At 65.7% G+C, this 65,336-nt stretch overlaps 8 protein-coding genes across 9 annotated transcripts in view; 4 read left to right on the top strand and 4 right to left on the bottom strand.

The window, feature by feature from the left end:
* PNPO (pyridoxamine 5'-phosphate oxidase) overlaps positions 1-2,058 on the bottom strand; it is a gene marked incomplete at its 5' end in the record, with an annotated part of 3,099 nt that extends 1,041 nt beyond the window's left edge. Inside the window, 5 exons of the mRNA XM_082494820.1 lie at positions 33-161; positions 453-506; positions 748-847; positions 946-1,070; positions 2,014-2,058. Coding sequence (XP_082350946.1) covers positions 33-161; positions 453-506; positions 748-847; positions 946-1,070; positions 2,014-2,058 — 453 coding nt within the window. The remainder of the gene's footprint in view (positions 1-32; positions 162-452; positions 507-747; positions 848-945; positions 1,071-2,013) is intronic.
* A 3,753-nt stretch (positions 2,059-5,811) lies between these two features.
* Positions 5,812-17,435, bottom strand: SP2 (Sp2 transcription factor). Its single transcript, XM_082494799.1, has 7 exons — positions 17,373-17,435; positions 11,441-11,516; positions 9,867-10,820; positions 8,951-9,266; positions 6,634-6,808; positions 6,362-6,555; positions 5,812-5,934 (listed from the first exon to the last, which is right to left on the bottom strand). The coding sequence occupies exons 2-7, from the start codon at positions 11,501-11,503 to the stop codon at positions 5,834-5,836; spliced, it is 1,803 nt and encodes a 600-aa protein (XP_082350925.1). The 5' UTR covers positions 11,504-11,516; positions 17,373-17,435; the 3' UTR covers positions 5,812-5,833.
* An 11,484-nt stretch (positions 17,436-28,919) lies between these two features.
* SP6 (Sp6 transcription factor) lies at positions 28,920-30,023 on the top strand (the record flags this gene model as incomplete). The annotated part of the gene is made up of 1 exon (XM_082494816.1): positions 28,920-30,023. One exon carries the CDS (start codon positions 28,920-28,922, stop codon positions 30,021-30,023), a length of 1,104 nt encoding a protein of 367 aa, XP_082350942.1.
* A 4,076-nt stretch (positions 30,024-34,099) lies between these two features.
* On the top strand, positions 34,100-36,858 carry SCRN2 (secernin 2). 2 transcript variants are annotated; one of them, XM_082494809.1, is made up of 8 exons: positions 34,100-34,121; positions 34,507-34,678; positions 34,770-34,951; positions 35,042-35,241; positions 35,322-35,537; positions 35,663-35,828; positions 35,969-36,146; positions 36,270-36,858. In XM_082494809.1, the coding sequence occupies exons 2-8, from the start codon at positions 34,508-34,510 to the stop codon at positions 36,426-36,428; spliced, it is 1,272 nt and encodes a 423-aa protein (XP_082350935.1). In that variant the 5' UTR covers positions 34,100-34,121; position 34,507; the 3' UTR covers positions 36,429-36,858. The 2 variants fall into 2 exon arrangements, with proteins under 2 accessions (XP_082350935.1, XP_082350934.1); XM_082494808.1 differs by lacking the exon at positions 34,100-34,121 and having other exon boundaries at positions 34,303-34,678.
* LRRC46 (leucine rich repeat containing 46) lies at positions 36,845-39,803 on the bottom strand (the record flags this gene model as incomplete). The annotated part of the gene is made up of 8 exons (XM_082495028.1): positions 36,845-37,227; positions 37,339-37,499; positions 37,811-37,880; positions 38,596-38,705; positions 38,895-38,941; positions 39,373-39,481; positions 39,575-39,671; positions 39,773-39,803. 8 exons carry the CDS (start codon positions 39,801-39,803, stop codon positions 36,845-36,847), a joined length of 1,008 nt encoding a protein of 335 aa, XP_082351154.1.
* Positions 39,804-40,276: 473 nt separating this feature from the next.
* On the top strand, positions 40,277-42,457 carry MRPL10 (mitochondrial ribosomal protein L10). Its single transcript, XM_082494819.1, has 5 exons — positions 40,277-40,323; positions 40,519-40,688; positions 41,087-41,251; positions 41,376-41,520; positions 41,790-42,457. The coding sequence occupies exons 1-5, from the start codon at positions 40,287-40,289 to the stop codon at positions 42,038-42,040; spliced, it is 768 nt and encodes a 255-aa protein (XP_082350945.1). The 5' UTR covers positions 40,277-40,286; the 3' UTR covers positions 42,041-42,457.
* A 1,744-nt stretch (positions 42,458-44,201) lies between these two features.
* OSBPL7 (oxysterol binding protein like 7) lies at positions 44,202-51,070 on the top strand (the record flags this gene model as incomplete). The annotated part of the gene is made up of 22 exons (XM_082494796.1): positions 44,202-44,294; positions 44,532-44,654; positions 44,813-44,866; positions 44,989-45,102; positions 45,192-45,311; positions 45,408-45,528; positions 45,622-45,725; positions 45,828-45,920; positions 46,022-46,151; positions 46,253-46,377; positions 46,611-46,691; positions 46,775-46,906; positions 47,466-47,559; positions 47,658-47,935; positions 48,542-48,679; positions 48,761-48,824; positions 48,911-48,989; positions 49,090-49,234; positions 49,887-50,028; positions 50,118-50,244; positions 50,327-50,449; positions 50,597-51,070. The coding sequence occupies 22 exons, from the start codon at positions 44,202-44,204 to the stop codon at positions 50,703-50,705; spliced, it is 2,589 nt and encodes an 862-aa protein (XP_082350922.1). The 3' UTR covers positions 50,706-51,070.
* A 579-nt stretch (positions 51,071-51,649) lies between these two features.
* TBX21 (T-box transcription factor 21) lies at positions 51,650-60,963 on the bottom strand (the record flags this gene model as incomplete). Its single annotated transcript, XM_082494807.1, has 6 exons — positions 51,650-52,307; positions 52,408-52,469; positions 53,142-53,300; positions 53,387-53,508; positions 53,609-53,763; positions 60,494-60,963. The coding sequence occupies 6 exons, from the start codon at positions 60,961-60,963 to the stop codon at positions 51,650-51,652; spliced, it is 1,626 nt and encodes a 541-aa protein (XP_082350933.1).
* Between the last annotated feature and the right edge of the window lie 4,373 nt (positions 60,964-65,336).

Genomic DNA, 65,336 nt, shown 5'->3' with positions numbered 1-65,336 from the left:
GCACTGCCATGGGGAAAGGGACGGCCGCTCACCTCCCTGTCCGGAATGACGGTGCTCTGCCGGCTGACGACAGCCCCGATCTGGCTGCTTTTGGGGCGGGAGTGGAAGTACAGCTCCGATTCCTCCTCCGGCAGCCGTTTCACCGAGCCCTCGATCCGTACCTGTGCCGGGTACCATCAGCTGGGCTCTGGCCAACGGGTGCCGAAGGGGCTGTGTTGGCTCCCAAGTGAGGAATTGCCCTGTGCCCCCCGACCCTCCCCCCAAAAACGTGGGCACCCCCCGTCCCATTTCATCCCCGGGGGCTGGGACCCATCCGAGCGTGATCCCCACCCAAACGTGTCAGCCCCAGCATCCCACCCAGAGCTGGGGGGAGCACCCACTGCCTGACGTCGTGCCAAGAGCCCAACCGTGTCCCTCCGGCCACCCCACATCCCCGGGGGAGCACAACTCACCTGCCGGTTAAGGGGCTCCCAGTAAAAAACCAGCGAAGCGAAGGGGTTGGTGTCCTGGGGGGAGAGAGGAGAGAGCTGTCAGCAGACCAGCATCACTCCCAGCTTTAAAAACCAGAGAAACCCGGCGCTTTGCTGCGGCAGGACCTTCTTACACGTGGTGCCAGGCAAAGTCTCGACCCAAGCCGGGGCTGCTCCACTTCTCCGAGACCCTCAGCCCTGGTGCAAAGGGGCTGGAAAGCCACTGACCCCCTGGAAACCCCTCCCCCAGCACCGCCGGAGCCCCCGCAGCCCTCACCAGCTCCTTCCCCTTACGGCTCTCGTGGTTGGTGAAGAAGCGGAAGCCATCCTGCCCGAAGCCCTTCAGCAGCACCATGCGGGCCGAGGGCTTCCCATCCCTGCAGCGGGAGAGGGGAGGCGATGACAGGTGTCCCCCCCGCCACGGCCAGGGGGACCCCCACCGTCCCCCCCGCCCCGTGATCCCCCCCGGCCTCACCTGGTGCAGGTGGCCAAACACATGGCGTTCGCCTCCCCGATGGCCGGGCAGTCCACCGCCTCCTGGAACCAGACCCCGAACTGCCGGATGGGGTCGCGGGAGGCCAGGTGCTGCTCCTCGAAGGCCTGGGGACATGGGGACACTGTAAGAGGGGTGGTGGTCTCACCTTTGGGGACACAGCCAGCACTGGTTCCCCCACCCCCCCCACCAGGCTCAAGGGCACAGCCAGCACAGGGGACGAGGTGACCCGACACCGGGGGGTGCAGCAAGTGCAAGGAGCAGGGGGTCACCCCAGGTCTTAGGGACAGCTTGGGGGGGTCACCCCAATTCCAGGGGCACAAGCAGCATGAGGGGGAGGCCATCCTGGTTCCAGGGGTCACCACCAGCACGGGGCGAGGAGAGGAGAGGAGAGGAGAGGAGAGGAGAGGAGAGGAGAGGAGAGGAGAGGAGAGGAGAGGAGAGGAGAGGAGAGGAGAGGAGAGGAGAGGAGAGGAGAGGTGTCACCCTAGGGACAGTCTGGGGGGGGTGTGTGTCACCCCAGTTCCAGGGGCACAACTAGCATGGGGGGCACACCCCAGGCCTTGGGGACAGTCTGAGAGGGGTTATCCTGGCTCTAGGGTCACTATCAGCATGGTGGGGGGCGTCCCCCCGTGGCTTGGGGACATCTGGGGAGAGGTCACCCCAATTCCAGGGACACAACCGGCATGGTGGGGGGCCCACGGCCCACCCTGATTCTAGCGTCACTATCACCAGTACGGGGAAGGTGGGGGGGTGTCCCTCGGGCCTTGGGGACATCCCTTGGGGGGGGTGGGGGCACTCCTGCTTTTGGGGACAGCCTGAGGGGAGGCGGTCTCTCGGGCCTTGGGAGACAGCCTGGGGGTGTGTGTGTGTGTGTTACCCCGATTCCAGGGTCACTACCAGCACGTGGAGGAGGTGTCACCCCGGGCCTTGGGGACAGCCGAGGGGTCACCGCGTCCCCAGGACACGGCCAGGCCGGGGGACCCCGCGCCCCCGCTCGCCCCCAAGGAGCCGCCACCCCCCCCACCTCGCCGGGCCCCCCGTCCCCACCTCCTCGTCCCCCCGGTAGCTCTTCCGCAGCGGCCCCAGGTCCATCCCGGCCTCGGCCGACAGGAGCCGAACAGAGTCAAACCGCGCAGCCCCCCCACGCCGCGGCCCCGCTATCGCTCCACCGCCCCCGGGGGCGTGGCTAATAACGGCCACGCCCCACGCCTCCGCAGCCAATAGGGAGCGGCGAAGCCCGCCCACCGCAGGGTGAGGAGCGCTACCAGCCAATTGGAAGGGGGGCGGGGGCGGGGGCGGGGGCGGGGGCGGGGGCGGGGGCGGGGCGCGGAGCGGAGACGCGGAAGTGGTGTCAGGGCTGTAAACAGGCACATGGAGGGGCCCTTAAAGGTACAGCGTCCCCCGGGGGCGCAGGGCGCAGGGGAGCAGGGACGGGGTGACGGGCGCGGGCGCGGGCGGGCAGGGTGACGGGGCGGTACGCCCAGCTGCTGCGGGAGCTGGAGGCGGAGGTGGTCGAGCTGCAGCGGGCGCTGGCAGCCCGGGACGAGGCCGTCCTGCACCGCGACCGCCGAATCCGGCAGCTGGAACTGGAGAACCGGCAGCTCCGGAGCCACGTCCGCAGCCTGGAGGAGGAGAATGACCTGCTCTCCTCTGGGGACGGCCACGGGGGACCCGCTGCCACCGCCACCAGGAGTCTGCTGGCCTCAGTCACCGGATGCATCGGTAACCCCGGCTGCGTGGGTGTCCCCACCGAGGGTCGGGAAGGGGATCCAGTTCGTGGGGTGTCACTGGGACAGACGAGGGTGAATGGGGACAGGGACAGGCTGGCATAGCTGCGGGCGACAGAGGGGAGCTGCCTGGTCCCCCCCTGCCTGGGGGCAGGGTCTGTCCCACGGCTGAGTCCTCCTCCGTGTCCCCACAGGCGTCAGTGACAGCAACATCCAGTTCCTCAGGGCGCTCGTGGGGCTGCTGGAGAGTGACACCGCCACGCAGGTGGGTCCCCGTCCCCGCGGGGTGGGGGTCTGGGGACAATTCTGCCCCCATGTCCCCAACCCACTCCATTCCTCGTCCCACAGAGGCTGGGGTCCAGCCTGACCCCGGTCCCCAGCAGCGGGAGTCCTCTGGGAGGACTGTGTGTGGGACACACTGCCCGACGGCCCCCTGCTCTGGCCTCGCCTGTTGAGGTGCATGGGAGTCATCCAGGGCTCTGGGGTTGCCACCAGAAACCTGGGGTCCCAGTGAGGATGCAAAGTCCCACCAAAGCTTCTGGGGTGCTACTGGGGACCTGGGGTCCCACCAAAGACCTGGGGTTCTACCAAGGCTCCTGGGAAGTCACTGGGGACCTGGGGTTCCACTAAGGCTCTTGGGGTCCCACCAAAGCTTCTGGGGTGCCACCAGGGACCTGGGGACTCACCAAGGCTCCTGGGATGCCACTGGGGACCTGGGGCCCTACCAGAGACCTGGGGTCCTACCAAGGCTCCTGAGATGCCACCAGGGACCTGGGGTCCCACCAGAGACCTGGGATCCCACCAATGCTCCTGGGGTGCCACCGGACACAGTGCTGTGGTTGGAGCAGAAGGGACAAAGTAGTTCCCCCAGGGCACAGGAGAGGTGGCCCAGAGGGTCCCCAAGGGACGGAGAGGGTCAGGGTACCCCAGGGGAGCCTGGGGATAGAGCAGGGGTATCCCCAGTCTCCATCCAGGACCCAGATGAGAGCTCTCCCCCTCACCACAGGAGAACGGGAGGCCCAAACTGAAGCTGGTCCCCAACTTGGGGGTCTACATCACCCACCCGCAGCTGGATGACCTCTCGCAGGTCTCCACCGACAAACCCAAGCTCATGACCCGGCGGCTGCTCGATTACTTCTTCTTGCGGGAGACGCTGGCCCAGTCCTCGGCCACGGGGCAGCGCATTGCCCACACCACCACCACCATGGAGCGGCCTCTCCGCCTGCATGTGGCAGTGGTCAGCGCCATCAAAGGTAAGGGACAACAGGGTGGGATGGGGTCCTCTGTCCCCTCTAGGTGCCGCGTCGGCCACGGTGCTGCCCGTGAACAGGGTCAGGTCCTCCTCTGCCCCATAGAGTATGTCACCAAGATGTGCGGCCGCGGCTGCAACTTCAATGCTGTCATCAACAGCAAGTGCGGCACGTCCTGGCGGGCCATCAAGAAGATGGTCGTGAAAATGTAGTGAGCTGAGACCCACGGGACGGCCACAGCCCTTCAGCCACACAGCGGGGGGCCGAGCCCAGAGCCCTCTGGTGCCACAGACGAGGAGAGGGGACAGGGAGGGATGTGCCGGGGATGGTGGGATCGCACCCTCCTGCTTACAGAGGGGCTGCAGCTGGAGCCGGCAGGCTCAGCCCCACGTCCCCATGGTGGAAGAGGCCATGGCCACGTGTCCTGCTCCCTCCAGCAGCGGGGAGTGGGTGCCAGCAGGGGCAAGGGCCGGTTGGAGCAGGGAGATGCCAGTGCCGCGCGTCTTACCAGCCAGTGATGGGGTTGGCATCGTGGTGCCGGGGTCCCCAGCACAGGGGGCAGTGCCAGCAGCCATGCTCGGCAGCAGAGCTGCTCCCGCACAGAGCAGCGGCTCCACGCACCCAGCCACAGCCCAGGGCTGCTTTCCTGTAAATAAGTTCCGTTTCCAGCAATATTCGGGATTCCTGTAAATAAACCCCACTTTCTCTCTGCCCGAGAAGGTCGGCAGCTCATCCCTCCCTGCAGCCTCACTGAGCGTTTTGCCTTCAGCTCTTTGCTGCCGTGGTCGGCTCTTGCTGCACGTCCCGCAGCAGCCAGCTCAGCCCCGGTTGCGGTGGTGACCGGCCCAGCACCATGGCTCACACCGTGCCATCCCGGGAGAGAAAGGACCCTCAGCGGCACACGCTGCACTGGATTTGCCTCTGGTGACTAAATTTATTTAGCAAGGAAAGCTCCCGGCTGACTCCACACTGGCCAACCAGTTACAGTTAATAAAGTATAACAGATCTGTCACGTAATCCAGAAAACAACCTCAGGCAGTTACAACTAAAAAATAAAGTGGATTTGTTTAATTTAAAAGCTCAAAAATAACAAGCCATATGTTTTGGTTTTTTTTTTTTAAACATGTAGTAAACACAAAAGCAATATAATCTATGATACAATGTACACTATACACACAGTGGAGATGGCGGGCAGCACATGGGGGAGGAAAAAGGGCTGAAGTCCCAAAATTCAAAAGGAAATGCCACATCACTTGGAAACAGAAAAGCGGGGAGAAAGAAATCATTGGAGAGAAAAAAAAAAAACAACCACCAAAACTCTTCAGTATTGGAAAAGAAACGTTAGGAGAAAAGGGGGGGCAAGAAGATGGGCAGCATCTTAAAGGAAAATTAAATAAAGATTAAAAAAAGCACTCACGATACACAGTGTTTGTAATTGGGAGCAGGGAGCGTAAGGCAACGATCTCCATAGAAAAAGAGGGACCTTCCAAAGGGGGTTATATAGATATTTATAGCTATTTATAGACTTTAAATATAAAGTAGGAATGTGCTGTGGAGCCTCTCCCGGCCCGCCTGCACCGGACCGTGCAGTCCCCTCCATGCCCGGCTCCTGCGTGGCCGTGAGACGTTTTTGCCAGGCTCTGGGCCACCACCGGGCCACCCCATGGCCCTGGGGATCCTCAGGGAGGATCAGTCCCTCACACCCTTCAGAAAGGGCGGCTTCTGCGTGGGGACCCAGGTGGCATCAGAGGAAGGGCAGGAGGACGTCCCCGAGGGCTCCTCTCCACGGGCGGCCGTGGCCGGGGACGTTGGAGTGCTGCGGCGTCGCAGTCTGGTGCCCTCGCAGGGTCTGTCCGCACAGCCGGGGAGTCGTGGGGCAGCTCCTGGTCCTTACAAGTTCTTGGTGACCAGGTGGGTTTTATAGTGCTTTGTCAGGTGGTCGCTCCGCATGAAGCGTTTCTGGCACTGCGCGCACTCGAATCGCTTGTCACCTGTGGGGGAACAGCAGTGGCAGTCAGGGGGTGGCAGCCGGTGTGCCACAGCCCCGGCAGCACCGTCACCCACCTGCTTTTGTCCCTCTATTCCTCTAAACCTCCCAGAGTGGCACGGACACCAGGTCCCCTTTGCAGCCGCTCCACCCCAGCCCCTTCCCATGACACCTCTGTCACCACTATCACCTGGAGAGCCCAAAGGCAGCAGAGACTCCCCCCGCCAATTCTCCAGTCCCTCCCAGTAACTCAGCCAAATCACAAGGACAACTTGCGGTAGCCCAAGATCATCCCAGTCCTCGGCTGAGCACATCCCCTTGGCTATCACAAGGCTCAGGACCCCGCACAGGCTGGGCCACGATTTGGGGGCTGCCCTGGGAGGGAGGGGACCACGCCGCGGTGTCGAGCCGTGCCCCATGGGGCCGCAGACCTGTGTGTGTGCGAGCGTGCCGCTGCAGCTCGTCGCTGCGTGTGAAGCGCTTCCCGCAGAAGAGCCAGTTGCAGACGAAAGGGCGCTCGCCCGTGTGCAAGCGCACATGAGCACGCAGCAGCGAGGTCTTGCGGAAGGTCCTGCCGCACTCTGGGATGTGGCAGATGTGTTTCTTCTTCCCTGGGTCCCCCGGCCTGGCGAGGAAAGCCACAGTTAGCCTCGGAGATGGGTGCCAGACCCACAGCGCTGCCCCTCTCCTCCTCCGTGCTCACCTCTTCTCCCCATCCTTGCAGTTGGGGCAGGTACACGCCATCCGTCGCCTCTTCTCCCCTGGCTGAATCTCTCCGGACAGCGCTTGCTCCATCTGGAGCTGGATTTGGGTCGGACTCAGGCCACTGATAGTCAGGTTGTTGCCGGAAACATTTTGCACAGTCAGCTGCTGCTGGCCTGGGGAGGAAAAGGGGGAGTCAGACTCTGTCCCTCTGCTCCCGGGGGGCCACGCTGCGCCTGCGCGCTGGTGCCCAATGCATCCATCCATGCTCCTCACGCGGGTCCTGCTGAAACCCTCTGGAGGCGGCTGGCCGGAGGAAAGACTTCCCCTGCGTGCGGGATGGGATACCCTGGGCCTTGACGCCCCCAGCCCTGCATGCAGCACTGCCACGGCCCCCCTGCCCCGCCACGTGCTGGTCCCCAAGCGGGGCCGGTAAGTCCCTTTTTTCTGAATATACTGTGCGGTTTTTCAAAGTTTTCGGTTTGACCCTTCGGGGTGGGGAAATGACCAAAGAGGAAACAAAAAAGAAACTTTGAAAAAACGTGCAATATATTGACCAAAAAAATGGGACTTACCCCAGACCCTAAGGGCTGCTCCACGCTCGGGCGCTCACGGAGGCGGCAGCCTGGGCCTTGCAGAGCACCCGGCAGCCATGACAGGGGCTGGAAAGAAGAAGATGGGGTCAGCATCAGCAAGCGGGATCGCTGCTCTCGGGGCAGCAGGGAAGGAGGAATGAAGAGGAGGAGGAGTGGGATCTGATGGCAGAGCAAAGAAGGGGTGACCACAGAGAGGGAGGATGGGATTGGGGGCGAAGGCAGAGCAAAGGTGCCGCCATATCCACTGGGAGGGAAAGCGCGATGCCGAGGGTCGGAGCAGCCCTTCGGCAGCACTGCGAGACACGCGGCCGCTCAGGAGGTGGGCTGAAGCCAGGCTGAGTCCCAACTCGATTTGTTTCATTCACGGGCAGCAGCCAGCAGGTCCTACCAGTCCCCTTCGCAGCCGGGGCTGCAGCCAGGTCCCCGCCAGCCTTGCGGCACGTTGCGGGCGGCAGCGCAGACAGCAGCAACATCTGCCTGTGGCATCTCCCCGATGCTCACAGCTGGCCCCACATTTACACGCAAAGCAGCAATTAAAAACCCCCTTAAAAGCAACCCCAGTGAGGACGGCAGCCTGCTGCGGAGCACAAAACCACGCTGGCCCATGTTTTATGCTGACATCGTTTAGTCAAGCAAGAAAGAACAGCTTCCGACTGCAAAACCAAGCCGGGACTCCTGCTGGTTCTTGCTGAGAGAGAAACCACTGCATGGCAGCAGGTCTTTCTGGATCAGAAAGCAGATAAACTTCCCTCAGACACAGCTTCCTCCATTTGGCTCCCCGGTGGCAGCCCATGCCACCGGGACTGAGCTGGGGAAGGTTTGCCGGACAGAAGGGGAGGACAGAGAGGCTGCCAGGATGTGTCTCTCCTGGAAGTGGGGAGACAAGCAGGCAATGAGGGGTCAGACGTGCACCAGGGCTACCTGTGGCTCACAGACCACTCTAGCCACTGGTCACAGCCACATCTGGCTATTTTTGGCGTAAGGAAGACACTTGTCCCATGGAGGCGAGGGGCTGGGTTCACTCTCAGGAAATGGTGATCCCTCACTAGAGCTTGGAGGAGCCTCTGTGTGTGAACGCAAATCTCTTGGTTGAGCTACTGGAAACCCAAATCAGCAGCCTTTGCCCCCAGCAGATGTGAGGGGAGATGTCCCAGCCGCAGGACCGGGAGCTGGCAGTGCTGTCTGTGGTAGGGGCTGCTGGCCCAGAGGCACAGCAGGAGAGAAAGCCCTGGTGCACCGTGTCTCTCTGCCTGGCTGGGTACTGGTTCTCCCAAAAACACATGTCTCAGCCCAAGGGTTTGGGCACAGCTGAGCCTTCCTCCTGCGCAGAACTCATGAGCGAACAGAGCTGGTCTGGGCTCTCGGGCAGCCTTAGCCCCTGCGCTCAGACATGTCCTGCAGCTCGGCACGACCGCACAGCCTGACCCTGCAGGCGGCTGTCTCCGCTAACCACTCTCCATGACACAGCTTATCAGGATGGGCTTGGAAACACCCAGCAGAACCACCAAAGAGACACCCTATGAAACACTCGGTGCCTCCTGGAACGACGGGAACTAGAGAAGCTGATGACATTTAACAGTCAGCAACATTCAGCTTCAGGGTACAAGGGATCTGTTTACAAAGCCTGCTGCTAGCAGAGGGGGGCTTTCTGTCCTCCGGATCAAGGAGCTGCCTATGTCCTGCTGTCCCTCCCGCCCCGTCGCAGAGCAGCGCGCAGCCCACCTCCGGTGTTGGTGATGGTGACAGGCACGCCCTGGACTTGCACGCCATTGATGTTGATGGTCTGCATGGCCTGTGCTGCAGCAGCCAGCTGAGCCGCGTTCAAGCTGATGATGCCTCCGGCGGGGGCGATCTTTGGCAGAGTGCGTTCCTTGCGCGTGGCTGGTTTCTTGCTGCTGCTGCTGCTGCCGCCGCCCCCCGTGCCGGAGCTGCGGGTCACCGGGCTGCTGCAAGAGGTCCCAGTCGGAGCCACCGTCATGGCTGGGGCTTCCTGGAGCAGCACTGTCTGCAGCTCACCCGACGGCGTTTTGAAGTAGACCTGATGGGAGGAGAGAAGAGGAATGAGACCAGCCACTGTCACAGGGCAGACCCCTCTCCACCGCGATCATCCCCCTCCCCATCATGATCATCACCCTCCCCACACAATACAGGAACCCGGGCCTGTGATGAGCCAAAGAGCAGGAGAAGTTGCCTGAGCACCTGGAGACCCTTTGTAGGCCTTCTGAAGAAGGTCCTGGCCTTGCAGGGTAGCAAAGGGCTGCTTTGGCCCTGCAGACTGGTTTCCAAAGGGAACACTTAAGACCCAGTCCTGCAGGCTGTGAGCCCTGCTCTCTCCACCTCCCAAGAGCTTCTGAGCAGGCTGGCTCATCCCAACCCCAGCTGGCGGCACAGCAGAGGTTTCAAGGACACAGTGCTCCTACAAGTCCTGTAAAAGCAGGTAGCCACCAAGAGAGACTTAATAAAGCCCTGTGGAGGGAACAGCTGCACTCCCAACCCTTCTCAGACATCAGAGAATCCACTGGATGCCAAGTCAGGGATGTCTGGTGGCTTACAGAACCCATCAGCTTTTTAAAGCCTGGGTGGGGGCTCAGGAGAAACAGGGCAGAGGGACCTTGCAGGAGGACACAGGAGGTGGTACCTGGGTAGGAGTGGGTTCCGTTGTCTGGATCTGGAAGTTCTGGGAGGATTTTTGAGGGACGGTGGGGAGCGTGGCGGAGGCAGCTTGGACCACGCGCAGGGCTTGCTGAGGGATCTGCACCACCTGCGACTCCTGCTTGGGCTGCACTACCTGTACCTGCTGCACCACGGCCGGCTGGCCGGAGCCCGGGCTCTGCACGATGAGCAGGTTGTTGCCTGCCTGGATGATGTTCTCTGCCGTGGTCTCTATTAACACCGTCTCCACCTGCTCAGCCACGGCCACGGCAGCAGGCTGGGCGGGTGACATGGCTTTCTTTCGAGTCTTTTTGCTGGGCTTCGAGGGGCTCTCTGCAAGGATCTGAGCCTGCGTGCCTGACTCAGCGGTGTTCACCAGGTTGTTCACGGGCAGGGTAAGAGTCACGTTGCTCCCACCAGCTAACTTGACCACGTTGCTCGTGCCCTGTGCTGGCGATGCTCCACCTTTCTGCGCTGGAGCTGGTTTGATGGGCACAGGCTTGTGAGAGGAAGAGGAAGGGGTGAGAATCGCCTGATTCGTGCCTGGAATAATCTGGATCTGGTTGGTGAGGTTGGGCTGGACCTGGATGGTCTGTCCCCCTGCAGCCTGGATCTGGGGCACCGTCTGGTACTGGATGTTGGTGGACGAGCGGGTGCCCTTGTTGATGACAGTCGGGTTCTGAATGGCAAAAACCAGCTGTCCCCCAGGGTAGGAGGTGCCGACCTGAGAGCCCTGGATCTGGAAGAGGTTCCCTTTCGATGACAGGATCCCAAAGCTGTTCTTACCAGAGCCCAGAGGGAGCGGAGCAGGTTTGATGGGGACAAGTTTGCGAGGCGTTGGCTGAGGAGGGGCAGGAGGAGTCACGGCGGCTTCCACTGCGGGGGGACCAATCTTGCTACATGTCGCTGCGAGGAGGGCAAGAGGAGACGGCTGGGAGTCCTGGGGAGCCAAGAGCGAGAAGGGTAAGTTAGAGACGGGCTTGTGCCAAACATCTGGAGATCGATTCAGCAAAGGAAAGGGTACAGACTATTGAAAGCAATCCAATCCATGCCAATAAGACAACCCTTATTAAGGGAACTGCTTAATTACCCATACCATGTGTGCCTTTAGCTCATGCCAGTCACACTACTTTTAGCCATCAGGATGGCGACTGCCTTTTAATCGTGTGCCTATGTTCTTACAACCTCTATAAAGCTTGCAAACATCCTGCAAGTCCACTGGTATTTACACCCAGTACACACCCTGCAGTGTTTCATGCAGTTTTAATTCCAAGACCACCTTGCGATATCAGCTGCTAGCACAAAGCCAAGAGATCCTTAAGGAAAACACAGCGCAGTGAGGAGAAACAACACTCCGGAAGAGTTGGCGTTGGGGCTGGGAACAAGTCCAGAGTGCAGCTCCCCAGCCTGTCCTGCAACTAGCCCTCCTCCTGACGCGGCAATGCTGGCTACAGCAGAAGCAGGAGGGGCTGAACGACGCAGCGTTTGCTGTCCTACACCCAGGACATGTCCCTCCACTCCAGCAGGGAGATGGGAGCCTGCTGATTCCCCTGTACTCACCTGGGCAGTGGAGGCAGCCGGCTGCAGGTATTCACTGGGGCTGACGGCAGCAGTCGCAGCCATGCTGTCTCTTGATCTGCAAGGAGGGAGCAGAGAGACAGAGAAGTAAGACCAGCAGCAAAAGCCAAGACCACAGGTCCTCAACGCACCGAGCCCAAGGCCCCCATGCCTGAGGGACTCTCCCAGTGTCTCCCCGCATCGCCCAAAAGGTCACACCTCACCCACACACCTTCAGTGGGGCTAGAGAAATCTCACCATCTCATCACTCTCTCCTCGCACTTTCCTTTGCCCGCCACCAAAGGGAAATGCCAATTATGGTGGGCAACCAGCTGCAGCGCTCATTCATTTGCCTGCATCCAAGCACAGCCTTGACCTGAAGCCACGGCCCACCCCGGGCTGAGACACCATCGCTGCCCTGCCTCCTGGTCACGCTGCCTCCCTGCCACTTGTTTTTCTAACTTTGGGAATCTCAAAGGACATAGTTTTGGTACAGAACCGTGTTTTTTCAAGGCTGGAAAAACATTGTTTCAATTATTTTGGTATGTTGTCAGTGCTGAGTGTTTGTAAGTCGTTACGTAATTAAAAGGTCACTTCGGGGAATAAAAAAAGCTGCTGGTGCTGGCTGGCAGCTGGACCTTGGGAGGCTAAGAAAAGCCATCAGCGAGCGGGGAGGAGAGAGCAGCAGCAGGCGGCACACAGAGGAGAGGAGGCACCCGCGGGAGCCAGGGCCATGGAGCCTACAGCTTCGAAGGGATCGGCACACCAGGGAGAGGAAAACGGCAAAGTTACAGCAGAGGAGACGGTCGCTCGAGGGCCTTGGCAGCCACAGGCGGGCAGGAAGGGTGCAGGGCAAGTGGCTGTGACTCCTCTGACAGCATGGTAGGAGAGTGGGACAAGGCAGGGCAACGGCAGGGGTATCTTGAGCGACAGCTGTGAGGACGGGGACTATTCATTGCCCCGGCGGCTTTGCTGCCTTCCTCTCTCAACACTTTCCTTGAGGAAGAGTGAGTTCACAATCTCCAACGCTCATCGCTTCTGCTGCCCCAAATGCCGCAGAGCAATAACATCGAGGGTGAGGCTCTTCTTGCCACTGGGGCAGCTACAATGGTTTCTTTTTAAAGGTTTAATAGGGCAAAGCCAGCAAAAGAGATTCCTAAATCCTCAAAATTTGCTAAATCTTTTGTTCTGGACTAGAAAGACATTTCATCCTCGACACTTCCTTTGGCAAATTCCCCAGTCACCCCCAGCCAGCAGTCGCTGGATGGCTCAATAGCTTGATACTATTTGCCTAGACAAGGTGCCAGGGAGAACTTGTCTGAGCTCGAACGCTCTTTATTACTGCTGCTGACAACGTCCTGACTTCAAATGGGGAAATACAGTTGTCTGAGGAGTACAGATGCTTGGGGTTTACTCAAGGCGTCTCTGAAACACAGCTCCGGCACGGGTGAGCTGATGGGAAGCCAGTGTTGTGGTATTTACAGAGATGCTCGGACGGCAGGAGCGATGGGAAGCTCTGGCAGAGGACAAGTAGCATGATGAAGATATGAAGTCCTGGAGGGCTTATAACACATCTTATCAGCCAAAAATTAACTGTTGTCTAAGCACAGTGAGTAGCTTTTTGCTGGTCACAGGGACCAGGCAAGAACAGCACCCCAGGAATGCGGCACGGCGCTGGGTCTCTGGCTTTGGCCAGGCAAGGTGAAGATCTGGCACAGGCAGAGCTGCTGTTTAACAACCTCGTGCTCCTACCCAGGGAGCTGCAGGAGATCCAGGCTTGGACGAGGGACTACATGGATGGGGAAAACTAGGTGTGGGTTTTGTTTGAAAGGGAGCAAACTCCAAGCTCCGCAGCCCAGCATGGCAAAGTCTCGGCAGCATCTATCGCAATGAAGGCGAGAGGCATCAGCACAGGCTGACTGAGGGTGACAGGGCCAGCACCCAACCTCAGAATGGGCAAACTTGACCTTCCTTGAAGTATCGTTCACTGCCAGCTTGCGGCTGCAGGAGCCCCAGCCAAAAGGCACATCTGCATTGGGAAAATAAAAGGGTTCTTTTGTTTTGACACTCTTTGCTAGCAGGGATGGCGCAGGAGGTGTACACATTGCTGTCCAATGCAAGGGCTGGTCGTCGCATCTCAGAATTATAGAATCATCTAGGTTGGAAGGGACATTTAAGATCATCAAGTCCAACCGTAGTACAGCTTAAGGCTGGGAGAAAAGTCCTCTAGGTAATTGAGATGCAGTCAACGCCCACATAAAACAAGAGGTGGGCACCCTCAGCTCCCCCTGCATCCCTCAGCTGTCCTGCCCAACACAGACCAAGACAGACGTCTCCTGCCTGGGAACATGAAGCCTTTTGCCAAACAGAAAGCCGCTGAGAAACAGAGCGGTCGGGCCCTGGGCCAAGTCACCAAGGAGCCCGGTTCCCAAAGGCAGGCAGCTCACAGCTCACCCCTCACCAGCACAGGCTCCACGGTTCCTCTCGAGGCACCGTGGAGGCTCTTTCAACAGCCCTGCTGCGACCGAGCACATAAATCCTTGGGAAGAGTCAGGTCAGAGTCTCAGGCGCCTGGGATGGCATCGCATGGAAATTACTCGCCCCGTTCCTTAGCGAAGGGCATCCATTCCCTTGAAGCCACTGGCTGCTGCTCGCTGTGGCAACCTCCCGGAGACGAAAGCATCAGACGCTCGCACCCAGCGAGCTGGCCTGTGATAAAAGGACGCTTTCTTCCCAGAAAGCTGGGAGCTTGTACGGCTGCCCAAGTTCAACGGCTGCACCCTCCCTTTCAGCAGAATTAGGGCACTGCTGAGGATTAACAGCCCTGACTACAAATAAGAGCAATGCTGAGCTGGCCATAAAGAGACACATACCAGGAGAGATCCCATTAACCCGAACAAATAAATAAGGATAATGACTTGGGGAGAAGCCCTATGTCAATGCAGTTGCGGTGTAATCCCTCCACGAGTTTCTCACTTGTACAATTTATGTCCAAGTCCAGAAGTGACAGTTTCACATCCTGAGGGTGTAACGTGGTATAAACCTACTCAAAGCACAGTGAAACCAAGCGGGTACCAAAGCACATGGCTTCACTCTCCATGTTTGCCCAGGCTAGAACTGGGAACGGGACTGCCACTGCCTTCAGGGAACGTTTTTGGATCAGCCCTGGGGGATACAGACCCTCCTGAGAGGCAGGAGCTCCCCTCAAGTACGCTCTCACAGACGTGCACCATGAAATCATCACCTGCTCTGTGTTACACACTCACGCCCCATGAAGAATTGCTGAGCAGTTCAGGTCCAGTTTGCCCTTCTGTAAACCCCCAGCCAAGCCTCAAGTGGAAGAGGACTCTCCCTTAAGGTAATTAAAGAGCACTGATTCACAAAATTCATTTTTCTCTGGCCATCTCCTTTTCCTCCACTTGTCACAAGTCCAGTTTTGTATGGAAACCATCTCCCTACAGACTGGAACCAACAGCCTCCTCTCCCCTTGCCTGCCTTCATCCCTGTAAAAGGACAAAGCAACCAAAAACTTGGTGATTTCTGGCTCGAGAACTGTTTCCTTTATGTCCCTCAAACAAGGCAGGACTCATTCCTGAGCCAGGACACATAGACCAAGCACTCTGTGTCCCAACTAACTGTCCAGATACCCTGACATCTGCCTGATGGCGCTTCAAGGAGCTCTCAGAGCCCGCCATGAGCTCACAGCACATGGAAAAGAGGTCCACAGGACGATGAAGCTGTAGGAAGAGAAAACTTACCAACTGCGCCAGCCCATGAGACCCCATGTCTAGCCGGAGGAAGCGCCTGCTAGCAGCCAGCTGGACTGCTCACACCAGCACAATTGGTAGGTTTGCTCAGAAGCGGCTCCTTAGTTTCTCACAAGAATTTATTTACTTTGGAAACTGTGCCATTATCTTCAATATTGTACAAGAGATATAAAGGGGAGAAGTGGGTTTTTTCACTCCTAACCAGGACAAGCCCTTCTCCTTGGGGAGCTGCCAGGTAGTCCTCCGCAGGATCTACAGCTTCCAGCTTGGCAGAGGAGCCTGGCACAAAGGCAAACGCAGCCGAGAAGGTACCTGCCAGTCCTCACAGCCATAACCAACAGCCCGTCCTGCAGCTCGAGCAATGCAGGCACTTCTGCCCAGCTACAAAACTTCCTTTTGGAGGGTCTGCAAAAGTTTTGTACATTTTAGACCACGATTTCAAGCCCTGTCACAACGATATCCTTGTTACCTTCCGCAGCTCCCCTCTGAGAGAGGAAATACACCAACGTACAAGACAGGGCACAGTCCAGGTATTCCAGTAGCAGGGGAGTGCCCGCTCCCCAAAATACCCTTCCCATCTGCTTGATGGGTCTTTTTTGGGGCGCGCGGGGTAGAGGGTGAACGTGATCCTAACTTTAAGCATTCAGTCCATGCCAATTGACACACCTGATCTGAGTTACCATGGTTTTAATTAGCACCTTGAGCAGGAAGGTGAATCAGAGTCCCCTAAAATCCATGAAAGACCTCGGCAACTGCAAAAAACTACTCAGGATTATGAAGCTATGCACAGTCATAGGGAAAAAAAACCCACAGTGATGGTAACAGCCCCATTTGTTTGTTAGGGCCATAAGCAAGTATTCAAAGTCGGGCACAAAGGAGCTCAAACACCTGCGTATTTACATATTAACAGCAGGAAATCAAGCAATGTCTTAGAATAAACTGGCCAGGATTTCTGTTGTTGTTCTTTTAACTCCAGGTCTGACTCCAACAGGCCAGGCCGGTGACAACACAGGCATTACAGCCACTTGCCAACATCAGAGTTTGTTTTCTCCTTCCCTAATGCTTGGGGGAAATTCCCTGGTGCTTTGGCTGTGTTTAAGGAGGAGGAAAAGCAGCTAAAATAAAGCGAGCCAGGACAGGCGGCGCTGCCAAGGATGCACAGGCACTCTGCAGAAGGACCGGCCTCAGGGACGAGGGAGCAGCTCGGCGCTCTGCACATACAGGGAAGGAAAGGTTTTGAGATGCAGGAGCAAGCGGATCACAGGGCACCCCCAGAGTGACGAGAGTCCCTGCTAGAAACTTCCAGCAACATCAACCTGTGGCTCCCTGAGTGGCCAAGATCCCGTTGGGATCTCTGCACATCCCCACAGACCAGAGATAACCACCTCGGTCCTTACCTCCCTGCTGCACCCCCAGCCCCGGGACGGCTTCCTCAGCTCAGCACAGCCCTGCAGCTCCCAGCGCTCAAGAGGAACGAGCCCAAACCCCTCTCCACATCGCAGGGACCAGAACCGGGGAGGCTGAAACACCCTTCCCCACATAACCCCCCCCCCCCCAACCACACAGCATCTCCACACTCCTCCAGCATCCCCCAGCCCCACGCATCCCTCCTCAAAAACGGGGGGGGGGGGCCACAGCACCCCACCCTGCAGGGGAACGCGCCCCCTCCTCGCTCCCCACGCGTGGGGGCTCCCAGGGCCGGCCCTCCCCCGTCACCGCGCACACGGGCACCCCCGGCCCCAAGGACCCCCGCAGCAGCCTGGGCACCCCCGGTAGGGTCGCCCCTCACGGACACACCTCCGCGCCCCCGAACCGAGCACCCCTCAGAGCGCGGGGCGGCCATGGGGGACCCCAACCGCCGCCCGGCCGACCCCGGGACCCCACCGCCACGTACCGGGCTACCCCCCGCACACGGCCCGACCCCCCCCCGGCCACGGGGCCGCGCCTCCCGCCGGCGGCGGCGGTCCCCGGGGAGGCGGGCCGAGGTGGCGGGCCCGCCCCCGACCGGGCCCCGGCCCCGGAAGCGCCGCCCGCCCGCCCGGCGCTCGGGGAAGGCGGGCCGGGAAGGCCGCACGCCCCTTCCGGGCCCGGCGCTAATGGCGTTGCCGCCCCCCGCGCCACCGACCCCCACTCCAGCGCGCCCGCCCCCGCCGACTGCTCTCACATACCGGCCGGAGCGTCGACGGCGGCTCCGACCCCCTCACGGCGCCATCTTCCTCCTCCGGGGCCGCCCGGGCACCGCCCTGGATAACCCGCCTCCTCGGAGGCCTCTTGACCAATCCACACTCGACTTGCCGGCGCTCTGGCCAACAGACGGCGAGATGCTTTATCGCTGGCCAATCCGCCACCGCTTGCAGCTTGATGGACAGCTCTGCCGAGCTATCGGACACGTGATGGAGTGACAGCTCACCCAATGGGCGCGGGACTCCGAGGTGACGGACGGAAGCGGAGACCCAATGGGAGGGCAGATGTCTGATTGACAGCACGACTGGCTAATGACATGACTCCCATCATGTCTCCATCCGCCGATTGATTGACAAGCCTTCGAGGCGGAGGAGGCGGGCTTTCTGGTGGGCGGGAGCTACCAAAATTCCGCCTCTCGGTTGGTCGCGACCAGCTTGATTGACACGCAGAGAAGACAATGGAAGATGCGAGGCAGCCGAGCTCCGCTTGTGATTGGCCGCACACCTGGGGCGGGGGGCGGGGAGCGTTTGAAACGTTGGATCCTGGTGACGGCAGCGGGGTCCCCGCGGGGGCGGGGAGTCCCGGGGATCCCCGGGGGGGTGTGTCGTGCCGCCCCCCCCCCCCCCCCCCAGGCCCCGATCCGGCCCCTCCTGGGACCCCCCCCCCCCCCCCGGGACCCCCCCCCCGGCCCGCGACCGTCCGCGCCACCGGGGAGGCACAGCGCCCGCGTGGCCGCGGGGGTCTCCGGTGCTGCCCCCCCGCCTCCAAGCCCGGGGGGCGGCCGGGCCTTCCGGGGCCTCGGGGTTGAGCCCAGGCCAGGCCTTCCCCCCCCCCCCTCCGATCGCCGCAGGTGGGGAAACTGAGGCACCGGGAAGCGCCCCCCCGGGCCCCGCCACCGTCCCCTCGGGGGACAACACGGGCGGCGGCCCCGGACCCCCACCCGCCCGGCCGCGGGGGGGCAGCCAGTGGGGGAGAAAACCGGGGAAGGGACACCCCAAACCTGGTGGCAGCCAGCCCCCCTGCTGCTGAGGGACCCCATCGCCCCCAGGGGTGGGGGTACCCGGCGGGGGGAGGTGTGCGTGGAAGGGTTTGGGGTCCTCAGAGGGGTCGGGGAGTCCCCTCGCAGAGGTTGGGGTGCCGGGGGGGGGGGTGTCAGGGTGGCGTTCGGGTCCCCAGTCCCCTCGCAGGGGTTGGGGAGCTTGGGAAGGGGGGGGGGGTGTCAGGGTGCCCCATCTCCCTCCAGGGATGAGGGTGCTCAGAGCGGGTTGGGGTCCCGGGTCCCCTCACAGGGGGTTTGGTGCTGGGGGGGGGATGTCAGGGTGCTTGGAGGGTGTTGGGGTGCCCCATCCCCTCGCAGGGGTCGGGGTGCTCGGCTGCCATCACCCACACATCCCCACCCTGAGCTCCCCACGCTCCCAGCTCCAGGACCACCCACCCCACCGCAGCCGAGGGGCCACCAGTCACCCCATGACCGGCTGGGGGGTCCCCGGTAGCTCCCGACACCCCCTCCCCATGCCAGGCCTGCCAGCCCCGGGGTGCCCAGCTGACTCCAGCCCCCACGGGACCAGCACCTCCCACTGGAGCCAAATAATTGCTCGGTGCTTTGTTGTGCAGTGTCTATGGCCGCGGGGCCTTCATTTGTGGGAACTTGCTGTGGCGAGTGCCTCCCTTTTAATTACCTCCCCTCCTCATGCTCCTGCTTACTCACCGCCTGGCACCGGCGCCTCCGACCCCCGCCTCGGCCCCCGGCCCCTTCCAGCCACCCCGGCCCCGCATGGGGGTCCCAGTGGCGCATCTCGGGGTGCTGGTGCCATGCTCACCTGGGTCCTCACCCGCCATGGGGCGAATGCAGGCGGGGGCCCGGCAGGTGGAATGGAAGGGTTGGGGCTGGGTGCCCGGCGGGGTCCCCTGGGTGGGGGCCGCCCACGGCCACCCCCGGGACCCAGCTCCGGCCAAGCTTGTAAATGCTGCGGGAGGCACCACAGCCACCGACGCTCCCGACGCTGCGCTGGCGTCGTCCTCCACGTGCCGGGGGCACGGGGACGCGCACGTGTGGGACGCGGCTACGCCACGGTGCTGCCTGCCCCGTACCCCATTTCTCACCCCGTACTCTGGGAGTGGGACCCCACAGCCCAGCACTGCAGGGGGACACCCTGGGGTCCCCGTCCGGCATCGCTGCCCTCTGCAGAGGGGGACCCTGGTACAGGGGTCCCTGTGGGCTCAGCCCGGAGCAGCGTGTGCCCCAGCCATGCCGGGGCAAGGGAGGGGAGCAGGGCCAGCCCCATGGAGGGACCCCGGGCAGCCAGTGGCTTGCGGGAGGCAGCAGACCCCAAGGGCTACCGCCTGGCCGGGTGCTTGCGCGGCCTCAGCTCTGCTCCCGGCACTCCCGCCCCAGCTGCCGGGACAAGTCCCAACCTGCCACTCCCTGCCTCAGTTTCCCCAGGCCGGCAGTGACGCCGGCTTTCGGCTGTGAGCCTGGCGCAGACGCGAGCACGGGCACGATCGCTGTCATCGTCCCTGGGAAAGGGCCATCCCCACAGCCCCCACTGTGCCACCTCTGTGCAGTAGGGTGGGAGGGGGACGCAAGCTTGAGCAGCAAGGCTGGGACGGGGATGAGGATCTGTACAGTGAAACAGGGGACAGGGACACACAGGTTGGCACAGCAAGGCTGGGATGGGGAGACAAGGGTCTGTGCAGTGAGGCAGGGGACAGGGACACACAGGCTGGCACAGCAAGGCTGGGATGGGGACACAGGGACAAGAGTCTGTGCAGCAAGGGAAGGGATGGGGACTCAGGTTGGCACAGCAAGGCTGGGATGGGGACACGAGGACACGGGTCCATGCAGTGAGGCTGGGATGCAGGTGTGCACAGAAAAGGCAGGGAACAGGGAAATACAGGTTGGCACAGCAAAGCTAGAATGGGGACATGGGGACACAGGGACATTAGGACAAGGGGACACAGGTCCACGCAGCGAGGCAGGGACCCCTGCAGAGCCAGGCTGCACTGGGAGGACCCGGAGGACCCAGAGAACCCAGAGCTGTGACACAAGGTGAAGGCACGCCGTCCCCCGTGGTCCCCATCCCCACTGTCCCCGTCCCTGAGCCCTGTGCCACCCACCCCTTGCCCCGTGCCAGCTGGATGCGCCCCGGCGCGGGAAGCGTGCCCAAGCCCACGCTCAATTACAGCAATTACAGCACCTCCTCAGCCGCCAGCCCATCCCCGCGCCCGGCCGAGGTCGTTAACCATTCCTAATGGTTTCTCCGGAGAATTAGAAAGTGGTTTTGCGGAGACTCTTCCCGTGGTGCAATGAGCGAAGGGGGGACGGTGCCATCACTGTTGCCCGGGGCCCTGGCGTCCGTCCGGCGCTGCCTCCCACCCCTGCCAGGAGCGGAGTGGCTCCCGCACCAGCCCCCGACTCCCCCGAGCCCCGTGGGGCCACCGGGAATGGGGACAGGCTGGCGCGGAGCCCCACGTGCTCGGGGGGGTGTCTGGGTTCCCCCCTGGCAGCCTCAACCCCAAGGGGGTCCCCGTATAGCCCCGCACCAGGGGAAGGTGGTGGTGCCACGACTAGGTGGACCCCATCCCTGCTGTTGTTTGTCCCTGTCCCCCAGTGCAGCCATGTGTCCCAATCCTTGGTGCAGCCACATGTCCCTGTCCCCCATGTGGCCATGTGTCCCCAAACCACTGCGGTTTTAAGTCACTATCCCTGGTTCAGCACTGTGTCTTTGTCCCCAGTGCAGACCAGTGTCCCTGTCCCCAGTGCAGCTGCATGTCCCATTCCCAACACAGCTGCATGTCCCATCCCCAGTGCAGCCCCGTGTCCCTGTCCCCGGTGCACCCACGTGTCCTTTTTCCCTGTGTGTCCCTCTCCCCTGACGCAGACGCGTGTCCCCATCCCCAGCACAACCCATTGTCCCATTTCCAGTGCAACCGCGCGTCCCCATCCCTGCTGCATCCCGGTGTCCCATCCTCAGTGCAGCGGTGTGTCCCTGTCCCCCGCTGCATCCATGTGTCCCATCCCCGGTGCTCAACGCCGGGTGCTCCCCGCCGCCGCGCCAAGCAGGTTTCCCCACGCGGTTGACTGACAGCCGGGGCCGGTCGGGCACAGATAGGCAGAGAGATTACGTGGGACTAATTAAAAGCCCTATTTTAAAACTACACCGAGCCGTCAGCTCCGTCGCCACGTCGCAGAGGTCGAGTCCCGACAGTAATTCCTCCTCCCGGTGAGAAACGCTCCCTCGGGGCACGCCGCGACCTGGCACGCACCGCGGGCAGGGGAAGCCCGTCGCGATAATCCCGGTAGATATCTCTGCCAGGCAGGCAGGTGCCCTGACTTCAACTTGTCCCCGGGGACCAGGCGGGCAGCTACCGCTGCGTCCCCGGGGGCACGACGGCTGGCACGGGGCTGCACCATCGTCCCCATGATGGCACGACTTGGGGACAGGTATAGGATGGGGTCCCCCCCATTTTCTTTACTGGGCTGTGGGGGCAATGGGGGGCTGTGCCCTCCTGGTGTGGGCGTGGGGATTTGGGACCCCGTGCTGGGGGTGACGGAGGTCCCACAAGGTCCCAGTTTGGGCTAAGGCACTCCATACTGGGCACTGGTCCCCCAAGGTGCATAAGACTGTGACCCCCCCATGGGGCTATGAGCACCCGGGGCCACCCAGATCGTCCCCACCGTGCCAGCCCTGGCAAGCTCGGGGTGTCCCCCCTCTCCAGCTCCCACCAACACCCCGGCTGCACCCTGCAGCGACAGCCCAGCGTCACCCCCCCGGGGGCTGTCTGGGTGCGTGGCCGGAGGCGGCACCCCCAAAACCTCGGGGGAAGATCCAAGAGCTTCATCTCTCCCCGTCTGATGCCCCGTGGTCACCCCCAGGGCTCCCCCCTGGGCTGGGACAACCCAGACGGCGCAGCCCCGTGGCACCCACTGCAGACCCCCCCCCTGGGGCATCCCCCCTCCGGGGCACCCCGCTCCCAGGCACCCAGCCTCCACGGAGCTCAGCACCTACACGCGCACGGACGTGCACACACGCAGGGACATGGCACAGAGCCGGGGGGGGGGGCCTCACACCCTGCACAGGTGGGCACACGCGTGGACGTGACACCCCCTGCGCGCACACACACACACACACACATGCATGCAGCAGCACTGCACACGCATGCACACACATGCACACACACGCACACGCTCCCAGCGCCCGCCCGGCCCCGCTCCCCCCACAGACATCAATTTGTTTTATGGCAGCGGAGGAAATTACCGTCCGTTCCCCCGAGCCAGGAACCGTTTGAAGTGCTCTATCCCCGGGGCCGGGAGGGGCCTCGGCCGTCCCTCCATCCCCCAACATCCTCCCGGGGCCTGGGGGGACATCTGTCCTCCTCCGGTCCCTCCGTCCCCCTGGCCCTGGGGGTACCAGGACGTGCCTGTCCTCCTCCATCCCTCCATCCCTCCATCCCTCCATCCCTCCATCCCTCCATCCCCCCCAGCCCTATTTCCCCCTGGGGACAGGGGTGTCCCCAGCCCCCATAGGGCTGTACCCCCTCCCCCCCCCAAGATCACCACGTCCCATTCCAGCCCCTCTCTTTCCCACCGTCACCCATTGGGGTGCAGCATGGGCCGTGTGTGTGTCCCCCCCCCGCAGGACCAGGCCATCCCCAGCTCTGGGGACAGTGGTGGGGCAAGGGCTGGGGGGGGTGGCTGGGGGGAGGCAGCTGCCTCGTGCCCACCCAAACACTGGGGTCCTGGCCACAGTTTTGGGGAGCACTGACCTCTCCTGCCCCCATCCTGGCTCCCTGTGGGACCCAGGACCCCCCCCCGTCCGCCCCTTGGTCCCCCCTGAGCGGCTGGAGCGGCTCCTGCTGCCTGAGCACCGGGGAGGGATTGGAGGCATTTGCCTCTCGCCTTGTAATTTATGCAAATGGGCTCTGTAATTAGCTGTAATTTCAAGGCACGGCTCGAGGTTTCAGACGCTCCATGGCGAGGAGATGCCCCCCCCGGAATCCTCCGGCATCGGTGTGATTTCCTCCCCATGTGTGGTCCCAGATGGGGCTCCAGCTCCGCTCGAGGTGGCTCCAGGAGCCCCCAACCCCCCCAGACCTCCGGTCCCCACAGTCCCCCTGGTCCCCCCAGTCCCCACAGCCCCCTGTCACTGCCCCGTCCAGCCGCTGGCCCTCAGCCCTCCACTGGCCCCAGCAGCTCCTTCCACCCAGCCGAGGAGAAGGGTTTTGGGATGGGGTCCAGAGGATCCTGGGGGGGGCCCTTGGGGCCGGGGACTGACAGTATGAGCACATTGGGATCTCCCAAGGTCTTTGTCCTTGTCCCCAGAGGAGGCACACAGCGTCCCACATCCTCCCACCCCGCAGCCCCTCCATGTCCTGGGGCTGGTGGGGAGAGGGGCCACACCGGGAATCGGTGGGAGAGGAGCCACGGCAGCCGGCACCTGGGACCCCCAGGCAGGGACCCGTCTCCCTCCCGCACCACCAGTTCCTGAAGCACTGGTGTGACTGGGAGGAGACCCCAGAGTGAAGGGATGCAGGACGAGCCACATGTGCATGATGCACGGGGAAAGGCACGTCCTTCCTGGTGACCAAGGGTGAGCTGGGGACCAGGGGACATCCAGGCCAGTGTCCCCACCGTGGGGTCCCTGCTCCCTGTGGTGGCACAGCTGGGATGGGGATTGGGATCAGACTGGGGATCCAGTGCCCGAAGCTGTAGATGCAAAGTCTGCAAACTGCTCCCTGTCCCGGAGAGCCGCTGGAGGCAGCCGGGGAGCCCGGGGCCAGCACCCCAGCCCCAACAGCGCTCGGGCGTCCCCGAGCTAGAGCATCCCCCTTCCCTACAGCCATGGGAATGGTCCCCGGCACGTCCCGGGCAGGCGCAGGGGAGGAGAGGTGGCGAGACCCTGGGGCTGGGGTCCCCCCGCATCCCTCATGCACCCCAAAGAGCACTTGAGCGCCAAAACGCATGTTCACAGCCATCTATGATGGTTCACCACCACCAGCAGCTTGCCCTGCCGCCTGCCCTGCCTCTGCCCATCCCGGGGTCCCCATCCTGAGGTCTCCATCCCAGTGCCTGGCCAAGCCATGGGGCCACGCTCACCCCACAGGCAGCCGTGTTTCGGTGGCGGCGGCAGCGGAGCCGTCCCTGGGATGATGAAAACCAGGAGAGTTTTCCCCAGGGCGAAGGAGTTCCCTGCGCCCTCCGCCCGGCCGGGCGCTTGGCAAGCGCGCCGGGGAGATGCGGGCTCCCACGCACCGGCACACCGGGCTCACGGTGCTGCCGGACGAGGTCCCAGCATTAACACCTCTTCCCATGGGCTTTGGAGCAGGGTGGGCTTTCCCCAGGGCCAGGAGGGTCCCTGCGGGGTTGTGGCCACCAGCAGGCAGCCCCAGGGGATTTTGGCCCTAGAAATGGGGACACGACGCCCCAGTGATGAAGTGGCTCCTCCGGCCTCGGCGTTGTCACCTGGCAACTCCTGGGGCTTCTCCCTCCTGGCAGCACTGGGAGCCTCGATGATGGGGGCACAGAAGCTGGGTGGGTCAGACACCCCCCAGCTGAGAGGGGACAGGTTCAGCCGCGACCTCCCGGACCCTTTTGGGGTGCCCCGAATCCATCTGGGTCACGCTGAGTCCCAACATCAGCATCCCGCTCCCTCCTCTGCGGGTCCAGCTCTGACCCCAAAACTTGTCCCCTGTGCCTGTCCCCGTCCCATTTACCCCATGTCACGGGGCCGAGCCACAACGAGGGGGACCAGCGAGCCCCCCACCTGGATGGGGTGACATCCCCGGGGACGGAAGCAGGTGGCCACCTCTGGGTGCCACCCCTGGGCGGTGGGGTGGGGGGGACAGCCGGTTGGGCTCAGCTGGGTGCCCGGGGGTCCCCGGAGGGGTTTGGCAGGAGGGCGGCAGGAGGAGGGCGGCCACGGGCGCGGGAGGGAGGCGGTTGTTTCTTTCTTCTTTAATTACCCCCCTGTTTGCGGTGTCTGCTGCGAACTTCCCGTCCCCTCCCTCCGCTTTCATGAGCCGGATCCTGGGACCGGGACCAGGCTGCTGTCAAAGCGGCGGGGCCGGGGCTCTGCCTCCAAGGGTTAAAATCACCTGGGCCGGGGAGGGAGGAGCTGGGACGGTGGGGAGGAGGGAAGAGCCGGGAGCCGGGCTGGGACCCAGCCATTCCTGCTCGCCCGGCCCAGTGGGTGCCCCGTCCCTGGGGAACCGCGCGGGTCCCTCGGGGTCCCCTCGGGAACCAGCGCCCACGCCACGCCGATGAGGACGGAGCCGCCGGGAGTTCGCTGCCGTTAGACCCGTACGTACCTCCTCCCCCCCCCCCCCAACACCACCGCCACCCCGCCCCGGCGCCGCTCGCCTCCATCGCCCCGACGGTCGGAGCGGCGGGAGGGTGGGCGGCCGCGGGGACCCCCGGCGGGGACCTCCGGGCCGGGTGACGGTGCGGCGGCAGCCCCGACCGGCGGCTGGGAACGTGCTGCTGGCGGCTCCGCCGCACCGGCCCAGCCCAGCGCCGGCAAGTCTTTGCTTGCCGTCCCGCCGCGTCCACTGGCCACCGAGCCCCGAGGCTGCCGGCCCCTCCGCCTTGCCCTCGCCCCCCATTTACAGCGCGAAGCCCCCTCCCATGGGACCGGTTCCCCCCACCCTCCCCTCCGCCGCCCCGTAGGGACCCCGCGCCGGTGCCGGTGTGAGGGTGCAATGCAGGGGGGTAGGCGGGCTGGCCCCCTCCTCCGCGCCGCCACCGGTGCTGTGTCCCGTCCCCCCGCCCCCTCCAACAGAGCCCCGGGGAGTTTCGCTCCGGCCCCGCGGAGTGTTGCTGTGGGGTGAGCGCGGCGAGACGGCGGCATCACCCCTAAACCCGCGGCATCACCCCCCGAACCCGCGGCATCACCCCCCGAACCCGCGGCATCACCCCCCGAACCCGCGGCATCACCCCCCGAACCGGCGGCATCACCCCCCGAACCCGCGGCATTGCCCCAAAACCGCGGCATCGCCCCAAATCCACGGCCCCCACCGTATCCCCGACCCAGCCGTCGGGGCTCCGCGGATGCCGGCCGGGCCGGAGCCGGGGCTGAGGGCTGCGGGCAGCGCTGCCTGCCCGGCCCCGCCGCGGGGCGAGGCACCGGTTGGGGCTGGGAGACGGGCAGAGCCGCCTCTGCCCAGCCTGGACCGTGACTCACGGGGACGCATCACCCGCCGGTGCCTCAGTTTCCCTGCGGTAAAATGGCCAACGCGTCGCCGAGCCCCGCCAGGGAGGAGGAGGGGGGTGGGGGACGGGACGGGACGGGACGGGACGCTGAGGGCCCCCTGGGGATTTTTGTCGTCATTCCCGGATGGAAAAAAAAAAACACCCCGGGAATCTCCACGCGTGGCTGGGGCAGCCGGGCAGGGCAGGGCAGGGCTCTCGTTAGGGGGGGGATATCCCTCCCGACCCCCCCCCCCCCAACCCAGCGCTGGTCCTTTTTTCCTGGCTTTGGAGCGGGACAGGAGGTGGTGCGACCCGGCTGTGGGTCTTGGTGCCAGTGGTGGGGTTGTGGCAGGGGGGGCTCTGTCCCGGGGGGACCCTCAAGCCGAGGGGGCCGTTTGGGAGCGGGGTGCACCGGAAGAGCCGTGGCCGTCGCTGCCTGGAACTCACTGTGGTGTGGCCGTGCTGCGTCTATGTCGGGTGGGACCTGCCCAGGACCCCACGGAGGGTCCCGACTCCTCCCATTGGGGCTGGGGGGCTGGAGGACATCCGTGCCAGGTCCCTTCCATCCTCCGTCCCCAGATCTGGGGGGTGGGGGGCGTGGTGTTCTATGCAGTGCAGGTTGCCACCGTGTAGCCCCATAAAAGGCCATTACTATGGCAGTTCATGGTTGTGACCCCAATCTGTCCCCCATAGGGAAGAGGGGCCTGGGGGGGCTCAGGACCCTGCTGGGGACCAGTGCCGGGTGGCAGCCATGACCCCCATGGTCAGTGCCAGCCATCACCTACCCTGCTGGCATCCCCAGGGGGCAGGGACAGTCCCCAGGAGCTGGCACCAAAATTGGTGCTATACCCCTCCCCAGGGTTGGGGTGGGCAGAGCTGAGACCCCCTGGGGAACAGCACCCCAAAACCTGCTCGGGCTGCTTGTCCCACCCGTGACCACTCCAGCACCGGCTGGAGGCTGAGCCCCCACGCGTGTCGGTATGGCAGGTGGAGGTGGGTCCCTTTGGGTGGATTTTGGCACCCCCCAGCTCCCACCCCACACCTTGAGGTCTCCCTGCCCTCCGCGGTGCTGCCTGGTAGGGGAAAACGGTGCCCCCATGCAGCTGGGGGGTCTTCAGCATTGGAGACCCCTTTCCTGCCCCAGACTCATAGTGCTGGGGATCGGGGGACTCTGGGGGTCCTGTCCATTTGCGCAGGGGATCCCCCACCCCAAAAGCTTCAGCACACCCGGGTGTCTTGCTGGGGGTCTGTCCCCGTCCCACAGGGGCTGGGGGTGGCAGGGAGCCAGAGGAGATGGCATGGGGGTGGCTGGGAGTGGGCGCCGGCGGCAGGAGGGGACAGTGGGGGTCTGTGGGGAGGGTGGTCTTGGCCACCCCCTGCCATGGGGCCGGTGGGAAGTCGGGGGGCGGGAGCCGGTGGCGGCAGGTGGATTTCGACACCGGGGTGGGGCCTGTCCCCAGTGGGGTTTGCACAGCTCCCGGTGAGTCACGGCCGCCGTGCTGGGGAGGCAGCGGGTGCCTGGGGGTCTGGGGGTGCAGCGGGTGCCCTGGGGGTCCGGGGCCTCGAGCAAAGGCAGCCCAGAGCGTGGCTTCAAAGGGCTGCCGTTGGCTCGGCCCCGGGCTCCGCTGCCTCCCCGCAGCCGGCTCTGCTCCCCCATCCTGCTCCCAACCAGCCTGGGGGTGCAGCTCCCCCCCCAGCTGCGTTTTGGCCCCCCGGCAGCCGGGGTGATCCTTGCTGAGCCGGGGGCTTGGGGCAGGAGCAGAGATGGGGGCAATGGTTTCCCAGCCCAGCTGGCGTGTGGGAGAACTGGGGTGGCCTCGTGAGCGCCGTGTACCCCCGCGGTTGGGGTGCAGGTTTTGGGGACGCCACTCACATCCCCTCAGGGACCCCGGCTGTGTTGGAGGGACACAGTTGGGGAGGTGACAAGGCAGATGGTGACTGCTTCCTTAGATTTCAGAATTGGGCACTGACCCCTTTGGGCCACCGGCACCAGATTCATGCCAGGCGCTGGCACAGGGTCCACAGGGGCATGGGGATGGGTGCTAAGGGGTGCCCCCCCCCGCCTGTCACCACCATCCTGGTGTCACATTGGGCTGCAGAGCAGAGATACCCCCTTGGCGGGGCAGGGGTGTCCCCCAAATTGTGGGGGACAGGGTGATGGGCGCTGGGGACTCTGTCACCTGTGGCACAGCAGGATGGGAATCGGTACCGGGGCTGTCGCTGGTGCCAAACCCCTCCCTGTGCCGGTGTGCCCCCTCCTCTTCTGACACCTCTTCTCTCCCCCCCTCCCCACCCGTCCCTCCTTGGCCCTGCAGGTCTGTCTGCGCCTCTGCCCCGCTCGGCCATGCTCACAGCGGTCTGCGGCTCCCTGGGGACTCAGCCCTCCGACGCCCCCCGCGCCTCCCCGACCCCCCTGGACCTCCAGCCACTGCAGCCCTTCCAGCCCCACGGCAGCACCGCGGCGGGCCCCACCGACTTCGCCTCCCCGCTGCCCCCCCCAGAGCTGCCGCTGGTGGGTCCTGACGCCGCTGCCACCTTCGCCGCCCCCGGCACCTACGAGCCCCATGGCCCCCCGCGGTTAGAGCTGCCCACCGACGGCCCCGCCGCCTCCGGAGCCTACACCAAGCTGTTGCCGGCCGCCCCGGACATGGCGCATCCTTACGAGCCCTGGTTTCGGCCCCCCCATCCCGGCCCCCCCAGCGAGGAGGGAGGCGTCAACTGGTGGGATCTCCACGCCGGAGCCAGCTGGATGGAGCTGCCCCCCGGGCAGGGTGGGGGGCTGCAGGTACCCGGGCATCCTGGGCTGCCGCCGACCCTGGGGGGGTACGGTGGGGGAGAGCACCAGCTCTGCGCCCCCCCTGCCCACCTGCTGCCCCCCCCCACTCAGCACCTCCTGGGACCGGAGGGGGCGAAGGCGCTGGAGGGACCCCCCGAGCCACGAGGGCCAGAGGCGGAGGGCGGTGGGCGGCCCAAGGGTGCCCGTCGGGCCGTGCCGCGGGGCGGGGGGCAGGCGGCGTGTCGCTGCCCCAACTGCCAGGAGGCGGAAAGGGGGGGTCCCTGCCCCGAGGGGGTGAAACGCAAGCACCTGCACAACTGCCACATCCCCGGCTGCGGGAAAGCCTATGCCAAGACCTCCCACCTGAAAGCCCACCTGCGTTGGCACAGCGGCGACCGACCCTTCGTCTGCAACTGGCTTTTCTGCGGCAAACGCTTCACCCGCTCCGACGAGCTGCAGCGGCACCTCCAGACCCACACCGGCGCCAAGAAATTCGCCTGCCCCGTCTGCGGCCGCGTCTTCATGCGCAGCGACCACCTGGGCAAGCACATGAAGACGCACGATGGGGGCAAGGACGGTGGCGAACCCGAGGTCAAGGGCAGCGGGGACCCATCGGCCGGCAAGGGAGGCAAGAGGGAATCCGAGGGGGGTAACGCCGCCCCCACAAACTGAGCCGCTGAGCCCCGGGGGGACACGGATGGAGGTGGGGAGGGGGCCGGGGGGACCCTTCGGGGCCGGTCTCTGAAGGGTGTTGGGGTGGGGGGTGGGCGCAGGGCTGGCACCTTGTGCTCGAAGCGGTGGCGAGTTGGGGGGGGGACACACGCCGGTGGCACAGCCCCGGTGCCGGTTGGGGAGCGCCGGAGCTGCCCCGCGGCGGTTTCACTTGTCCCGCTCCCGTTCTCCCGCCCCGGCTCCCCCCACCACACCCCCCCCCGCGTCCTCCCCCGGCTTCCCAAATCTTTTTTTTTTTTTTTTTTTTCGGGAGGCTGCTGGCAGGCGGCGGGGCTGTTTGGGAGGAACATCAATGGGAGCCGAAGGAGCAGGCGCTGCCCGGGCACGTCCAGCCCCAAAGGGGAGGAAGGAGAAGGAGAAAGGGAGAGAGGAGAAACCCGGGAGCCTTCGCTCGGGGAGGGCGGCCGCAGCCCCCCGGCCCCCTCCCCGTGGTTCCCCCCAAATCCTTGGCGTCGTGGGCTCGGCACCCCCATGCCAGCCCCATTCTTTCACCACCTATGAGGTTTTGGCACCCCCAGGGGTGCCCATGGGGGTTCAGGGGGTGCCCACAGCACCCCCCACCCCGCCTGGGGATGCTGGGCTGGCGGGGGTCCCACATCCCCCGGATCCGCGCTTTGGCCAGGGAATTGGGGAGTGCGAAGCCCTTTTTTGGCCTAAATCACGGTTAAAATGGGGAAAAAAAGAAGTCCTGCTTGAATGTGAGCCATGGGGGGCTGTGGGGACGGCGGCGGGCGCGTGGCGGGGCGGCGGGTGGTTGCCCAAGCGCACACCTGCAGCTTTCCCACACCCACCGCCGCGGCCCCGGGCGGGAAGCACACCGGGCGGCCGCGGCCCCGGGAGAGCCGGGAAGGCCACATTCCTCTGGCCTGGCACGGCCGCACTGCCCGCCGCCCCACGACCCCCGCCTCCCCCCCCGGCGCCCCGTTGCCGTCCCTCCCTGGGGACCCCGTAACCGCGGGGGATCCCCCTCCCCCAGCATGCTGCCTGTCCCCCAGAGACCCCATTGCCGTCCCTCCCTGGGGACCCCATTGGGGACCGCAGTCATCCCCCTGTGCATGCTACAGGTCCCTTGGGGACCCCATACCTCCAGGGGACCCCCACTGTCCCCCCATGCATGCTGCCTGTCCCCCTGTGCCCCGTAGCTGTCCCTCCCCGGGATCCCATGTCTCCAGGGGACCTCTGCCTGTCCCCCCATGCATGCTGCCTGTCCCCCCGGGGACCCCATAGCTGTCTCTTCCCAGGTCCCTATATCTCCCAGGGCATCCCCCACTAGGGACCCCGTATCTTTCCTCCCCTGGGACTGTTCCCCTTTCCCCAGGGGACCCCGTATCTGTCCTTCACCCCTGGTTGACAGTCCACGAAACTCGTTTTTTGGACCTTTTGGGTCTTATCCCCCCCGATTTTGGCAGAACCCCTTGGACACAGAAGGAGATGCTGAACCTGGGACCTGTGGGGGGAGGGGGCACGTTGAGGGGCAGTGCTGGGGCTGGGTGAGATGGGGTTTGCGGGCTGCTCGGGGCACCCGGGGCTCCCCTGGCTCTGCTCCGCAGCCAGCACCAGTTCACGCCAGTTGGGAATCCGGGGAGGGGGAAGATTTGGGGGGTGGGGTGGGATGGGGAATCTCCCAGCATGGCCCCATCCTGGGGGCTCTGGGGGGGCTGTGTCTGGGGCTGTGTGGGCTGCCCGGGCTCGGAGCACCCTGAGGTCTGGGGGGAAAGGGGTGGAGGTGAAGTCGAGTGGGGTCCGTGCCCAGAGGGCGCCCCAAGTCCTTCGGTTTTGATTGTTTTATTATTATTATTAATTATTAATTATTATTAATTATTAATTATTATTATTTTATTAAGGTGAAGCCAGGCTTTGCCACTTGGGCAGAGTGGACATCTCAGGCCAAAGCTGTGGCCACGGGCTTTGTGGATGGGGAGAGGGGTTAGGACCCTTCTCAGGGTCCCATCCCCGTCCCTGTCCCCGTCCCTGTCCCCATCGGTGTGCGAGGGGCCGATGGCAGCCCCACTGTGCTGTGGGGCCGGGGATGAGCCATGGGGCTGGAGAAACCCAGTATGAGGTGAAGTCTCGCTGGGGGGGTCCACAGGGACATGTCCCCAGCCCCGGCATGGCCACCACCCTCCCTCCGCAGGACTCGGGTGACCTGGGCTGCCCACAGCTCTTGAAGGACGTCCCCGACTCCGGCATTTGCCTTTTCCAGCACAAAATTCCCCCTCAGTGCCCCCGGCTGGGATTTCATCTCTTGAGGGGTCCCCGGGGGGCCTCGGGACTCGCCCCAGGGTGCCACAGCATTTCACTGGTGGCCCATTGGATTTCGGTAGCCGAGCCCAGCTCTGGCAGCAGCCGGGGGCTCCGGCATGTTGGGGACCCCCATGCTGCAGCTGCTGGGGCAGGTTTAGGGGCGCTGCACTGGGGGCACCCCAAGGGTGGACTGGGGAGAGAACAGCCGAGCAGGGGGTCCCATAGCGATGCTGGGGCTGGGGGCTCAGCCTCGCCGAGCTCCTCAGAGCCGGGGGGGTGCTGCGAGGAGGGGCCCCAGGTGTGCTCTGCCCCCGCACCCCCCCCACCCCCTATTTCCCCCCCCCCGGGGCCCTGCCTGCCGCGATGGGGCAATGAAGGCTGTAAAACCGGGTGGGGAAGGACGGAGGCCGGCTCCCACCCGCCGAAACCAGTCCAGCCTGCTGCGGCGTGGGGATCCCGGCCCCGCACCCCGAACCGCCGCGTCTCCCACCCCCGAGTCACCTCCCCGGGGCAGGGAGGGACCGGCCCAGCCGGGGGCCCCGGGCATCCCCCACCGAGCCCCGGGCGGGGAAGGGAGTGGGGGGAGATGAAGGGGAGTCGGGGGACCCCGGGAGCGGGGTGGCCCGAGGGGTGCTGTGGCCGGGGGCGTGGGGTGTCCCCCGCCCGGCGAGGGGAGCGTTTGTGCTGTGAAGAGGCTGTGGGGCTGTGGGTTTGGGGTTTTGTACTGGAATAAATGCCGCGTGTTTTCCACGCTCCGGCTCTCCGGCTCCATCTCTTGCCGAGGGTCCCACCTCGACGTGCGGCACCCCGACCCCCACCCCATCTCTTGCCGAGGGTCCCAGACGTGTGGCACCCCGACCCCCATCCTGGACTCGTGCCTCCAGGAGTGGTCGGGATGGGGATGCAGGAGGGTGCTGGGTGGGTGGGTGGGTGAGTGGGGAGCCCGCCCCCCCGGAGAGCCGCATCCTGCACCCCTCCGGCCCGGTTTCATACGCCGGGAGGCGCCGGGCGGGCGCCCAGGGTCCCCCCCGCAGGCAGGGTGCTGCCCGGCAGGTCTGCCTGCATACCGCGGGGCGGGCGTGCCGCGCGGGGCGCTGCCCACGCGGGGTGCTGCCCACGGGGGGTGCTGCCCACGAGGGGTGCTGCCCACGGGGGGTGCTGCCCACCCGAGATGCTGCCCATGGTGGGTGCTGCCTACGCAGGGTGCTGCCCACGGGGTGTACTACCCATCGGGGGTGTCACCCACTCGGGATGCTGCCCACGGGGCGTGCTGCCCATGGTGGGTACTACCCACCCAACATGCTGCCCATAGTGGGTGCTGCCCACGCGGGGTGCTGCCCACGGGAGGTACTAACCACGCAGGGTGCTGCCCACGGAGGGTACTACCCATGGTGGGTGCTGCCCACGGGGGGTGCTGCCCATGGCGGGTGCTAGACACTCGGGATGCTGCCCACGGGGGTACTACCCAGGGGGGTGCCACCCTCTGGGGGTGCTGCCCTTGCTGGGTACTACCCACCCGAGATGCTGCCCATGATGGTTGCTGCCCACGCAGGCTGCTGCCCACGCAGGGTGCTGCCCCACGGGAGGTCCCCCAGCTCATACCGCTGTCTCCCGTCCCTGCCCCACGGGGGACGAACTGGGACCCCCGCCCCACGGGGATGCCGGTGCCGGTCTCCGCCCGCTGCCGTCGTGCGGCCTCCGGCCACGGGGCGCCGCCGTCGCCCGGACGGGGCGGGACTGGAGAGGCGGGACCGTGCGGCGGCGGCGGCGGTGGTGGTGCGGCAGCAGCGGCAGGTTCTTGAGGCCGAGGGGGTCCCCGGGGGGGTCCCGGGAACGGGGTTCTTGCGGGGGGTCCCGGGAACCGGGGCTGTGCGGGGGGGGGTCCCGTCCACGGTCGGGGCAAGGGGGTCCCGGTTATCGGGGCTGTGCGGGTGGGCGTCTCCGGTCGGTGCAGAGCTGCGGGGTCCTGGGGCAGGAGGTGCCCCCCAGACCACCCCGGGATGGGGTCCCTGATGTCACCCCCAGGTTCAGGGACCACGTCATTCCACCCCTTCCCCAAGACCCCCCGTGTCCCCACATCTGCCAGCCCCAAAGGGACCTTGGGGACACATCCAGGACAGGGACAAGAGGGTGATGTCCCTCTTGGTGCCCCATCCCCCGTCCCCTCCGCCCGGTTTAGGATGGCAGGGTGGGATCCCACGCCCTCGTCCTGCGACTGCTTCGTGGCACTGCCGCCACACACCGCGGTGCCCGCCGTCATCTTCGGCAAGAATGCCGACCGGCCACGCCACGAGGTCCAGGAGGTCGTCTATGTCCCCGCCGCTGTCCACCGCCCCGGGGACAAAGTCCAGGTGAGACCGTGCTTGGGGCCAGGGTGGCTGCAGGGGATGGTGCACTGAGTTTGCCAGGTCTCAGCCCCTCTCTGTGTCCCCCTCCCCACAGTGCACCTACCTGGAGATCGAGCAGGTGGAGAGGACCCACGCGGTGGTGCTGAGCCGTCCCGCCTGGCTGTGGGGTGCCGAGATGGGTGCCAACGAGCACGGCGTCTGCGTGGGCAACGAGGGCGTCTGGACCCGTGAGCCTGTGGGGGAGGACGAGGCACTGCTAGGGATGGACCTGGTGAGGTGAGGACTGTGTCGTGTCCCCCCACCCTTGCCCTGGCTGCCCCCCGCCGTCCCCCACTGCCGGCCGACGGGGTGCTGCTGGCATGGCAGGCTGGGTTTGGAGCGGGGCAGCTCTGCCCGGGAGGCCCTGGAGGTGATCACGGCATTGCTGGAGCGCTACGGCCAGGGTGGGAGCTGCAAGGAGGAGCCGGTACCCTTCATCTACCACAACACCTTCCTGCTGGCTGACCGCACCGAGGCCTGGGTGCTGGAGACAGCCGGCCGGTACTGGGCAGCCCAGCGGATCCGAGGTGAGCAGGCACTGGTTGTACTGGGGGGACGGGGAGTTTTGTCTCCTCGCCTAAGCCTGACCCCCCTCCGGCTTTCGCAGAGGGCAGCCGCAACATCTCCAACCAGCTCAGCATCGGGAGGGACATCACGGCCGAGCATGGGGGGCTGCGGCAGCGAGCCCGCAGCCAGGGCTGGTGGAGCGGGGATGGCGAGTTCAGCTTCGCTGAGGTCTTCTCCCTGACGCACCAGCCCACCCGCATGGAGGCTGCCAAGGCCCGTTACCGTGCCGGCAAGGAGCTGCTGCGGCAGCACGCAGGTGAGGACAGGGACAGGGGAAGGGGACAGCCACACACGGCTCACCCCAGCATCTCCACGCTCCCCGTGGCCACAGCAGCTGTGGCTGAGATGCCGGCGGTGACGCAGCTCTGCCTCACCCGGCAGGTCACATCACAGCGGAGACATTCATGGCCATCCTGCGGGACAAGGACAGCGGGATCTGCGTGGATTCGGAGGGCTTCCGCACGGCAGGCAGCATGGTGTCCGTGCTGCCCCAAGATCCTGCCTTGCCCTGCGTCCACTTCTTCACAGCCACCCCTGATCCCTCCAGGTGAGGAAGTTACAGGAGACAGCCCTGTTCCAGGGGTGACGGGGACAAGGCAGAGCCATGCCGCGGGCTGAGTGTCCCCCAGGAGCAGCATCCCTCCTTGCACTGGCTGATCCCAGCGCTCTGGTGCTCCTCTTTGACAGGTCTGTCTTCAAACCCTTCATCTTCGTGGCCAGCCTCAAGCCTGTGCCACAGGTGATATCTCCCACCTTCCGTGACGACCCCGCCAAGCAGATCCCGCGGTTCCAGAGCACAGTCGATCGGCGTCATGAGCTGTACCGCCGGCATCAGGCGGCGCTGGAGCTGATGGAGAGGGACCAGGTACACAGACCCTTCCCCAGCCACTGCTGCCCTGGGACCCTCGCTCTCCCCAGTGATGTGGGAGGACATGGAATTCCCTGAGGGTGCTTGGTCTCAGCTCTCCTCCCTCCCCAACCCTGCCAGGAGTGGGGCCAGAAGCTCCTACAGACACTGCGGGACCTGGAGAAGCAGGGCCTGGAGGGGATGAATGCGTTGCTGGGGGGGACAGTGGCCCCCAGCCCAGAGGAGCTGGCTGACCTCTTCTTCGACTGCGTGAAGGCAGAGATGAAGTTTTACACATAAACCCCATGCAGGTGGGCGGGCTCAGTCCCCCCTGCAGCATTGCTCCTGGATAGGGGATGAGAAAACCTTCCCAGTGCCCGGCCCCGGCTCCTCACCTCCTCCCACTGCAGATCTGCCACTGATGGCGCAGTGAGGAACATCTTGACCAGCACCTCCAGCCCTGCCTGAGGTGTGTGGAGCCTCCAGCCCCCTAACTTGCCCTGGAGGAATTGGCACTTTTGAGAGGTGGCCGTGGCTTGAAATGCAAGTGTGGGGGGCAGGTGAGAGCAGTGGAGTGGGATTTGGAGTCCTGCCCGCAGCCCGGCATGTCTTTTGCTACCATCAGGCAGAGCTGCCTGTGCCCGACCCCTCTGGGGCTGCTGCGGGGCTGGCGGCTCGGTGGCAGACAGGCAGATTGGTGTAGGAATAAAGAGGCTTTAATAGCAACTGCGCGGTGCCATCCTGGTGTGGGGTATTGCTGGTAATTGCCTATTTCTTGCTCCTTTGGTGTGAGTCTCCTTGGTCTGGGGCTGACTCCTGCCGGGAGCTCGCTGGGGCTGCAAGCAAGTGTGCTGCCCACTGGGTCCGGGCAGGGGTGGCAGCTGTGTCCCCGGTTTCGCTTGGGGAGGGCGTTGAGACTGCTTGGGGCCTGGGGCTGCTCCCTCCCTGCCTGGGCTCAGCGGTGTAGGAGGCAGCAACAGACCCCGACGCTTCCGCAGCTCCTCCAGCTCTTCCAGACGGGTCCAGTGTTCCTCCAGGCACTCCCTCTGCCTCCGCTTCGAGCGCCCAGCCAGCTCCCGGTGCAGATCCGCAAAGAAATCTGCCAGGGACAGAGGGAGGGAGAAGAATTACAGGAGACCTTGCACGGCCACCCAAGCTGCCTGCCACTCCTGTCACCCTTGGGGACAGTGTCCTGCTTCAGTCTGGGCACCTTTGCCTGCAGTGAAAGGGCCGCTTGGGTCAGAGAGCAACTGGTCGTCTTCGTCCTCACTGCTTGAAGAGCCTCCGTCCTCCTTTTCCTCGCCCTTGCTGCCACAGATGGGCTGGGCGTCCAGCTGCAGGAGATGGGGCAAAGCTCCCACCACCAGCTCTCTGCAAGCACCAAAGGAAGAGCAGATGTACCCCCACCACATGGCACCACCTTGGGGCTGGGAGTGGGTTGGGGTGGCACAGGGCCCTCCCAGCACGGCTCTGCACAGCCACCCCACAGCCCGGCCAGGGCGGAGATTCAGGATTCAGATTTCTGGGGTTTGAGGGGGGAACTCAGGCTGTATTTGATTTGGGGGGGGGGGGGCGGGGGGGAAGGGCTGTACCCTGCTGAGGGCCCTGTGTGGTTTAGGGGACTTGCTCTCCCTGTCTGCTCTCCCCCATCCGCTCTCCCCCCCCAGGCTCCCCTGACCCACCTGTATCCGTTCTGGTGGGTGCATTCGTTTCCCGTTAAGTCAAGGAGACGGAGGCTACAGGGCAGCTCATCTGCAGAGATCAAAGGGAAGGCAGAAAGGTGCTGAGAGGGAACCTGAGCGCCCTCCCTCCACCAAACCCCCGTACACCTTGTCTCCTGCAGCTCTTCACCCACTCCGGAGGCAACAGCCCTGCCGTGGGAAGCAGTCTCTCACCTCACAGCTGGGGAAACTGAGGCAAGGAGGGTGGGAATGTGTATTGCACACACTCCCGTGTGAGAACTGAGGGTTTTCCCCTTCCCAGGCCCTCACCGTTCCCTTTCTCAACCCCGTCTGCAAGCAGAAGGCCTGGTGCCACAATAGCAGTGCTACAGAGGAAGAGAGGGAGATAATTATCCCTCTGTCCTTTCCTCTTCTGCCAAAAATCACCCACGGGAGAAGCCGGCTGAAAGATGCATGAAGGGTTGTCAGGGCTGGAGCAGGTTTGCCCCCAGTTGAAAACCCCAAGTCTGCTCAGAGCTGCTTGAAATGTGCTGCTGGAGCAGGACACAAGGTGGAAGCAGACACCTGAAGTCTGCCAGCAGAAAGGACGGCTCAAACCTGGCCACAGGGCTCCTCTGGTGTCATGCTGGGACAGGCAGGCCAGCCCTAGGGTGGGGCACTGGGTGGGACCTGAGAGTCGGGGGCTCTGTCAGAGCCTGGATCAAGAGTCTGCCGACATTTCCCCAGTACCCGAGGCACCTCTCGGGCAGACCCAGGCCATGTCCATACCCATTCCTGCCTCCCACCTAGGTCCAGCATCTGGATTCGGTTGTGGGACAAGTCCAGGACGTGCAGGTGTCGCAGGGGCTGCAGGTTCTCCACTCTGCGGATGCGATTGCCAGCCAGGGAGAGGAACCTGCAGAGCACAGGGAGGGCAGTGGCATGAAGCAGAGGGAGACACCATGGCCCCCAGGGTCAGAGCCAGCGTGGCACTAGGCTGTCAGGGGCTGCAATCAAATTCCCCTGGCTCTGCCAAGGGAAGAAGGGAGCACTGTGCTCCTCTGATCAGGAAAGCGATCTCCCTGGGGGCAGAAGCTGCCCGTACCGCAGGTTGGGAAAGCAGCCGAGATTCTCGATCTTCTCAATTTGGTTCTGAAAAAAAAGAAAAAAAAGCAACATGTTTTTCTGCTGCATGAAAAATCAGACTCTAGGAGCACCGGCATCACTCCAACCTCACAAAGGTAACATGATGCCCCACCACTGCCACAGGAGCTTTATGGAGAGGGTATGGGGCTGTGACAGGACGGGGAGCCCAGGAGTTCGGGATAACCCTAAGGTAGGTTTGACCCATGGGTCAAATCCCACGCAGGTTTGAAAAACACTGAATGGCTGATGCCAGACCCTCACTCAAATCCCATTGGTGACACTGCCATTGGAGGTGAGCGCTGCCAGCCCCTCTGGCCATGCAGGGAGGCAAAACTCTGGAGCAGAACTGGGGGTATTTATTGTCCCCACGAGGAGGCCTTTACCCACAGGTCCAGGGCTCCGATCTCTGCTGCCCAGTGTCTGTCGCATTGCCTTACCTGCTGTAGGTAGAGACTGTGAATCTCCCGCAGGCTCTGGAGCCTCCCAATAGTGCAGATATTCTCCCGGTCCAAGCGGACGGTTGAGGAGGATAGCAGCTCTGTGGATCTAGAGGAAGGGCGGTGCTCGGGGTGTCCTTTATGCCCAGACACCCTCCCTGCCAGCCTGGGTGGTGAATGTGGGCTCTGTGTGGATCCTTACCGGCTCTCTGGGTCCAGGGGCTCCACCAGCTGAAGCAGGTTCCTCGTGGCGATGAGGGTGTCGGTGAGGGTCACCCCTGGGGACGTCTGATCACAGTCTGTGGGAAACCCAGAGTGACAGGGCCCAGGCCAGCGACATCCAGCCCCCCTGTACCCCTCCAGGCTGGCACATGAGCAGGCCCCACAATGGCTCACTCACCCACAGGCTGGGTGTCCCCCTGCCCAGCCATGGCGGGGAGGTGGCCTGGGTCCTTGTCCCTTTCTTGGGTCCTTGGGTCAGTGTGTTGGTGGGGCTGGTCTGTCCCCACTGCTCTCTGCAAGGGGAAGGGTCCTAAGACAATGAGGGGCAGAAACCTACAGGCTGGGGGGGTCGGTGGGAACAGGATTGTGGGGATCAGCAGTGGGACACCCCGGTGGGGCAGAGAGACCCCAGGGCCTGGTGGGACCATAGGAGCAGACCCACCCGGGCTGGGGGAGCCCAGAGACCCCCGGTTGGGCCTGGGGGAGGTCACCAGGACCAGCCCCCCCGGGCTGCGGCAGGGCCGGGCAGGGCTCGGGGGGCACCCGGGCTCCGGCGGCGGCGCAGGCCGCAGCGTGCCCGTTGCTAGGAGACGGGTAGCACCGGAAGGGGCGGGGCATGGCGCGTCTTTTCCGCGCATGCGCGCCCGCCAGTCCTCCGCCTCCCCAGAAGCCTTTGCGCTCTGGCGGCAAAGATGGCGGCGCTGAATGGCGGGGTGCCATGGCGGCGGGGTGAGGGGCTCCTCAACGGGGCTGGGCGCCTCCGCGGGGCTCGAGCACGGGGCCTGGGTGGGGGAGGGCGTGCGTGTCGCCCGGTCTGTCCTCACCCGGGCCTTGGTCTTCGGTCCCGGCTCCTCTCCCGCTCCCCCGGGGGCCGGCGGGCCTGGCGCCGGCCCTGAGCCCTGCCTGTGTGCCCCCTCTCCGCAGGCTGGCTGCCCGCCCTACAGTTCGTCCGCCGCGGCTCCAAGGCGGTCACCCGGCACTGGAAGGCCATGCACTTCCAGCGGCAGAAGCTGATGGCCGTGACCGAATACCTGGCCCCGCGGCCGGCCATCCCGCCGCGCTGCCTGGCCCCCAGGAAGGAAAGGGCCGAGGAGGTAATTTCCTGGCGTGGGGCCTCTGTGTTCGAGGAGACCAAGTGGCTTTGCAGGCCCTGTCTGTGTGCTTTGCTCCGGGGATTTAACATGGGGGTACACAGCCCCCACTGGGTGTGGTACAGAGCTCCGGGCCAGCCCTGAAATGGTGTTAGCGTGGCTGGACAGTGGTACAAGAGTTTTTCAGGGTGATTACTCTCCCTTTTCATCATGTTATCCGTGGCTGGGAGATGCCACAGCTGGTAATCCCAAGTGCTGGGAACCAGGTCTCACGATCTGTCGCAGCATCTCATGATCCGTGGCAGCATCTCATGGCAGTAGGTCCATTTGCAGGGTCAGAGAGGGGGGAGGCAGCAGCCTTTGCCCCTTCCCTTTAGCCCATCGCTGCTCCCTCCCTTCAGGACAACGGCTACGCCCGGCTGCTGCGGCGGCAGGTGGAGGAGGTGTTCCGGAATAATCGGATGATTGCCATCTGTCAGTACAACTCCATGCCCGGCGAGGATGTGGTGCTGATGAGGCACTACCTTCGAAAGCACAACATTGAGGTCAAGTTCGTCCTGAACGAGGTAGGGGCAGAGCTGCCGGGGCAGATCCTGGTGTGGTTGGGGGGGATAAGGCAGATGAGAGCTGGGATGACCACATGGTACCCGTTGGGGTGAAAAGCTGCATTTTGAGAGCTGTCTCCCCCAGATTGTCAGACCCGTGCTGTCACAGTCCAAGTACAAGAATCTCCTCCCTCTCTTTGTCGCACGCAATATCCTGCTGGTGAGCCCAGAAACGAAGGCGAAGGAGATGCTGCGGGTGTTGAAGGGAGTGCCACAGGTCAACCTCCTGGGTGAGAGCCTTCCCTGCATCCCCATCTGCTGGTGCTGGGCTCGGGGTGACCCTCTGGTGCTGGGGAGAGCTACTTCCTCCAGCAGGGTCCACGCTAACGGGGATGCGTCTGCTGGATCACAGTCTTGTCCATTAAAATGAGGGGATGGATAGCGAGGGGTGGGAGTCCTGCCTGCAGGAGCAAGTCTTTCCTTGTGTGCCTGTAGAAGATGAAAGGGTTCTGGCTCTGGCACCCCATCTCTTGTCCTCAGCTCTGCACCTCTCTTCCAGGCGCCTGCATTGACGACACCATCTTGAGCAGGCAGGGAGTGGAGAACTTTGCCAAGCTGCCCTCGCTGGAGGCCACGCAGGGGCAGACAGTGGGTGCCCTGGCCCTCCTGCCCTCCCAGACGTCTTCCCTGCTCCAGCGCGGCTCCGCACACCTCACGGCTCTCCTGGATCAGCACATCCGCCAGCTGCAGGCTGGGGAGACAGGGACCCCGACTGAGCCCACCCCTGCCCAGAGCTCTGGGACTCACTGACGCTGGCCCCCAGCCAGGCCCTGTGTGTTGGCCGGGAGTCGGCTCCTTCACCGGCTGCGGTCGGAGAGGGGCTCAGGGAGTGAAGGTTTGGCCCTGGGTGGGCAGCCAGTGGCAGAACTGAGGGTCCTGCAGCACCACCAGCCCATTCGGGCAGCCCTGGCTCTTCCCTTTACTCCCTGCTACCTGCACCAGTGGTGCCTGGGAATGTCCCGGCTGTGTTTTGGGCACCCTGGGGCTGTGGTCAGAGGGTTGCGGGGATCGGTCAGAGGAGGCGGAGCGTGGCGGGGTCCAGTGGCAGTGCTGGTGGGGGGGACATTGGGTGCTGTGAGCCCCCCTGCCCTCCAGAATGGGGGGAGCGTGCTGTAACGCTGACCGAGCCATGTCTGCGGGTTCACCATCCTGTCCATTAAAGTGTGGTGGTGGAGATGCTGTCTTGGATTGTGGTGGGGGGGTGAGGATGGGGGTGGTTCCTGCCCCTCAATACGAGGGGAGAGGTCAGGTGCTGCTCGGAGGCAGAGGCGCTGGGGGTGGGTGAGGGAAATCCTGGGGTGGGGGATAAAGCAAAGCTCAGAGGTATGAGCCGTGGGACCCCCGTGGGGTGGTGGGACCGCTGCCCCGCGTCGGCGCAGCTGGTGGGTTGGCTCTTTCCCCGTGGGCTTGGGAGGAGGGGGGAGCAGGCGGAGCCGGGATGAGGCGCCCCCCGTTACGGGAGAAGAGCCCTCCCCGGTCCCGGTCGGCGGGGCTGGGGGGTGTCCCGGTCTGTTCGTGCTCGGGACGCGGGTGGGTCCGGCTCGGTGCGAGCAGCCGGTGGAGGAGAGGAGGGAGGGGGGGGATGTCCCGGTGTCCCGGCGGGTCCCCGGGCGCTGTCGGCTCCGGTCCTCCACGGTGCAGGGGGCAGAGCCGAGCGGCTCCGGCCCGGCGCCTCCGCCTCCTTCCGTGTTCCGGTTCCTGCAGCCGCCGGGCAGGATGCGACCGGCCCCGGCCCCGGTTGCCCGCCCGCCGCCCGCACAGGTGAGCACCGGGGACCCGGCCCGGGGAGGGGAGGGAAAGGGACGGGGGGGGGCTCCAGCTCCGCGTCCCCCCCACCCCCTTTGCCAGGACCCCGCCGCCCCCGCCAGCCCGATCCGGCCCCCGTTGCTCCGTGGGGCTGACACCTGCGGGGGGACACGGGGATGGGCTTTGCCCCCCACCTCCTCCCGCCGCCTCGGTGGGGCTGCAGGGAGGGGGCGACTGGAGACCCCCCCGGGGGCATCGGTCCAGCCCCACTCCCGGGGAGGAGCGGGGGGCGTCTCAGTGCGGCAGCACCCAGGGGTGCTCCCCTCGCTGCCAAGCTGGGCAGGACGCGGGAGGGGGTTCCGGGCTGCGGTGGGAGACCTCCGTCCCCCTCCCCTCTGAGCAGGGGTGTGCGGTGCGGCGGTTACCGGTGCCGGGGCTTGGCTGCCGTGCCAAGGTTATCCCGGTCCCTGTCCCTATGGCAGCAGCCGGGATGCGTGGGTACCCTGGCAGGGTCAGCGCTGGAGGGGGGGGCTGGCAAGGGAGGGGGGAAACCTCCCCGTGCCTCAGTTTCCCCTCCTTGTACTTGAGAAGGGTGAAGGGAACAACACCCTGATGGGAGGAAGAGCGGCTGGGTCGGGGTTTTCAGGGGGCATGTCCTGGCTTGGGGGTGCCGGGATAGACCGGGGCTAATCCCGGTCTCTGTACCCCGGATCGCCCACACCAGCTGTGCCCGCCGTGGGGTTGCCCTGTGGCACCGAGTCCATGGGGCAACGGGAGCGGGGCAGCGGGGCTGGACTCTGGACTGGGCGGGCGGGTGAGGGCCGTGCCGCGGAGGCGAGATAAGGCTGGGTGGGTCGAAGGCTCCATCTCACGCGGAAGCTTCTGGGTCCCGGCCATGGTTATGTGCGAGGGTCCGGGGAGGGGCACAGGAGGACACCCCCTCCGACCTTTTCCCCTCGAGGGACAGGATGAGGGTGTCTGGCAGGGCAGGAATCCTGCGGGCAGGGTGGGTGATGCCCTCCCTGGGCTCTCTGACGTGGCGTCCCCTCCTTGCAGTGGCTCCCACTGCCCGGGCTGTGACGGCCAAGCTCGGACCCCCAGCCCCGCAGTGCAGACAGGAGGGGGGGCTTGGCCCAGCCCCCCCGGCCCCCTCTGCTCACCAGCCATGGGCAGCCACGAGAAGGACCCGTCCTCTCCGAAAAGGGCCCTGTCACGCTCCAACAGCACCGTGTCTTCCAAGCACAGCAGCATTCAGCAGGTCGGGGGGCTCTGGGCTGGGGCAGGGGGGGTGCTCAACGGGATCCCGGTGGTGTACCCAAGCTGGCTCAGGGGTGCCATGGGGCCTTGGGGGGCTTCACCCCACTTTAAGAAAGGGGATAACAGAGATGCTCCATCCCCTGGGGAGTACCAAGTGCCCCTGCCTGGGGCCAAGGTGGGGAGCACCCTGGCTGGTCCCGGTGCCAAGGTTCCCCCACGTTGACCCCCGTCCCTGCAGGGCTCGGAGAGCTGGGAGGTGGTGGAGGAGCCGCGTGCACGGGGCAGCCCGGGCCAGGAGCCGCAGCGGCACGAGGGGTACCTGCTCAAGAAGAGGAAATGGCCCCTGAAGGGCTGGCACAAGGTAACGGGGCAGAGCTGGCACCAGGAGCCGCCCCCCTGGCCACCCAGCCAGTCCTGGGCGCCATCCCCATCCCTGGGGTGATTTGGGGCTCCCTGGATAGAGGGGGCTGCAGGGACCAGTCTCTGGTCCCCATAACAATCGTCCCTCTCTGTCCCCAGAGGTACTTTGTGCTGGAAAACGGCATCCTGAAATACGCCACCACGCGCCAGGACGTGAGTGTGGGGTCGGGCTGTGTCCGTGCAGCCTCTCTGAAGGCTCGGGGTGGGGGAGGCCCCATGGTCCCCCATGAGGAAGGGGGTCTTTCCCCCTGACAGGGGTCCCCGGGCTCCCCCAGGTCCTCAAGGGCAAACTGCACGGAGCCATCGACATCCGTCAGTCCGTCATGTCCGTCAACAAGAAGGCACAGCGGGTCGACCTGGACACGGAGGAGAACATCTACCACCTCAAGGTGCTGGTGGGGGCTGGAGCCGGGGCTGGGGGCACTGGGTGTCCCCCTCCCATTCCCCTTCCCCCCCCCAACTTGCCCGTGTCCCACAGATCAAGTCCCCGGAGCTCTTTGCCAGTTGGGTGAGCAGCCTCTGCTCCCACCACCAGGGCGAGAGACCCGAGCCCTGCCCCAGGGGGGGTCCCACAGGGAGGACCCCCACCAACGCGCAGGTGGGTGACACCTCGAGGGGTGGGTGATGCGAGGCAGCGTCTGGGTGCGGGGCTCCTGACGGCAGTCCCGGCGGTGCCCCTCCTCCCCTGCTGCAGAGCCCATGGACCCGGATCCTGCCCTCGGGCAGTGCCCCTGCCCTCTCCACCCTCGCCAGCTCCCAGGACAAGGTGAATGCCTGGCTGAAGGACAGCGAGAGGCTGGAGCGCTGCTCGGCTGGTGAGCAGGGCTGGAGGGGGATGTGCGGGGTGTGTGTGGGGGGATGCCTCGTCCCCCATCCCTGAACTGGGCTCGCTGTGTGTCCGGTTGCAGAGCTGTCGGAGTGCCAGGCGAAGCTGCAGGAGCTGACTGGCATGCTGCAGAGCCTGGAGGCACTGCACCGCATCCCCTCGGCCCCCCTCATCTCCAGCACCCAGGTGAATGGGGGCAGCGGCGGGCGCGGGGCTGAGCATCGCCCAACGCGGCAGCCCCCCTTCCCGGGGGAGGGTCTGGCTCCAGCCCCCTCCTCTCGCTCACAGCCCTCAGCCACCGCGGAGAGGCCCAAGAAAGGCAGGAGGAGCACCAAGATCTGGTGCACCCAGAGCTTCGCCAAAGATGACACCATCGGCAGGGTGAGGGGCAGCGGGCGTCCCACCGAGCTCTGCCGGCTGAGCCACCGCCAAGGGACGGAGCCCCCCAGGGCCTTGCTGACCCCCATGTCCCACCCCCCTAGGTGGGCCGCCTGCACGGGTCCGTCCCCAACCTCTCGCGCTACCTGGAGCCGTCCCAGAGCCAGCTGCCCTTCAGCCTCCCCCCCGAGTACAGCCAGCTGCAGAGGAGCTTCTGGATCCTGGCCCAGAAAGGTGGGATGGGGCTGGGGGGCGCTGAGCCCTACCGGGGGTCCCGGTGGTGGCAGGGTGGGTGCCGTGCCGCAGCCTGACCCCCTGCCTGTGTCTCCCGGCAGTGCACGGCTCGCTCAGCAGCGTGGTGGCCGCGCTGATGGCCGAGAGGGCCCGTCTGGAGGAGATGCGGCAGGCGCTGGACCATCGGCGCTCAGCCCCACGCCCAGGGGGGACCGGCAACACCGGGGTGAGGGATCATGGAGGGCTGGGCAGGCATGCCCCCGGCTCTGGGTTCCGATAGAGCCTGGGGGTTGTTGGTGTTGGGGTGCTGGTGGGTGCAGCGAGTTGGCAGGGTCTCAGCCCTGTGCTGGGTGCCCGGGCAGCAGCGGGGTGATTCCCCCCTCCCTGTCAGCCCCACACTGGCTGGAGGGGACAGACCAGGGTGGGGGGGTCTCGGCTCAGCCTCCCCCACCTCCGCAGGCTGCCCTGCGCCGCTTCCACTCCCTCTCCGTCTCCTCCGACACCACCCTGGACTCCTTCGCCTCGCTGCACCCCGATGAGGTCAGGGGGGGGCCAAGATGGGGTGGGGGATTCGGGCGGTCATCCCTGGGGGCAGCGGGCTGAGGCGGTGGCTGTCCCCGCAGCCGGACGCGTTGCCGGCCAAGGGCCGGGAGCAGCAGCTCTCCAACCGCAGCATCGTCTCGTTGGCCGACTCGCACACCGAGTTCTTCGACGCCTGCGAGGTCTTCCTCTCTGCCAGCTCCTCCGAGAACGAGGTGGGGCGGGGCTTCGGCCAGGGGTGGGGCGAGGGGGCGGGGCCATGACCAAGGGGCGTGGCTCTGCTGGTTGTTGGGGGTTTTCTGCAGACCCCCCTGTTGTGGGTCCGTTGTGGGTTCATCTCTCCCTTCTCTCTCCCCCGTCCGCTCCCCGTTAGCCGGCCCGGGAGCCGCCCCCCCCGCTCCCCGTGCCCCCCCCAGCCCCTTTCTCCCCCCGGCTCCCCCCAGCCCCTGTGACCTCTACAGCCCCCCGCAGCCCCCCAACTCCGGGCGCTCGGGGTCTCCGCAGTCTCTGAGCCCACCGGTGGGGGATGGGTGCTACCGGTGCCCCCCCCACACCCCCTGCTTCCCCCCTCCTGCAGTCCCACCGGTACCCAACACCCCCTCCCCATCCTGCCCCCCCCCCCATCCCATCCCAGCTACTCGACTCCCGTCCTCCCGGGGGGAGCCCTGCCCGGTACAGTCCCTCCTACCCCCCCCGGTGGGGGTGATCCCTAGACTCCCCCCCCCCCCGCCCCGGCACCCCCGAAGCCGCCGACGGTCCCCTGCGCCTCCGCAGCCCTCGGACGACGACGAGTCGTGCATCAGCGAAGCCACCACCAGCGCCTGCGAGGACGCGGCCGAGCCGGGGGGGCCGGGCCGCCCCCCGACAGGTACGGGGAGGGGGCCACCGAATTGGGAGGGGACGGGAACGGGGACGGGGGTGGGGGGAAGGAAGGCAGCATCCCCCCCACCTCCCGGTTCCCGGCAGGAGCGGAGGGTCCGGGGCTGCCCGTGGAGCCGATGCCGCTGGAGCTGCCGGGGCCGGACCCGCGGCGGCGGAGCTGTTTGCCCGCCCCCCCCGCGCCACCGGGGGACGTGAGCCTGTGGGGGCTGCTGCGGAGCAGCGTGGGGAAGGACCTGTCACGCGTGGCGCTGCCCGTGCAGCTCAACGAGCCGCTCAACACGCTCCAGCGGCTCTGCGAGGAACTGGAGTACAGCGCTCTGCTGGACCGCGCCAGCCGCGCCCGCGACCCCCGCCAGCGCCTGGTGAGGGGGGGGGGGCTGGGGGACAACGGGGGGACACGGGGAGGCTCGGGGGTCAAGGGGGCTCGGGGGACACGAGGGACTTCGGGGGCGGTGGGGGGCACGGGGTGGTTGAGAGCTCGGGGGGCATAGAGGGATCTGGGGACACGGGGGGCTCAGCGGACTTCGGGGGCCGGCGGGGCAGGGGGTGGTCGAGAAGGTCGGGGGTTTGGGGGACACGGGGGGAATTGGGGAGTTTGAGGATTTAGGGGGCTCGGGGGACACAAGGGACTTTGGGGGCAGGGAGGGCACGGGGTGGTGGAGGGCAGGGGGGACACGGGGGACATTGGGGGATCTGGACATGGGGGACTTCGGGGGCAGGTGGGGCACAGGGTGGTCAAAGGCACAGGGGACATGGGGGGCTCAGGGGACTTCGGGGGAAGGGGGGGCACGGGGTTGTCGAGGGCATAGGGAATGTGGGGGACACGGAGGGCTCAGGGGGCATGAGGGGATCTGGGGACACAGGGGGCTTGGGGGGGAGGCTCGGTTGATGCCACGCCCCCTTTGGGGGCGGAGCGTGGAGGTGCCCCGCCCCCCGGCACGGTGGCAGCGCGGTGGCTGTGGTGGCAGGTCTACGTGGCCGCCTTCGCCGTGTCCGCCTATGCCTCCACCTACTACCGGGCGGGCAGTAAACCCTTCAACCCGGTGCTGGGAGAGACCTACGAGTGCGTGCGGCCCGACCGCGGCTTCCGCTTCATCAGCGAGCAGGTGGGGACGGGGACAGGGACAGGGAGGGGGGAACAGAGTCGGACGAGGCGGTGGCATGTCCCCCTCTTCCTCTCTCCCCAGGTGTGCCACCACCCGCCCATCTCCGCCTGTCACGCCGAGTCTGACAACTTCATCTTCTGGCAAGGTGGGTGCTGAGGAGGGTGGTGGGGGGATGCACTGGAGAGGGGGGTCTCACCTCCTCCTGCCTCCCGCCCCCCCTCCCCCCGCCAGACATGAGGTGGAAGAACAAATTCTGGGGGAAGTCCCTGGAGATCGTCCCCATGGGCACCGTCAATGTCCAGCTGCCCAGGTGAGACCCCCAAACCCTGGCAGATGCCCCCACCCCCCCTCCCTGGCCCCATGGCCGCCCTGCCTGCGCGCCTCAGCCGACGGTGTGGCCATCCCTGCAGGACTGGGGACCACTTTGAGTGGAACAAGGTGACGACGTGCATCCACAACGTCCTCAGCGGCCCCCGCTGGATCGAGCACTATGGGGAGGTGCTCATCCGCAACACCCGCGACGCCTCCTACCACTGCAAGATCACCTTCTGCAAGGTGCGCCCCGCCCCGCCCCGCCCTGCCCTGCCCTGCCCCACCCTGCCCCGGCTCCGCCTCTCACAGCCTACTCCCTGCCCTCAGCCCCTCCTTGGCCCCGCCCTTTAGTCTTTGGGCTCCGCCCACCCCATAGCTCCACCCTTCCATGTGCCCCTGACTCCACCCCCTTTGCATCATCACCTGACCCCACCCCTTTATGTGTAGCTCCGCCCCTTTGCTCACATGCTCATCTAAACTGTGTTATTGCCCCACCCCTTTTCCATTGGCCCCACCCCTCGCATATGGCCCTGCCCTTTCTCAATAGCCCCACCCTTTTCCCAGCATCCCCGCCCCTCACTTAAGGCCCCGCCCTTTTCCCAGCGGCCCTGCCCTATCACTCGTGGCCCCACCCTTTCTCAGTGGCCCCACCTTTTCCCAATAGCCCCGCCCCTCACTCAGGGCCCCACCCCTTTCCTGGTGCCCCCACCCATTCCCAGTGACCCCACCCTTTCCCAATAGCCCCGCCCCTCACTCAGGGCCCCACCCCTTTCCTGGTGCCCCCACCCATTCCCAGTGACCCCACCCTTTCCCAATAGCCCCGCCCTTCCCTCAGGACCCCACCCTTTTCCAATGGCCCCACCCCGGCCCCGCCCAGCCCCCCCTGTGCCCACAGGCGCGGTACTGGGGCGCGGGGGCCAACGAGGTGCAGGGGGCTGTGCTGAGCCGCAGCGGGACGGTGGTGGAGCGCCTGGCCGGCAAGTGGCACGAGGGGCTGCACCGGGGGCCACCCCCGGGCCAGTGCATCTGGAGAGCCAGTAAGGACCAGGGGGGGGCCATGCCCTGGGTAGTAGCGGGGGGGATACCCCACCCTGGGGGTGTCTCAGCGCCACGCAATCCCCCGCAGACCCCATGCCCCGCGACCACGAGAGGAACTACGGCTTCACCCAGTTTGCGCTGGAGCTGAACGAGCTCACGCCGGAGCTGCGGCGCGTCCTGCCCTCCACCGACACCCGCCTGCGCCCCGACCAGCGGTGAGCAGCACCCCAGCATCGGGGGCGGGGGGGGGAGCTGAGGCTGCCCAGCTCGTTACAGCGATGTGTCTCTCTCCCCCAGGTACCTGGAGGAAGGCAACGTGCCGGCGGCCGAGACGCAGAAGCGCCAGATCGAGCAGCTGCAGCGGGACCGGCGCCGGGTCATGGAGGAGAACAACATCACCCACCAGGCTCGCTTCTTCAGGTCCGGCACTGGGGGGCCGAGGGGGGGGCTCCTGGGGCCATGCATGGCACAGGGGCACCACCAGGAACGCGGGGCTCTCGGGGAATGGGGAAGACCCCCTGGGGGTCTCGATGGCACCCCAGCCCTGACCCCCGTCCCCATCCCCAGGCGGCTGACGGATGCCAACGGCAAGGAGTCGTGGGTCACCAACAACACCTACTGGAAGCTGCGCCTGGACCCCGGCTTCGCCCACCTGGACAGCGCGGTGCTCTGGTAGCGCCCCCCCCCACCCCCCCACTGTGGGGCGCTGAGACCACCACCCCCCCCCAGCTCATCGCAGCTGTGGTGCCCAGCAGTGGGGCTGGTCCCCCCAGCACTGGGGGTGCAACACCCCCCTCCCCCCCCCCCCCCCAAGCCGTTTTGCCAGTGTTTAAGGAAAACTGTGATATAAAAGAGGGGGGGCACAGGTGGTGCCTCCCCCCACCCCCCAGCCCGGGGCAGAGCCCTGGGGGCACAGGACGTCCGGGTCCCTGGTTCACTGGGGGGGGGGCAGCAGGGGATCGTGGGGTGCCCGCGGGCGGGCAGACCCCCCCAGGCCCCCCCCGGCTGTGCACAGGGGCTGCTCTAATAAAGGTTGCGAAGAGCTGGGGTGTGCGGAACGCTTCCTTCACCACCACCCCCCCCCACCGCAGTGGTCTTGGGGCTCAGGACTCCCTCTCCCACGTGAGGATGCCTGTGTCCCCCCCCGGGGGGGGGCGGGGGGGGGCACGAGTCCCTGAGCCCCCCCGGTGCCTCAGTTTCCCTCCCGCCTGCCCCCAGAGGAGAGCAAAGAGCCGTGCCCCACAGCGTCCCGTTTATTGCAAGATATGCTGCTGCGCCCCCCCCCCCGCCCCCAGCCCCACGCCGGGCACGCGGGGGCTCAATAAATACTTCAGCATTAACCACCCCCACCTCTATAAACCACCGACAACAAAAAAACAATCCCCCCCTCCCCCACCCCCCCAGCCCGCCCCCTCCCTGCTCGCCCCCGTGGCCCCACCGGGGTGGCACTGGGGGCTGATTGTCTGGCTGCAGCCCCCCCACCCCCCTCCACTCAAGTCTTCCCAGGATTTGGGTGTTAAATGGGGGGGGGGGTGTACACAGGACCCCCTTGTACCCAGCTTCTGTGGCTTTGGGATGACTGGGGGGGGGGCGTCTGACACCCCCCCCCTCCGGTATGGCTCAGTTGCCATAGAAGCCATAGTAGCCACCATCGTTGCCCGGGTCCTTGTCGTAGAGGTCCCCGTTGCGGGGTGGGGGGGAGCTCTCGGCGCTGGAGGGGTACGGGGACACCCGCCGCCGCTTGCACTCGTACAGCCCCGAGTCCGAGGAGTCACCCGAGGTGGTGGCGGGGGGCTCGGGGGGGGCCCAGCCCTCCGCCTCCTTCTCTTTCTCCTCCCGGGGGTCCCGGTACCAGCCCAGAGCCCCCCCGGGGCTGCCCTTGGGGCCGTATTGCCCGGGGCTCCAACCCCCCGCCGTCCCGAATCCCCCCGGCCCCTCGGGGGGGTAGTAGGGTAGGGGGGGGTGGGAGGCGGGTGGCAGGGCGAAGGGCTTCACCCCGTAGGGCACCAGCTTGCCCCCCCCGTACCCCCCTTCGTAGCCGCCGTACTCCAGCGCCCCGGCGGCGGGCGGCTGTGGGGGGGTGAAGTACCAGCGAGGGGGGTCCTTGGGGGGCAAGGGCAGCGGAGCAGCCCGCTCCCCCCCGAAGAAGCGCCCGGGGGGCAGCGGGTACTGGTCGGGCAGGAAGGGCTGGAAGCGGGGAGCGGGCAGGAGCTGTTGGCAGCCGGGACCCTCCGGCGGAGATGGGGTGAGGCGGTCGCCCTCCGAGGCCGCGTACATCCTGGGGGGGGGACACACACACAGGGTGGGAGTGGGGGGGGGATGCCCTCCTGCCAGCCAGAGCTGGGGGGACACCATCGGGAGGGTGAGGGGACACTCACGAGTCAAAGTTGTCCCGGAAACCTTTGGCGAAGGGGTTGTGGTCGATCTTCAACTGGGTGATCTGGGGGGGGGGACACACGGGACATGGAGCTGGGGGGGGGCTGGGGCTGCTGTCCCCCCCCGTGCTGGGGATGTTCCCCCCCATCCCTTTTCCCTCCAGCAGCGCCCACCCCACCAGAGTCCCCTGCCCGTCCCGGGACATCCACCCCAGCACCAGTGGGGGCTCAGCCACAGCTGAGGGGGGGGAGGGCAGGCTGTGCTGGGGGGGGGAACTGGGGTGACTGCTGGGATGCTGCTGGGATGCTGGAGGGGGTGGCACTGCAGGGTGCTGGGATGCTGAGGGGATGTAGGGGGTACTGGGGAGGCTACTGGGATGCTGAAGGGATGCAGGGGGAGGTACTGGGATGCTGAGGGGATGCGGGGGAGGTAGCAGGGGTTGTGGAGATGCTGTGGACAGGGATGTTGGGGGGGGGAACGGGACATGGGGGGATGGCATTGAGGTTTCCCTGATGCTGGAGACCTTAGAGGGTCCTGGGGGGGACATTACCAGGGGCTGCTCTGGGGCTGTTACAAGGGTTGCTATGATACTGGGGTGATACTGGGGCATATCAGTGGTTTCTGCGGCCCTGGGAGGATGCTGTGGTTCCCGTGCTGCTGGGGGCGGGGGGGTGGGGGGGGGGAGCAGGTACCCCCATGCCAGGGACCGAGAGGGAGGGGGGTGGCTCATACTCACGTCGGCGTTCTGGTAGGCTGTGACGGCGATGAACTGGGTCTCGGGGAAGGCGAAGGTGTGGGTGCGTGGGGAGGGGTACCCCTCCTCGCCCTCACCCTCCTTCACCTCCGTCACGTGCAGCCGGGGCTGGTACTTGTGCAGGGACTGCAGCACGATCATCTGGGGGGGGGTGGAGGGGGGGGAAGGAGAGGGTGGTGAGGAGGGGGGAGTCATGCGGGGACCCGGCGCGGCGGTGGGACCCACACCTGGCCGACGTTGTTGGATGCACCCTTGTTGTTGGTGAGCTTGAGCTTGCCGAAGGAGACCTCCTGCCGCATCCAGTGGGCGCCCGTGTTGGGCGAGTCGGGGTGCAGGTAGAGGCGGTTCCCTGGGGAGGATGGGGGGGCAGGAGGGATGGGGTTAGCCCCTGCCCAGGCACTGCGAGGAGGTGGAGGATGAGGAAGGGGAGGAGAGGGGGACCACCGTACCTGGCATGTTGCCCTCGGCTTTCCCGCACTGCACCCACTTGCCACCCTGGTAGCGCCAGTGATGCTGGTCCACCAGCACCACGTCCACGCAGACGCTGTAGTGGGCCACGGGGTTGAGCCCGGAGAGGTTGAAGCTGAGGAACGGGAACATGCGCCTGGGGAGGGGACAAGAGGCACAGACAGTCACACACCCCCAGCTCAACCCCTGGCGCAAGGGGCTGGAGGGGGGGGGGGGGGGGGGTGGCTCTGCCTTGCAGAGCAGTGATGGGGAAACTGAGGCAGTGTGATGCCCGGACCCCCCCCCCCTCCGTGCCCGGCTGGGTGCCCGTGGGGAGCTGACTGACCCTGGCAGCTGGGGGATGCTCTCGGGGACGATCCCCCCCACCCCCTCCCCGGCATCTTCCTCCCCCTCCCCAAGCACCTTCCGGATCGGAAACCAACACCGCTGCTATTTCGGGCTGGGCGCCAGCCTGCGCCAAGGGCAGGAAGGGGACGGGACGGGACGGCCAGGGGGGGACCCTGCGGCCCCAAGGCTGCAGCTGCTGCCCCCCCCCATGGGGCTGCACCCCGCTGTCCCCGGTGTCTCTGCACCCACGAGGAACCCCAAATCCCAGCCCTGGGGTGGGAGATCTGACACACCACCCCCCTTCCAAGTTCAGTCCCTCCTTTTCCATCACTGGCCCCAGTAGCCCCAGTAGCCAGCATGGGTTCACGGTGGGGCCTCGAGCCGGAATCGGGGTCACTGGTTTGGTTCCCGCCCTCCGGCAGAGCTCGGCTCTTCGATCATGGTATTTTGGGATCTGCCAGAGTTTTGGCTTTCGGTGGCCAGAGCTGGAAACCAGCCCCAGCACCGGCACCACCAGCAGCCCGAGCCCCGCTGCCCACTGACCCCATTAGTGTCATCCGTCTTAATGAGCCATCACCAACGGAGAGCAGGACGGAGCCCCCCCTCCCCAGACTCACATGGGGGGCACGGAGGGCCCTCAGCCCTCTCCCAACTTTGCCTGGGTGAGATACACGTGGAGTGATGGGGTAATTCATCCTGACCCCCCCCCGGGGAAGAGGGCTGGGGGGGGGGGGGGGTGTGCAGCCTCGCGCACCCCCATTCCCCCCTCCCTCTCTCCTCCCATCTTCCTCCCTCCCTTGGGCTGTGCCGCTTCCCCTCTGCTGGTACCCGGTGGGCGAAGGTGAGGGGGGGGGCGGCTGGTGTGGGGCAGGGGGAGGGCGGTTTCACCCCCTCTCTCCCCATTTCCTCGAAGCGCTGGCATTTCTCATAAAGCGGGTGCCAGCGCTTCTCCGAAAGGACCCCGGAAAGCTTTGCCCGGCCGAGGGGTCCCGTGTGGGGCTGGGGGGCTTTCGCCTCCCCCTGTGCCAGAAGGGAACCCGCCTGTCGGGGCCGGGTTTGGGCAGGGAGGGTGGGCTGCTCCCCGGAGCCGACATCAGCCCAGCCATTATCCCAGCAGGAGCGAGGGACGGAGCCGGCAGCGGGGGCTGCCCACCGACAGGATTCACCCCTGGCAGGGGGGAACTGGTGGTTGTTGGTGGTGGGGGGGTTACTTTGCCTCCCCGCCGGCACGGGGAGGGGGTGCCCTGCCCACCCTGGCACCAGGGTTTCCCACCAGCCCCGAGGCAGAGACCTGTGAGCTCATGACAGGGATGGCACGATGCGCCAAGGGGGATGCCGCACCAGGGGGGTCCAGCCGAGCCACCCCCCCCCCCCCCCAGGCCGCCATCCCGCCCCTGCGCACCAGCCGGGGGGGGTGGAGGGGGGCAAAAATATGGGCAAAGAGCAAAGCGAGGGGCTGGGGCCAGGAGCACACGCAGCTCCGGCTGCCGGGGCAGGACCGGCCGTGGCCCCGGCAGTAAGCATGGCTTGGTCTGTGCCGCGGCACCAGGGAAGCGGCATGCAAAGAGCGGTCTTTGCGGTGGAAAGAGCACGCACAGCCTGTGCCGGGCGCCGCTGACTCAAAATTACCCTTGCGAGAGAGCGGGGAAAAGAAAAAGAAAGAAGAAAGCAGCGCTTGTGGCGCGGAGCTGCGCACGTGCTCCCCGGGACCGGGATGGACGGTGGCCCCGAGCATCCCGGGTACCGCGGGGGTCCGGCTAAGCCCTCACACGCCCTGTCCCGCCACTCGTGTGTTGAAAACGGGTGGCCCCCGGGGCTCACATCTCCTCCGGAGACGCAGCCGTGGCGAGGGACGGTGGTTCCTGCCACCGATAAGAACTGCAGCCACATCAAAGGGCGGCAGCGGGGGGCTGCGCTGCCTCTGAGCCCCCGCCGAGCTCTCTCGCAGGGTGCTGCCTCGCCACCGCTGCTGCGCTCCGGGTACCAAAGCCTTCACCACCGCCGAGAACGGGCTCCCGGCACACCAGCGAGCCGGGGTGATGGTTGGCCCTGGGGAGAGCAGCCAGGCTGGGTGCTGCACCAGCCCCGAGCTGCTGCGAGGAGCAGGGAGGAAGAAAACAGCCTTTTTTTTTCTGGGTTTTTTTTTGGGTTTTTTTTTTAGTTTTTTTTTTTGCACCTTGCTTTCTCCGACACCGCCGGTTCCCCGGCTCCCAGAGCCTCGTGCTGCCGGCGGAGCAGAGAGAGAGAGAGTTACAGCTCAAACGCTGCGGCGGTGCAAACCGCAGGGCTCGGCCGGGGCACGGGAGGGTGGGGGGTAAGACCCGAAACCATGCATGCCTCGCATTTATTTTTAACCCCCCCCCCCCACCTTGTTCATTCGAGCTCCCGGGGCTGCTGCTCGGGCAGGACTCGGTTCCCCGGGGTTTGGCCCCTGCGGTTTGGGAGGTGCCATGGAGGGGTGCAGGATGCCCCGGCCAGCTCACCCCCCCCGTTTGCCCCCCCAAGCCGTGCACCCCAAATGCCAGCGGGCATCTCTGGTTTCCCTCCCTTTGTAGGCTTCCTTCTGGAGCTCTAGAAGGGCTCCCGGCTCTCAGGCTGCCCCGAGGATTGGCCCTGCACGAGCCCCTCGACTGGGGGGGCTGCAGGAGGATGGGGCGTGTGGCCGTGGAGCAGGAGAGGCAGGGGACACGGGGAACTGAGGCCACACCGGCACGTCCAGGGGACATGAGTGTCAAGAGGATGCTAGGTGACACGGGACCCCAGGGATATTGGGGTCAAGGGGAGGTGACATGGGACCCCAGGGACATCAGGGTCATGGGGACGTTAGGTGACACGGGACCCCAGGGACATTGGGGTCATGGGGACGCTAGGTGACATGGGACCTCGGGGACATCGGGGTCATGGGGACACAGGGAGCAGGGACAGGGGGTCCAGGAAAAATCCAGATGGAAGGAAAATCTGGGGGACAACCGCCTGCAAACCTGCCCAGGGCCAGGAGCGCAAAGCCCCCCCCAGCCAGTGGTGCCCCCCCCCCCCCCCCCCCGCCCTGCCTGCACCCCCGGCAGCGCACCGGGGGGGGCTGCCGGCTTCCTGAGCCGCCTCCTCGCTCGATGGCAACCCGGCGCACGCCAGCCCAAGCGGCCGCAAGAACCACGGCCGTGAGCGGGAGATGGGCGCAGCCGCCCGCCGTGCAGGTGGAGAGCGTGGCGCAGCCGTACGGCACGGCTGCTCGGCACGGCGACGCGTGGCACGGTGGCACGGCGTTGCGTGGCTGCATCGCGCAGCGGCATGGTGGTGGCGGCGCGGCTGCTCGGCATGGCGCGGTGACATGGCACGGCTGCGCGGCACCGCATGGCTGCGCGGCACCGCATGGCTGCGCGGCGCATCGCGCAGCTGTGCAGCACGGCAATGGGCGCGTGGCACAGCTGCACGGCGCGATGGCACGGCACGGCACGGCTACACCAGTACCTCCATCCCTGCCATGTCCCCCCAGCACAGCCTGCACAGGAACAGCAGCCGTTCCCGGGCCAAACCGTCCCCAAGTCCCCCCCAAAAAGACAAAGCCAGCCCTCCTGTTCCCCCAAAATGCACGGCCGCCCCCTGCGCCCTTCAAACTAAAGCCAACCCTCCTGTTTGCCAAATGCGAAGCCAGCCCTCCTGTCCCCAAAGCTGTCCCCCTCCCCCAAAAAGCCCACGCCAGCCCCTGTGGCCCCCAGCGTCCTCTCCAAAGGCAACGCCGTTGTGCCCCCCAATGCAAAGCCAACCCCCGCGCCCCCCCCCCAAAGGCGAAGCCAGCTCCTGCATCCCCCCAAAAAGGCAAAGCCAAGCCCCAGCTTTGCAGCAGAAACCCACGGCAGGAATTCCCCGGCCCCTTCGCAGCCGGGGTGATGGTGAGCCCTTGGGGGTTTCCGCAGAAATCCTGCCCTGGCTGAACCCCGAGAGCCGTGGGGGGCGGAGGAGGGATGGGGACCCACGTGGGAAACCAGCAGGAAATTCTTTTTGCTGGGGATGAGTGGGTGTGGGATGGCGTGGGATGGCGTGGGATGGCGTGGGACGGCGTGGGACGGCAGGTAAAGTGCCAGTGGGGGTAAATCCCAGCGCCCGACTGGGTTCACCCCAGTGCCGCCATCTCCCACCCAACCTCAGCTCCTCTCTGCGGGGACACGGGGGGCTGCGCCCCAGAGACACGGGCAAGGACAGACCAGCGAGACGGGGTGCCCGCATCACCAGCGGGACAGGACGTGTCTCCTGCCCTGCCCCAGAGCCCCCCCCAGCCCGGTGGGTGCCTGTTTTGGGGCACACGTTCCCCATGAGCCCCCCAACTTTGGGGTTTTTCCTGTGCCTCAGCAGCGCTGCAGCCTGGCCCTGCACACAGATTTTTTTTTTTTTTTTTTTTTTTTTGCAAAAAGCAGCTCGGGGTCGGGGGAAACGGATGTTTTGTGGCTCCGAGTTTGACGCCTCCCCAGGCTGGGTTTGCCGTGAGCCCCTCCCGGCACAAAGCACATCCCCCCCAGACCCCAACCCCTCTGCAGAGCCACTTGGGGGGGGGGATGGAGCTGGGAAAAGAGCCCCAAATTAGCCTGGTTTCAGGCTGGGAGATGGCGGCAAAGCCCAGAGGTGAAGCTGGGCAAAGAGGACGGGATCTCTGGGAGCACCCCAGTTTCCAGACCCTCAGCACCAGATCCTGAGCCGCCCTGATGCGGCGAGGATGGGCACTGCCCCAGCACCCGCCGTGACCGACGGGGAAAGGCAGGAGGAAAGCAACGGGGCGAATTTCAGCGGGTTCCTGTAGGACCCGAATGATGGCGGTCGAGAAACAACCATATGGGGGGTCCCGCGCCTCTGCCACCCCCTTGGCCGATGCTGGGGACACATCACCCTGTCCGTGACGGTGCGGGTTTGCTGCCGAGCGGCCCCCGAGCCCGGCGGGGGGAGCAGGCCTGGGAACGGCCGTGGCAAACCAAGCGGCCCTAACGCGTTTAGACTTCCAACACATTAAGCAGGTTGGTCTCAGCATCGAAGTGACACCGTCTGTCTCGGCCGAGGAAGAGAAGGGGAGAGGGCACGGAGCATCGCTGCCGGCACCGCCTGCACCCAGCCCCGGCGCAAGGCAGAAAGAGAACCCCCCGGGCGGGGAGATGGCAGCAGCAAGGGGGGGGGGTGTCTCTGCCAGCTGCCCCCCACACAGAGGATGTGCGCTGCCCCGTCACCCCCTCGTCATGGATTTTCCGGAGCCACAGCAGCCCCTGAGCCCCATCCGGAGGGGGCTGAGCCCCGTGCACAGCCCCGCCACGCTCACACTCCCCTCCTCACCCCAGCACGATCCCACTGAGATCTCCCAAACTGCAGCCTGGGGTCCATCTCCCCTTCCCCACATCACCCCGGTGTGGGGCCGAAGGACGGGCTCAGGGTGGGCACCAATATTTCGGGCCTCCCTTGCTCCAAGTCGGGGCAACTCCAGGGCCCCCCAGGGCCCATATCGCATCCCGGCCCCCTCCAGACCCTACAAGCGGGGGTGTTGGCAGAGGTGGGGTGGACTTTAGCCCCCCAACCCTGCCCCAGCCCCTTCCCCAGCCCCAGGAACCCGCAGCCCATAGACCCCCCCGAGCAGGAGGCAGCATGAGGGGACAGCGGGTGCCCAGCCATGGTGTCCCCGATGGCTGTTTCGGCACTCAGGACATTGCCAAAATGCTCCCCCTTCCCCAAGCACATGGGGGGGGCACCCGGCAGGCCAAGCAGGGTGGGGGATTTCCATCCCAGAGGGAAGACAGCGAGTAGAAGGGGTGTCACCCACCCAACCAGTGTGCTCGTGGGGTGGCCGTGACCTCTGGCACCCTCCCGGGCCCCGGTGGGCACCGGTCTCTCACTACTTGTTGCAACGCTGAGCTCTGGATCCGGCCCGTGGGTCGAGGCCGGATAAACTCTGCCTCCGGACCCCCAGTACCGGCACCATCTCCACGAGCTTCCTGGCACAATCCCTGCCCGGACATGGGAGGTCCAGACCCCTCTCTCCCACCCTGACACAGGTGGGGACACCCCCCGGACCCCCTTCTCCTTCCAACAAGCCTCAGCTCCCCTAGAAAATGAGACCTGGGGGGGGCTGGTCCACTTCGCTCCCCCACTTTTTTTCCTTGCACACACAGACGGACATTACCCCCAAACCTACCGGGATGGGGATCCCCCCTTGCACAACCCCACCCCCCTTGTGGATGGGGACCCCCAGCCCCACAAACACCCCCAACACACACACCTCCAGCCCTTTGGGGAGACGAAGCAGGGACCTCCAGCCCCTCACTGTGCCAACCACCCCCTGCCCACCCCGCAGCCCCCCCCGGCCTGTCCCACACCCCTCTTTACACCCCCATTGCCAACATGCCCCCCCGCATCCCCAGTGCCCCTGCCCTGCCTGTATCCCTGCCCACACCGGACCCCCACCCGCTGCTTCCCGATGCTCGTACGGGTTCCGGTGCCCTGCTGGTCCCCTGCCCCGGTCCTCCCCCCCCCCGGTGCCCCCCCCTTCCCGGTGCCCCCAGGCTCACCTGCCCTGTTTGGTGATGATCATCTCGGTCTGGTGCTTGTGGAACTTGGCCCAGAGCGGGTAGTTGTTGAGCATCACCTGCACCTTACCGGCCGCCCGGTACCCGGGAAGGGCGCAGAGCGGCCCGGTACGGGGGCACAACGGGGCGGCCCCGGGGGCGTAAGCCCCCTCTGCACCCGCGTACAGCTCCGCGCCCGCGTAACCCTCCACCGCGTAACCCTCCACCGGGGCGGCGGCGGCGGGAGGCGGCGGTGCCCGGTAAGGCGGGCACGGTCCCAGGAACCGACCTCCGAAACCGCCGGGAGCACAGTAGGGCAACGGGGGAGCTGCCGGCTCCGGTCCCCCCCCATCACCGTAATAGGCGGCGGCGGCGTCCCGGGGGCCCGGCGGTTCCTTGGCGAAGGTGGCGGCGCCGCTGAGCATGGGGGCGGCGGGGCGGGGGGCTCCGGTGCCCGGCTCCAGCGCGCCCATGGACGGGGGGGGAGGGCACCGGCCCCGCTCAGCCGCTCATGGGGGGCCCCACCGGCGGCTCCGGGCCCCGGAACCGGGAGCGTTTCAGCGATGTCCGCTTCGCCGTGTTCCCGCCGCCCCCTCCATACCGGGCGGCCCCGGGGTGGGGGGGGTGGGGGGCCGAGCCGGGGAGGTCCGGGGAAAGCCAAAGGGGAGGGAGGGCAAAAAAACAAACCCGAAAAAATAAAACCTCCAAACAGCCGGAAAACCCCCAAAAGTGCCGTCGGGGGGGGGGGGGGGGGAGGTGTCGGCGGCTGTTGGGGGGGGGCGCCCTGCCCCGGTGCTGCCGGTGCCGGCGCCCTCACACGCTCCACCTGCCCATCCCCGTGGCCCCGCGCCTCTTATCCAAAGAAGCGGCTCCGCGCCAGGAGCTCCGCCTCCCCCCCCCCCCGCTCCGCTTTCCACCCCCCCTCTCCGCGGGGGCGGCCCCCACCGGGGCGGGGGAGCGGGTACGGGGCGGGCTGTGGGGCGGGGAGCGCGACACGCGGGTCCCGGACACGCGGGGACAGCCGCTCGGGAGGGTGGCAGGGACACGGGAGGGGATGGGGGACACGTGGGGACGTGGGGTACTGGGGGAGTGGGGAGGTGGGAGGGGACGGGGGGACGTGGGAGGAGCCGGGGCCGTGGGACACTGGTAGGGGTGGGGACACGGGAGGGGACAGGGACACGGGGGGGGGGCGGCAAGACACATGGGGACAGAGCACGGATTGAGCAGGGGGACAGTGCAGAGGCCACACTCCTGCCCGTATTTTGGGGCTCTGGGGTGACACAAGTCACTGGGGGACAGTTAACACCCCGTCCCCCCTCCTCCTAGGACCCTTAATTAATCCATTAATTAGCCCACTCGCCCGGGGGTGTTGGGTGGGCCCTTTGTGTGGGTGATTCCCCCCCCCCCCCGCGGGAGACCGTGGCAGCCCCCCGACTCTGTGTGGTGCCCGATATTTTGGGTGCCCCCTGCACACCCTGGTGTCCCGGCAGGCGCGGGAGGTGGCTGGGACTGGTGAGCGCCTGGTGACTGGGGCTGGGGTCCCCTCCCTTCCCCTTCTGCTGGGTTTGGGGGGCTCCAAGCTCCCCCAGGGTGCTGGGACAAGCCGTGCCCACCCTCCGTGCCCACTCCCGTGCCCACCCCGAGGCCGGGCCTTCCCGGCACCTGCCCTTGACCCCGCTGCGCCAGGGGAAGTCCCCGTGTCCCCTGGAGCCATCACAAAGGCATTTTGCTCCTGGTCGGGGGGGGGGGGCCGCTTCCCTTGGCAGCTCCCCAGCTCAGCGCCCGTCAATACTTTCCATTCCCAGTGGGGCAGTGCCACGGGAGGGTGGGGGACGGCTGGCTGCCACCCCCTGCCCGTCGCTCCCACGCTGCACGAAAGGACGAGTGACACTGCCACCAGCCTGTGTGTCCCCTTCCTGGGGTCTGAGCTCGGCCCCTGGGTGCAGGGATGTACCCACACTTGTGCGGGTCCCCTCTGGGGCTGGAGGTGGGCCTGGGGAGGGGGGAGAAAGGGACACATGTGGGTCCCACCAAACCCATATCTAAATCTCCTGGGATCTGTAGCCCTGGGGTGGCAGGTGACGGTGTTGCTGGGGGGCAGTGGCAGCAGACAGGGACAGGGATGGGGACAGGGATAGGGACGGGGAGATGGGGATGAGGATGGGGACAGGGACAGGGACAGGGACAGGGATGGGGAGATGGGGATGAGGATGAGGATGGGGATGGGGATGGGGACAGGGACAGGGACAGGGATAGTGATGGGATGGGGATGGGGAGATGGAGATGAGGATGGGGACAGGGACAGTGATGGGGATGGGGATACGGATAGGGATGGGGACAGCTCTGCTTCCCCCCTGGAGGTGTCTGGCCGTGGGACGGGAGGAAATGGGGAGTTAAGGATGTGCGGGGAGGGGGCCGCAGCCGGGCCATGGGGGGCAGATGGACGGGACCCCCACGTCCCCATGGTGAGTCACCTCCGGGCCGGAGCGGTGGTGGTCTCGCAGGGGGTTGTGTATTGGCCCATCAGACACAGCTTAGCGGCCATTCGGGACGGCTTTTCACCGGTGTCATTGTTCAGAGGGGTCCCGGACTTCAATCCCTATGCAAAGCCCCCCCCCCCCCCGCCGCTGACCCCCCCCTCTGCCTTTCCGGCTCCTCCCGGCCCCTAATCCCCCGGGAGTTAGGGGGGGAGAGGGCTGGCGGCGGGGGGGGGGGGGATTTTGCAGTGAGGGCAGCCCCCCCCCCCCCGCCCGTGCTCACCCCCGGCCTGATGTGTGCACGCACACGCACACACACGCGTGTACACCCCTCCCTGGCACATACCCCCCCCGCTGTGCGTGGCGTCTGTGTCCAGGGCAGGGCATGGCAGCTGTGTCCCCCCCCTGCCCCGGGCACCCCCGTGCTGTCAGGGCACTGCCACCCCCTCCCAACCCATCAGGCAGGAATCCCCCCGCTGAGCTCCCCGGTGAGAAAAAGAAGGAAAACAAGGAAATGTCCAGAATTTTTTCCTAGGAGGAAAAATAAAGGCCGGAGGGGGGGGCTATGGATGGGGGGGGGAGCGACTCATTAACGGGGGGAAGCAAGTGCTGCAGCACATGTGCTCCCTGACGTCACCACGTGCTAATTCATTCCTGTTATACCATCGCCGGCGAGGATAAATTCACAGGCACACCCCCCCGCTGCGAGATCAGCCATCGCGGCCACCCAGACGGGTGTTGGGCTCACGAGCATCCCCGCTGCGCCTGTGGCCGGGGACCTGCCACCGCCACCCCACGTCCCCCTGGCCCCCGGGGTCCCGGTCCCGGACAGTACCGACAGTGGTGTCCAGTGGGGTGGGGGAAGGAGCGTGGCTCTGTCCCCAGGGTGTCACGTCCTTGAATCTTCCCCCCACCTCTCCCTCCCCTCTCCCCCCCCCCCGTAAAGTGACACCGGGGACACTGCCCTCCCTGGGAGACACAGCAGGACTCCTGGGTTTGTCACAAGTGTCCCTGTGCAGGGAGGATTTGCTCAAGGCCAGGAGGGAGAGGAGAGCTGGGAGACGTGTCCTGGCCGTCACCTTGAACAGCCTCCGATGGTCCGGTCTGCCGGTGACAGGGATGCTCCAAGGCATCCTCAGCCCGGGATTCTGGCTTGGTCCCCTCTGACACAGTGTCCCTTGGGATGGGACAGTCTGTGTGCTGAGCAGCTTGATCCGAACCTCCCTGCAGCCGGGCAGCGGCTCCGCAGCAGCAAAGCCAACTGGGCATCCTCCCCTGCAGGGCCCCTCCAGGAGGGCAGGAGCCCTGGGACCTCCTCGGGGCCAAATCCCCCCGCTTCAAGCCCCGTGCCTCAGTTTCCCCACTGCAGACGGCTGATGCAACACGGCGCTTTGCACATCCGAGCGTCTCCGAGAGCGTTGGGCTGGCAGCCGAGGGCGGCAGCGGCTGCCCCCCGTGCCCGGTCCCTCCTGGCCACCCGTCTAGTTTCCGGCACTCACCAAAACGCCATGGCCCGCAGCGGGGCCGGGAGGAAGCGGCTCATGCTGCAGGATACGCCCTGCGGGCCCGGGCCGGGCTCGCCGCCTCGCAGGCCACATCCCTCCCAAACCAGCCGCAGCGTTCAGCCCCAGCACACCCCCGGCAGGATTTCCAGTCTCCTGAGAGCCGAGCCCTGGCTTGAGACAAGCATTGTCCCGTGCCTCAGTTTCCCCTCCCGCAGCGATGGGATCGAATATCCCCATCCCTGGGGGTCTCCAGTGCCAGCATAGGATGGGGGTTGGAGCCTTTGTGGGGGGGATTATCCCAGACACCCCCTGCTCCATGTCACCTCTGTGGCATGTCTCCATCCTCTACCTCCTGGACATCAACCCAGCTGACGCCAGGACCAAGTCCCTGGGGGAGGCACAGGGCAGGAGCTGGCCCCCATCAAGGTGCAAGATCATACCCTGTTGTCCCCAAGCCACAGTGTCCCCAAGCCCCGCTGTCCCCACACCACCCTCCAGCCCGGATCCCAGGCAGGTGCTGGGTGCCGCTGTGGGGATTTGCTATTCCGGCAGGAATTTGGCTGCTGGGGACCGAGTGGAAACTTGGGGGGTTATTTTCTTAGTAAATGGCATTGTTCCTGTTTTCATTATTAAAACGAGCGGGAAGGCACCGGGCACCCAGCGGGGCTAAATTTGGCCTCAGGGAAAAACAAAAATACTCCCCCCACCCCGGAGGAATTTGCATCTCGCTGCTGCTCGAAGGCAGCGCGTTGCTGAGAAGTTCATGGAGGCATGAATGCAAACCGCAGCGCGGCCGGGCCCGGCCGGCCACCTGCCTCCCACCCGGGGGACACCCAGCGCAGCCCGGCCCGGGGCCGCATCCTG

The sequence above is a fragment of the Vanellus vanellus genome (genome assembly GCF_965231255.1).
Source record: "Vanellus vanellus genome assembly, chromosome: 24".
Lineage (NCBI taxonomy): Eukaryota > Metazoa > Chordata > Aves > Charadriiformes > Charadriidae > Vanellus > Vanellus vanellus.
This window is presented reverse-complemented; position numbering and strand designations above follow the sequence as displayed.

Excerpts from the sequence above, each read along its gene's own strand:
- SP2 (XM_082494799.1), bottom strand. The coding sequence starts at position 11,503 with ATGGCTGCGACTGCTGCCGTCAGCCCCAGTGAATACCTGCAGCCGGCT. Across the intron at positions 6,809-8,950 it reads CACCATCACCAACACCGGAG|GCCAGCAGCAGCTGACTGTG; the intron begins GTGGGCTGCGCG and ends TTTCCTCCCCAG. Across the intron at positions 5,935-6,361 it reads GCACGCTCGCACACACACAG|GTGACAAGCGATTCGAGTGC; the intron begins GTCTGCGGCCCC and ends GTTCCCCCACAG.
- MRPL10 (XM_082494819.1), top strand. The coding sequence starts at position 40,287 with ATGGCGGCGCTGAATGGCGGGGTGCCATGGCGGCGGG. Across the intron at positions 40,324-40,518 it reads CGGGGTGCCATGGCGGCGGG|GCTGGCTGCCCGCCCTACAG; the intron begins GTGAGGGGCTCC and ends CCCTCTCCGCAG. Across the intron at positions 40,689-41,086 it reads GGAAGGAAAGGGCCGAGGAG|GACAACGGCTACGCCCGGCT; the intron begins GTAATTTCCTGG and ends CCCTCCCTTCAG.
- SCRN2 (XM_082494808.1), top strand. The coding sequence starts at position 34,328 with ATGGGGTCCCTGATGTCACCCCCAGGTTCAGGGACCACGTCATTCCAC. Across the intron at positions 34,952-35,041 it reads CTAGGGATGGACCTGGTGAG|GCTGGGTTTGGAGCGGGGCA; the intron begins GTGAGGACTGTG and ends CTGGCATGGCAG. Across the intron at positions 35,829-35,968 it reads GCCACCCCTGATCCCTCCAG|GTCTGTCTTCAAACCCTTCA; the intron begins GTGAGGAAGTTA and ends CCTCTTTGACAG.